The sequence below is a fragment of the Xyrauchen texanus genome, chromosome 18, assembly GCF_025860055.1.
Source record: "Xyrauchen texanus isolate HMW12.3.18 chromosome 18, RBS_HiC_50CHRs, whole genome shotgun sequence".
NCBI classification, from domain to species: domain Eukaryota; kingdom Metazoa; phylum Chordata; class Actinopteri; order Cypriniformes; family Catostomidae; genus Xyrauchen; species Xyrauchen texanus.
Genome location: NC_068293.1, coordinates 31897655 through 31969506, shown reverse-complemented (window position 1 = coordinate 31969506; position 71852 = coordinate 31897655). Strand labels below are relative to the sequence as shown.

At 38.9% G+C, this 71852-nt stretch overlaps 4 protein-coding genes across 9 annotated transcripts; all 4 read left to right on the top strand.

Moving 5' to 3' along the window:
• The first annotated feature begins 716 nt into the window (after nucleotides 1-716).
• LOC127658770 (regulator of nonsense transcripts 3A-like) lies at nucleotides 717-10538 on the top strand. Of its 3 annotated transcripts, none has more exons than XM_052148268.1 (11): nucleotides 717-886; nucleotides 1260-1366; nucleotides 1452-1558; nucleotides 1990-2088; nucleotides 2224-2334; nucleotides 2468-2523; nucleotides 3016-3174; nucleotides 3285-3418; nucleotides 4487-4772; nucleotides 6433-6510; nucleotides 9391-10538. In XM_052148268.1, exons 1-11 carry the CDS (start codon nucleotides 746-748, stop codon nucleotides 9553-9555), a joined length of 1443 nt encoding a protein of 480 aa, XP_052004228.1. In that variant the 5' UTR covers nucleotides 717-745; the 3' UTR covers nucleotides 9556-10538. The 3 variants fall into 3 exon arrangements, with proteins under 3 accessions (XP_052004228.1, XP_052004227.1, XP_052004229.1); XM_052148267.1 differs by having other exon boundaries at nucleotides 4484-4772; XM_052148269.1 differs by lacking the exon at nucleotides 6433-6510 and having other exon boundaries at nucleotides 4484-4772.
• Nucleotides 10539-12030: 1492 nt separating this feature from the next.
• Nucleotides 12031-16694, top strand: p2ry8 (P2Y receptor family member 8). The gene is made up of 2 exons (XM_052148276.1): nucleotides 12031-12070; nucleotides 14799-16694. The coding sequence occupies exons 1-2, from the start codon at nucleotides 12059-12061 to the stop codon at nucleotides 15849-15851; spliced, it is 1065 nt and encodes a 354-aa protein (XP_052004236.1). The 5' UTR covers nucleotides 12031-12058; the 3' UTR covers nucleotides 15852-16694.
• Nucleotides 16695-19807: 3113 nt separating this feature from the next.
• asmtl (acetylserotonin O-methyltransferase-like) lies at nucleotides 19808-37557 on the top strand. 2 transcript variants are annotated; one of them, XM_052148264.1, is made up of 14 exons: nucleotides 19808-19885; nucleotides 20395-20507; nucleotides 20623-20754; nucleotides 20880-20927; nucleotides 21010-21074; nucleotides 21450-21514; nucleotides 21602-21710; nucleotides 24221-24560; nucleotides 28201-28378; nucleotides 28673-28860; nucleotides 30779-30911; nucleotides 36392-36532; nucleotides 36690-36812; nucleotides 37193-37557. In XM_052148264.1, exons 2-14 carry the CDS (start codon nucleotides 20415-20417, stop codon nucleotides 37462-37464), a joined length of 1887 nt encoding a protein of 628 aa, XP_052004224.1. In that variant the 5' UTR covers nucleotides 19808-19885; nucleotides 20395-20414; the 3' UTR covers nucleotides 37465-37557. The 2 variants fall into 2 exon arrangements, with proteins under 2 accessions (XP_052004224.1, XP_052004225.1); XM_052148265.1 differs by lacking the exons at nucleotides 19808-19885; nucleotides 20395-20507 and having other exon boundaries at nucleotides 20657-20754; nucleotides 21440-21514.
• Nucleotides 37558-37884: 327 nt separating this feature from the next.
• Nucleotides 37885-50031, top strand: LOC127658755 (ADP/ATP translocase 1-like). 3 transcript variants are annotated; one of them, XM_052148241.1, is made up of 4 exons: nucleotides 37885-38093; nucleotides 41295-41781; nucleotides 42816-42956; nucleotides 43148-43549. In XM_052148241.1, the coding sequence occupies exons 1-4, from the start codon at nucleotides 37983-37985 to the stop codon at nucleotides 43303-43305; spliced, it is 897 nt and encodes a 298-aa protein (XP_052004201.1). In that variant the 5' UTR covers nucleotides 37885-37982; the 3' UTR covers nucleotides 43306-43549. The 3 variants fall into 3 exon arrangements, with proteins under 3 accessions (XP_052004201.1, XP_052004199.1, XP_052004198.1); XM_052148239.1 differs by lacking the exon at nucleotides 43148-43549 and adding an exon at nucleotides 48644-50031 and having other exon boundaries at nucleotides 37895-38093; XM_052148238.1 differs by lacking the exons at nucleotides 37885-38093; nucleotides 41295-41781; nucleotides 42816-42956; nucleotides 43148-43549 and adding exons at nucleotides 44804-45037; nucleotides 47575-48061; nucleotides 48394-48534; nucleotides 48644-50031.
• The last annotated feature ends 21821 nt before the right edge of the window (nucleotides 50032-71852 follow it).

The following is a 71852-nucleotide window of genomic DNA, read 5'->3' as shown; positions in this document are numbered from 1 at the left end:
CCTGCAAAGTTCTGAGAACATTACATTATGGTTATAAAAAATAAAACCTAATAAAATATTTTTTAGACTATCCCAAGCCTCACTGTAACATTCTGGGAAGGTTTGTTAATGGTAAAAAAAGAAGAAATAAATTATTATATAAGTAATTATTAGGTTGTGTCACAAAAACTCCATGCTACGTTCTGGGAAAGTTATTTAAAAAAATAATCAAACGTTCTGTGTTGGCTGGAATGATGAATACATTTTTTTTCACCCATCTTTTTTGTTTATGGGGAAGGTAAAATTTGTTTAACTGTCATGGAAATAATGTCACTATAAAAATGGCCTTAAAAGCGTATAGGCTTCAGTTAAAAACATTTTGGAGTAAAATAGTGCCAGCAGCATTTTCGTGAAAATCACCCAGTGCTGTTTAACAATCCATCAGTTGGTTCAGAGTTACCGGTAGTGATTCTGCACCCTCTACCTTATTTCTAATGAAGACATGCTTTTGTACAGAGATACGAAGGGGCAGAGTAAACTAGGGAATGATGAACACAATTTAAATTACCAAATAACCATTGAGCGATTCCATTAACGAAATGAACTTTGTAGCAGTTGCTCTCGTTGCATAAACAAAATAGTACGACAGGCAAGGGGCAGGATAAACTAAGAAATTGTGCGTAGTGTTCAAGCCTCGCGGTTTTTGCTTCTGAAACTCCCGCGAGAGTTGGCGGATTCCGGACAGCGAAGAGGGGAAAATGGAGATATGAGGTCTGAAAAGGAGCCGAGGACAGGAAGCAGGGAGAGAGGCAGTGTTGAGATCCAGTTTGGGGAGTGTCAGAGGGAGCAGGACAACGTTGCAGTGAACCCGAAGCACAAAGAGGAGAAAAAGGAGATCTTCACCAAGGTAAGTGACGCAGTTCATCAAGGTGAGTTTGATGATGGAGGAATGCCTGTATTGATGGAGGGGACGGGATTCAGCACCATAGACAGCGACAACATTAGCTGGATAGCAAATCCAAACCAATATCCCAGAGGTAGGCTATGCATCTCATCAAACCAAAATGAATAAGTACATTTACACTATTGCACATTTGCTTGACTTTAATAGCCCATGTGATGAATGTATATGCATATACTGTAAGAGCAGGGACCATGGTGCAACAGAGATACAAACGTGTAATTTATGTACTACCTTACTGTATACTTGAATAGGCTACTGTATGCAATGAAGTCAATGCATGACCTAGATGTCATTAAAATATTCCCTTTTTAACTAGGTTGTCATACGCCGCCTGCCACCCAGTCTATCAAAAGACCAGCTTGAGGAGCAACTGAGTCCTCTTCCATCTTTTGACTATTTCGAGTTCTTCCCCGCTGATCAGAGGTAAATTCAGTCTGTGTATGTATAAATAGCATGATAATATGCACTGTCAGCACCTGATACATGTGTATATATTTATTTTTCTCAGCTTATACCCACATCTCTTCTCAAGAGCATACATCAACTTCATAAATCAAGAGGATATAATTATTTTCAGGGATCGTTTTGATGGCTATGTGTTCATTGACTGTAAAGGTGACTCATTCTTTTTACTCATTAGATGCATCTTTTTAGAACATCCCAATGCAACTATAATATATTATGATTCACTACATTAGTAATATATATACATGTATATTATTTCCTTTTAAAATAATGTTTATATAATTGAGGCCAGTTGTGGCTCAGCGGTTAAGGCTCTGGTTTACTGACCGAAAGTTTGGGGGTTCAAGCCACAGCACCGCCAAGATACCACTGTTGGGCCCTTGAGCAAGGACCTTGACCCTGTCTGCTCCAGGGGTGCTGGGATATGTGTAAACAACTGCATTTTATTGGCTTTGTACCTGTACTCTGCACAGTGACAATAAAGTTGAATCTTAATCTTAATATAGTATATACCAATCCTATATGGTATATCTTTTATATATATATATATATATATATTGTTGATTGTTTTTAAAATTAAGGTCAAGAATATCCAGCTGTGGTAGAATTTGCCCCATTTCAGAAAGTCTCCAAGAAAAAGTTAAAGAAGAAAGATGCTAAAGCAGGAACCATTGATGAAGGTATTTACAAAATAATAATAATAATAATAATACTAATAATAATTATTATTATAAGACGCTAATTTAAGAATTTTCAGAGCAAAGATAATAAATACAATTTAAATGATATTGTTGCTATGTAAAATCCTTTCTCAGATCCGGAATACAGAAGATTTCTTGAAAACTACTCTTGTGATGAGGAGAAATCAATGGCCAACCCAGAAACACTATTGGGAGAGATTGAAGCTAAAACACGAGAACTCATAGGTATGGTTTTGGAAGTTGTTCTCTTTGCATTTGTGTACATGTCGACAAACATATGTCTGAGGGAAGTATTATGTAGCTGGTCTTTAAAATTTGATTACATGCAATATTTTCCCTCTATGTGACTTCATTGCAGCCAAAAGGACGACTCCCTTACTGGAATACATTAAAAGCAAGAAGTTAGAGAAACAGGTAAGGGCATGGAGTGGAACATGTATGTGCTTTGTGAAAGGAACCGCAGTTGATCTGAACTAAATATCTGTTGCATCATTGACATAGCTACACATGGCAAAGTTAACCAATCATAGGTTATGAAAAATTAAAACAGGTTTACTGTGTGGTCTAAGAGTGACTGTTTAGAAATTGTGTGAAGGAAAAAAAAAAAAAAATGAGAACAGGAGCCAGAACAGGAGTTTTTGGCTAGAATTCTAAGAGGATGAAAGTAGTGAGAGCTGCCCAAAAGTTTAGAATTAAAATTTAATTATTAAAGATGCAATATTGTTATTTGTCACTATGGTTACAGGCTTGATAGTTTGAGAATGCCATTAATTTCAGCTACCTGTTCATACTGACATTATTCAATCCTCTTCTGTCGACAATCCTAGCCTACATGTAATGCATTATGGTTTTGTAGATACATCAATATATAGTATTACCTTTAATACATGGAGTTTTTAATCAAAGAGAATAAGAGAAGAAAAGAGAGAGGAAAGGCGAAGGAGAGAACTGGAAAAGAAGAGACAGAGGGAGGAGGAGAAAAGGAAGCGCAGAGAGGAGGAGAGACGAAAACGAAAGGATACCGAGAAGCAGAAGAAGCTTTCGGAAAAAGAGATTAAGATCAAGGTAAAGATCAGATTTTGAATCTGGCTATTGCTCATCTGTAATAGTCAGTACTGTACCTAAAACCAAAGTTATTAAATCAGATCAACATTTTGACTCAAATGCTCCTTTAGCTTTTGAAGAAGTGTGAACGAGATGATGACATGGACTCAGACAGACTGAAAGATAAAGGAGACAGCGGAGAGGCGGAAAAGAACAAATGGGAAAAAACGGCAGGAAACAATAAGTCAAAAGATACCAAAGACAAGTAAATGCTACATGAAACTTGATCAGTGTGTTATTCCATTACTTACACTGTCTTAAACAGGCACAACGTGAAATGATTTCAGTGACAATTAATGTGTCTGTCCACACTGAAAGCAAAAATGCCACACGAAGTGGCACAATAACAGCCAATCTGTTTAATGTTTAGTATAAAACTCTGCAGAGCTGAATTTAAAGGAATATTTCACACAAAAATTACAATAAAGACAGCATTAATGCAATCCAGTAGTTAAATCCATGTCTTCAGAAGGGATGTAATAGGAATAGGGAGAAACATATCAATAATTAAGTCAAGTTTTACTATAAATCCCTACTTTCACTTTCACTTACACATTCCTATTTTATTTTTTGGCGATTTGCATTCTTCGTGCATATTGCAACCTAGTGATCAGGGCTGGTCAAAGGTCATAAAAGGATGTAAATAATAATATGTTTCTCACCCACACCTATCATGTTGCTTCTGAAGACATGGTTTTAAACCATGGAGTCTTATGGATTGCTTTTATGCTGTCTTTATGTGCTTTTTGAGCTTAAAAGTTCCCATTTGCCCACCATTTGCTTGCATTGTATGACACTACAGAGCTGAAATATTTTTCTAAAAATCTTCATTTGTGTTCAGCAGAAGAAAGAAAGTCATGCACGTCTAAGATGGCATTAGGGTGAGTAAATTATAAGAAAATTACCATTTTTGGGTGAACTGTTCCAACTCTGCATAAATAGAAACCAAGTGCTCAACAAAATGTCACTTGTCTGGTTTAGACATTGTGTTACCTTGAAACATGTACTATATGGCCAAAAGAATATGAACACCCCTGCTGAAATTATTCTGTTTCAACATTAAAATGCCTCTGTGCACAAAGCGTTGTCCATAAAGAAATATTTTATTATTAATATAATCAAATATTAATAATCAAATTGATTATTATCTGGAGTGTCCACATCATTTGGCCATATAATTAACATTTGGCCATAAATATTGATGGTAGGGTTGATCAAGCATATCACATGTTGAGGTAGTTGTAGAATTCATCAAGTGACCTCTCAATAGTAGGGGTCAAATCGAGAGTGACAAGGAGCAGCGAGAGAGTCATGGCCGTCGCCAGAGAGACAAAGAGCATCGCAGCAGAGATGAGGAGCGTAAACGCCAGAGGCATCATTACGAGTTTGATAAGTTCATGCGACGCAAGGACGAAACCAAATGGGGCAAAGGCTACTGCCAGGACAGGGCCAAGAAAGAGCAAAACCATGGGTACTCCTACTGTCCAGACGCTGGGGACAAACTGGGCAAAGAGGACAGAGAGGACATGGCGAGCAGGAAAGAACGGATTCGTAATAAGGTAAATAAAAGCTAATAGAGTAGCAATATCTCAGCTGCAGCCCATTTACAGCAGGCAATAGCATTCCAGAATATTCATATATGGTCCCCTGGTTCAATAACACTATTAAAAAAAAAAAAAATATATATATATATATATATATATATATATATATATATATATATATATATATATATATATATATATATATATATATATATATATATATATATATATATATATATATACATATATGTATACATAGCCACAACATTAAAACCACCTGCCTAATATTGTGTAGGTCCCCCTCGTGCCGCCAAAACAGCGCCAACCCGCGTCTCTTTTATAGCATTCTGAGATGATATTCTTCTCACCACAATTGTACATAGCGGTTATTTGAGTTACCATAGACTTCGTCAGTTCGAACTAGTCTGGCCATTCTCTGTTGAACAAGGCATTTTTGTCCACAGAACTGCCGCTCACTGGATGTTTTTTGTTTTTGGCACCATTCTGAGACTGTTGTGTGTGAAAATTACAGGAGATCAGCAGTTCCAGAAATACTCAAGCCAGTCCGTCTGACACCAACAATCATCCATGTGATTATCTAATCAGCAAATAGTGTGGCAGTAGTGTAATGTATAAAATTGTGCAGATACGGGTCATGATATTGAGTTAATGTGTTCACATCAACCATCATAATGGGGAAAAATGTGATCTCAGTGATTTGGACTGTGGCATGATTGTTGGTGCCAGATGGGCTGGTTTGAGTATTTCTGTTACTGCTGATCTCCTGGGATTTTCACGCACAACAGTTACTGGAATTTATTCAGAATGGTGCCAAAAACAAAAAACATCCAGTGAGCGGCAGCTCTGTGTATGTAAATGCATTGTTGATGAGATAGGTCAACAGAAAATGGCCAGACTGGGTTGAACTGACAGTCTACGGTAACTCTGATAACTGCTCTGTACTATTGTGGTGAGAAGAAAATCATCTCAGAATGCTGTTCTGAGATGTGGATTGGTGCAGTTTTGGCAGCACGAGGGGGACCTACATAATATTAGGGAGGTTGTTTTAATGTTGTGGCTGATCCGTATGTATATGTATATATATATATATGTATATATATATATGTATGTATATGTAAACAGTAGGTCCACAATGTAAGTTGGAAATAGTTTTTCCTAACATTAATTTCTACACAGATTGATTTAGTTAACTTATATTTTACACATTCAAATTGATTGTAAATTAAGACAGAATTTACATTTTTCATTGAACAATCCCTTTAAGTTGTGACAAACACATTTTTGTTAAAACTGTGTTGTTTTAGCTCATTTTAATTAAGTTTTGTTGAGTAAGCAGCAAAAATAACTTTTTTCAGTGTACCTCTCAGGTTTTAAAATATTATTCAATCTGGTTACTGTCATCAATGAGATTGTCCCGTCTATGTAGCAAATGAATCCACTTTCAATGGCTAATGCATTCAATATTTACACACCTCTGTTTACTTGATTCATACATCATTAATGTCTGTGGGAAATTCAGTACAAATCTGCCTCCCTCCAGAGGCTTTTAAAGCAGCGTACACTTAATCACCACTGATGTGTTGAGGCAGATAGCTATAATTTAGCTGTTGGCAATATTGGGCTTATCATTGATGAAAGACAACGTGTCTCTCAGTCTGTGTTAGTGCATCAGGAGAAAAGGACTTCCCAGTCTGAGGGGCCAGACCAGATAGGAGGGGCTCTGCCAGCAAAGGTACAGCTAGTTTTTGAGCCTTTATACCCACGGGAGGGGATGCTACACATGCTGTGTACTGAGAGGCCCTACACTTTACCGTGTCAGCCAAATGTTGGTTAGGCTGTAATGGCACAAATGGGGAGGGGTTCCCTATTAAATAAGCTTATATAACTAAACACTATGGCTCTGTTCCAAAACCTACCAATTGACCACATGGGCATTATTTTAAGGCATCATAGGCACACTCTTGAAACAAAGGCTATTCCAAAAGGATACTTTCTTTTGGCCACATTCTAAAGGCAGCATCAGATTTAACCTTTAAAGAGAATTCAATTTCATAATGCACAACAAGGTCAGTAGCTGTGTCCCAAATGCTGCTAGGTGCTGTCTTCATCGAAGTTTCGGTAGTTCCCATATTCATTATTACTTGCAGTTGTTTTGTCAGGCCAGCATAACAGCCAGGTAACCCTGCCCCTTCTGCTACATAGGGCAAGCTGCAAGCGCTGAGTGCATAAAGTGTCCAACATTCTACACTCTGTTATTTCGGTTGTGAAAGTACATCAAACAGATTCTCATAATACTCTTCTTATCATTGTAATTTCAGTGTGAACACACTACTCACACTACAAAATGGTGTAGAGTAGGGCAGAGGTATGCGATTTGAAATGTGCCTGTAGAGCACAGCAATCTGGTTCCAGATGTAAATATCCCATAAATTTTTCCATAGGGAAATTTAATATTAACGATAACTTATAAACTTTTAAAGACAGACATGCCATGAGCACCAAGGTTTTTAATCTATGCTATAGTATATGCACTATGCTCTGCTTTGTTTCAGCTTAATTTGTAAAACATTGGGTTTAATAGTGGAATTCCTGGTAAAGAACTACACTACCTATGATTCTGACATGAAACGGTCAACCAATCAGAGAATCACTCTGTGTCGCACTGTGAATGACTCAATCAAGTCTGTCTCCACTTCATAGGATTGCATTCACATTCTTAACAGTACTCCCATAGTGATGTCATCTAGTGTGTTTTTTTTTCCGGACATTGTTGAAACATGAAATGATTCAGTAGCGGCAAAAACAACAACACTGACAGAGGAAGCTGGGATTGGAGTTACACTTTTGTTAGGGCTGTTTTACACAAGCTTTGGCTGCATCCGAAAACGTTGGCAGTTGTCTAATCAGTTAATGGTTTAAACGACAGCATTTTTGGAATGGAACTCTAAAAAAAATTGTCTCTGAACAGTTTAAAAAGCACCTTATTTCATCCTACCTCCTTAGGTGGAAGGTTGCATTTTTCCATTGTCAGATGCAGTCTGTGTCTTCAATTTACAGTTTAAACTGGGAGAGTTGTACCTGCGGAGCTCCGTGCTGCTCCAGCATGTGCTGAACTTTTTGGACAATATGTTGAAAATGCTCTATAGATCTATTTATCAACACAATATTTTACAATAAAGGCTTTTATGACTCAACATAAATTACTATACAGAAATACTCATCAATGACTTAAAAAAACATCTTGATACAAGTCATCCACGCAGTGACAGGCATGGAATACTTCATCATGTAAACTAGATTTAAAGATTGTTTAGTGCACAATAAAGTTCAATTACCCACTCTTGAGAAACATCTGATTATTTATATCTGTCATCCCAGGAAAAAAAATCTAGTATGTAGTAATTATATTTTCTGAATAGTCACACAGTACAGATGCGATGAAAACTCAAAGCCTGTCCCGATGTACTGGATGTGAAACGGGTGATCCTCTTTGTAAACTTTGTTGGTTTTATTTGAATTCTGTTCAGGGAATTAAAAAATTAGCACAAATCTCTGAAAAGCAGGCTAGCATCTAGTTGTTTACAGATGATGCTGTGGACTCCTCTCCTTTCTCAGTTTCATTTGTGTGTCATACGTGTTGAGCTAAAAAATCTCCATAAAATGGCTCAGAAGAACTATAGTTCCTCAGGTGCAAAAGCGACAAAAAGTATTGGTCTCAGGGAAAAGTACCTAAAACGGGCTTTAGTCTGCCAGTGGGAAAGGACCTATGGTCTTTTCGTCCAATTTTCAAATATTTTTTGCTTCAAGTCAAAGTTTGTAGTGTTGTTATTTGCTTTGAACCTGATTGGTTTGGCCCATGGCTTAGAATTCTTTGATGAAGGATTTTAAGAAATCCCTATGGAAAAACTTCCGGAACCATGACGGCTGAAAAAGTGTGCTGGAACTGTTGCGTTCTATGATGAACAATCCATCCAAGATGGCAGATGAAGTGATTGTTGTTAATTATAAATATAATAAATTCAATACTGAAAAGTAGTGATAATAATAAGTTCAATCTAATTAAAAATAGACTTGAAAATTTTGCCCAATGCAGGCAGTAGAAAGCAAGGCAGTGCAATAGGTTTTTTGGAACAGAGCCTACATTTATCTACAAGACTTAGGTTCTTGTGCGCATTGGAATTCTAAAGTGTTGAGTAAGTAGTCATTAAGACACAAAGTCACTTACAGTACACTTATGACAGAGACAATCCTGTTTGAACAACTTGGCATAAAGAGACTTGCTCAAGGGCACAGTGTTGAAAGCAACCTTCCAGTTACCAGCCATGAGCTTTAGCCATTATGCCACATCACCACCACCATAAATAGTACTATGTTAAATAAATAAAAAGACATAACAGACAAAATAGAAAGTTTATGGTATGGACTAAATGCATTTTGAGGGGCTGTCAATAACCAGCGGTCTGCCTTGTGAAGGAAATAGATTATATGGAGAAATAGCTAAAACTTATTTACTAAAAAAAAGTCATTGGAAGAGAAGTGTTGTTAATGTTTGTGATATGAAATATGAGTGTATTGCTTTTCTCTCTTGTGTCTTACTCATTTCATGACACAGGACCGACCAGCGATGCAGCTGTACCAACCTGGCTCCCGAAACCGCAAGCGCATGGGCTCCAGCAACAAAACCTTTGAATTTCCACCCATCTCACCTGAGCATGGAGGAGAGCACTGCTATAAGACAATCATTGGAACAGGCTCAGAGAAAAGTGCAGACGAGTGAAAAGAAGACCATAGCAGGAAGATGTCAACTTAATAGAAACCTAAATGTAGAAACAAGAGTACCACATGCCAGTTCAACAGGAAGAACACTCAATTTTAACCTTGTTTTCAGTTGTCTCTGTGTTTGATAAGTGAGTATATATCATACAATCACCCTCTTAATCTTTTAAACACAGAGTTATAAGTATCTACAGGTCATAATTATCATGTCATAAATATAAAATGATCAAGAATAACTGATTTGTACTTACACCATAATTTCATTGAGAAAAAAATACCTCTTTTATTTACTTAGATCAAGATTTGTATTCCTTTTGTAGAGCAAGAAATAGATTCCTTTAGTCAAGAGAATTTAGAAAGAGTATATTGATTGTAATGTAAAGAAAATCTGTATGTGTTGTGAAACTGAATTTTAAGTATATGCAATGTATCTAGGTTGACTGTTTTATCTCGATAAAAGGTAAAGGAAGTGTGTGGGGGGAGTTGTAGAGACTTATTTTTCTTTAAGAATAAATAATAAGCGCAAGAGTGCTACATGGCATTAGCATAAGCATATAGTTCATAATTTCATATTTTCACACTGTAATGCCTTTGAATAATGCCTCTATTGTCCCTGATGTATCATTATCTGGCTGTTGGTGTAATACGCTTATTCTAGGTTTCAAATAGCTAACTTCAGTGTATTGTTTCACCTGCGAGCCAAGAAGAACAATATCGTTTGTTAAAAACGTCTGTTAGATCACATGTTGTTTGGTGATAATTCTAAACAGTGCGCATGTTTTAAAAAACTAATGCTGTCATTCAGGGGTGGGAGACTAATGGGCTCACATGCCTTATCTTAGGTTTTCACTTAAAGATCCCATCAAATATTACATTTTTTAATGATTGTTTAGTAAAAACCAACAGTAGAGTAAATTCTGATGAAAATTTTAAAGCAGTGATATTGTATTTGATGGATTTACTATTTGTGTATAATAAAGATATACAGCAATATAAAGTAATATTTGTGGATTAACTTAATTAACAACTAAAAAATATATTTGATTCATTATTTTTTCCTAACTTATATTTTGATTACTGGAATTTAGAAATATTAATAGAGGTGGCCTGTGTATATCTATTTTGAAAATATTAAATGAATAAAAACAAAGTGTAATACAATATAAGATGATAATGTGCAATATGTCATTACATACAGACATATTTTGGAAGATAGTGTTCAAGATTTTACCATAATCGTGGCTTCTCTTGAACAGCTAAATTTCTGTTGAAATAATAATACTTTCAGAACTGTTATGTATTTTAAATGTTATGGCTGCGTTCCCATTTGATTTAGCTTGCAAAACAACTCAGCAGCAGAAGTTTGTTCATTCTGAGTCAACTCTATACCAGTATCAGTTTGTACTTACAGGACAGAAATGAACAGAAGTAGCAGATTCTCATAATACACATTTAGTTCTCACAATTTCAGACTGAGAAACAGTTTGCATCTACTACTGCTGTTTTTCAAGTTCTCTGTGAAATGTGAAGGTGTTTCAATGATAGTTAGATGTGATAAAATACAAACATTTAAAATACACTTTGTACACTATGAAGCATACGGTCACATATGGCAGCAATCTGTTAAAAGTAATAGTTTAATGTTGGGTTATGTGTCCTCTAAAATAAAATCCAGGTGTAAATGACGAAAAAGCAGAACCCATGCAAACATGGAACAATGACAGATTGCACAGTGTTAAAAACACCTCAACAAGTATTATATACACTTGTTCTGTTATGTAGTTTTCATTTCATTTCTACTCCCAGAAAACAAAACAAGTGTCGAATTATTTCTTACATCATCTAGAGATAAACCACAAACATGTTATACAATAACATGTGACAGGATTGACAATCCTTTAACTGTTGGTTAAGGTTTGGACCCCTAATATTACTTTTTTCTGGTGTGAGGAAAGGTGCGTGCAGTTTATTTAATGGTTTATGTGGCGTCTTCTCCTTTACCACATCCTCCCACATCAATTTCAACTTTACAGTCCTTGATCATTCTAAAATCCAATCAAAAATGAATTAAAAAAATTCAAAGAAGGCCACCATTATGAGAAAGAGCAACTGTCTAAAAATGAAAGTGAAATTAGAGGAACTCCCTTGTTTGCAGCACAATACATTAGCTTTCGTTTTATTTCATCATTCAGTGAATTGGTGAATATACAGTATATTTAATAACATTAGCATATAACTTAACAATAACATAGTTACAACTTTAAAGATGAAACAGTATGACTTTTGATGGGTATTTCTGTATGTAGTCATATTTTTTTCAGTTATGAAATTTAGAAACATGGAATATGTTGTGTTATGTTACATTTTACAAAGATGGACCACTAAGCTTTATATTTTGTTGAAATGAGCAGTCAGGTGGCGTACTTCCTCTCAACAAGAAGTTTCCTGAATGTAACAGTCATACAAGACTATTAACTGCCACTAACACACAAGGGAAGTCGCACATGCTTCTTGAGGTATGTACACAAGGCTGAAACTCCTTTTAAAATATATTACCGTAAAATATACAGACACATTTCCCACTTTGAGTCGCTCTGCTCTATCCGGAGAACATACAGGGCTTCCTTGAAAGAAACTGTTCAATTCTGTTCTGCCATTTGCTAAAAAATGTAATTGTTACCTGAAATTTGTGCTTCTCATGTCAAGATAGAACTGCATTTTTAGGTGATTATCCTCTAGACGAATGGCCTTTATACAGTTCAAATCTGTTGATAATCCCTCCAGCTCTGACAGATATTTTGAAAGTTTGGGGTCCAACCAACCAAATCTCCTACTGTAATAATAATAATAATAATAATAAAAAAAGTTTAAATTATTAAAAATACGTAAAAATGTTGTAACACTGATTACATTTTTCCAAGTAAGAATCAATGTAAAATTCATTGTTGTCATCGTATGATGCCCGTGAGAGCTTGTGGCCGTGGAACACAGAATCAAACTCTTCTCAATGTATAGCAGATGAGTCATGATGGTGAAAAACTGCATGGGTGATGAATGAGTAATTGAAAGTGTATGTGACAAGGCAAACTTTTATTCTTTTGAAGCAGTAGTGGGTTTTTAACAGTGTAATAATATCTTAAAACAATACATGGATGTTTCAGCATGTGGGTTGCTATCTTAACAAAGGCATTATTTTACTGCAAGAGATCATGATTGAAAACATCCAAAGCTAAGTGTGTGAAAAGATCAGTAAGTACTTGTTAATACATTCTTGAAATGTAATCTTGAAAAATGAAACCCCTTTGTACCACATGTAGTGGAATGCATCAGATTTCTTGATCAATCTTTAAGTACATTTTTGTCAAATGTGTGACGGTAATTAAATTTTTCATTTACATTTTTTTTGTTTGTTTGTTTTTTGGCAAAACTCACTTAATATCTTAAATGCTTGCTGTGATGGTAATGACAAAACTGTATTCTTTGTTATATTAAAAATGTCTAATTTTCTGCATTAATACCAAATGATTTCAAAATATTCTTTTTTTTAATTTGTTAGGAAAAAGTGTAAATGTAAAATTTTAACACTCAACACTATTAGAACCTATAAAACTAGAATGTTTTTGATAACACTTTACAATAAGTCTCTATTCGTTAACATTAGTTAATGAATTAGGCATCGTGAACTAACAATGAACAACATTTTTTTTACAGCATTTATAAATCTTTGTTAATGTTAATAAATAAAAAATAGTTTCATGTTAGTTCATAGTGCATTAACTAATGTTAACAAATACAACTTTCGATTTAATTTATTTGAGTATATGTTGAAATGAACATGAACCAATATTATTAAATCTGTAAAGGTATTGTTCATTGTTAGTTCATTTTAACTAACAATGATAGCAAATGGAACCTTATTGTAAAATGATACCATGTTAATTTTATTTTATTTTAATCATCCAAGGGAACAGAAAGGTTCCCCTAATTGAAGAATCACCCATTTATCAGTTTGTGTGCTGTCTGGGAAACAAACCCATGACTTGGTTGCAGGCACCATTCTCTACCAGTTAAATTACAGGATATAGCTTTCTTAAAACTGTAGCTTAAAACACCCATTTGGTCTCCACTCGTGCACATTTCTTTGCACTCAGAATTGCACAATTTTGTGTAAAGTAAGGCTAAGAGAGATAAAAAACTTAATTGATTTCCAGTACTTTTCCATTCGATTAAAGAACAATCAAAAGCCCATAGCAAATCTTTATGAACAATGACAGAAATTCTCTATGTAATTGATAATGGTTCACACATTTTCAATAGGTTCCACAAAATTCAAACATAGCTGTGGGACATTTTAACTACTCTGTCTACTTTAAAGTATGCAGTATGGTGGTGTGGCCCGTTTGTGGTTCTGATTTGATTGGGACATGGGCATTGTGACGTTCATTAAAATCAATGTGTAGGAAGCGTAAGCTCAATCATTTGTCTTTTCAATAAACAACGACAGGGTTTCAGAAAACATTTCAACCCGAGGAAATGCACTAATTTTAGGTCAATCCTTGAAAATTTAGCCCTCCCCTCAAAATTTCAATCTGTGCATGACAGCCAGGCTATGTCTGTAAATGACTGTATTAAATCTGAGGCTGGCATGTGCTGTAGCATTATAATTTTTCACTTCCTTTGAAAGGGCACAAAAAAAGTCCCTAGCTCGAGACACTGCCCATGTGAATCGTTTCCGAAAACATTTTGTGAAACAGCTCTGAGACTTATGATACGCAGTGATTTGTTGGTTATGTGTGCCAACTACATTGTGTATAGGTATGCTGAAGAAGCATGATTTTGCATATGAAAACCAATAACAATGGCCTCATACTTCCTGTTCACAGAACTGCAGCCAAATAAATGGTTTGGGTGCACGTAGCATCAGTTTTAAAAAGACACATTTAATTTCTTTCATCTGTGTGACTACAAGTAGCTACAAAAAACTAAGGGGTCTTTTAAGAAACACGAATATTGTGTGCTAAAAACACTAATGCTTGTGCTGTGAGCATTAATCTTTTTTTTTTTTTTTAAATGACCAGGACTATCATTATAAAATCTCAATTTAAGTACAAATCAAGTGTACAGTGTGAAAAGATCAGCAAAACTGCACTGCGGATATTTCTCACGCCCATAATTGTGGTTAAACTGAAATGTGCCTTCACAATTTAAGTGCAATCTTTCTGTCTCTTTAACACCTTGCAACAGGTTGAGAAAACAACCATGAGTCTGAAACAACAGGAAAACTACACCAGAATGGATAATGACACACTGGCCATGTTTGACAACAAATTGGCCAGTGATCTTGTCTCGGCCATCTATATTGTTGTGACTCTGGCCAACCTCAGCGGCAACGGTGTCTCTCTGTTTCTGCTGTTGATGCGTACCTCACCGAAGACTTCCTCCATCATCTTCATGATCAACCTCACCCTAACTGACCTGTTACTGGGCGCCATGCTCCCCTTTCAGATCATGTACCAAATGCAGGGCTTCAACTGGATCTTGGGCACAGGGATGTGCAACGTATTGACTGTGGCATTCTATGCCAACATGTATTGCTCTATTTTGTCCATGACGGCCATTAGCACTGACCGTTACCTGGGCATTGTGAAACCGATGCGCTTCAGAGAACTGAGGGAGAAGAAATCGTACGCCGTTGTCGCCTGTATTTTTATGTGGCTGTTGGTCCTCGCGATTCTGAGCCCATTGGAAAGCTCAGACTTGACATTTTATGTAAGAGAGCGCAACATTACCACCTGTTTTGACGTGTTAAGGAAGGACATGCTCCCAACTTCTGCTCACTGGGCGGCATTCCTGTTCAGCATGTTCATCATTCTCTTCCTCTGTCCCTTCATTATAACAGTGTATTGCTACTTTAACATCATCTTTGTGCTGGTTAGAAAGGCCAATAGTCAACAAAAAGGTCGTGCTGTGCGCTTGGCATGCTCTGTCCTGTTTGTGTTCATTTTTTGTTTCACTCCCAATAACATACTACTCTTGGCTCACTCAATTACAAGACTGTACTATGGGAAATCTCTCTATATCTACTACAAGCTCTCCCTGTCCCTTAGCTGCATTAACAGTTGCATTGATCCATTTATATATTATTTTGCCTCCAAAGAGTTCCGTAAAAAGCTAAGGCAATTGCTGCGGTTGCAGACTCTTAGCACAGTAGAGACTCAGATGATTGAGGGTCATAGGGAGAGCTTTTTCTCTGGTCGCACAACGTGCAATGCACATGAAGACTGTGACAATTTTTAAAGTTGAAGTGTGTCATTATTTTTCCATGTTAAAAAACAGTTTCTCCTATCACAGGTTATTATGCAGAGACTACTATTAGTTAAGTTAAAGTGTCAACTCTGTGGCTTTGTGGTGCTATCAAACATTGCTCTGTTTGCTTGAGCATCCCAGCTAGCCACAAATAGCAGCATTGGCTCAACCAATGACATGAGTTTGGGGTGGGACTATTTGTTTGACCAGTGGAAGATCGTGAATCTTCAAGAGTGTCCTATTTGAAAAAGGAAAGGCATGGAAATTACACACCTCAACTTTAAAAGAATAGTTCACATTCTCATTATTGACTTACCCTTAACCACCAGCCTATGACTCTGACACCATTTTTTATATTTTTAGTCTAATCAGTATAGTTCAGACTCTTCCCATTATTTTTTTCTTTCTTGTTGTTTTGTAGCATATTACTTTGGTTCTGTTTTGATTTCCTGACTGAGCAACTGAGGAACAGCTTACTGCTCACATGCCCTTTCAAAACGGCATGTGATGTTTGTGTTTTTATGTTTTTTTATCTGATATCAGAAAACCAAGTTCCTCTCACTGAAGCTTTTACATTTTTATACACTATTGTGTGATTACTCTTTAGTGGCTATTTCAGTATTTATTTCATGGCTGAACTGTGATCTGGCAGGGTCTGACTCCTAAAAGTATAAAACGACAATTTGGCAGCTGTGTATCCTTGAAATATGAATTATTTTTACACTCTAAAATGTATGGATTTACCACATTTAAAAGATCTTTCTTTTTACATGACTTTGGCTAAGCTGTTTTAATATTTATTTACTTAGTTTTACTTAAGCTGTTTATGAAGAATGCCGGCATTATTACACACAGTATGTGTTTCCTGTTCATCAATTTTTTTGTAAACTTCAGTGTAATCAAACTGTGTTTTTTAAATGGTAATATTACAATATATAGGAACATTTATTTTGTAATCTTAAAGTTAATAAATAAACTGTATTTGCATTTATTGTGTGTGTGAGCGACTGTGCATAAAACGTCACATTTGTACTTAATCACTCATGGGCTAGTCATCGTGGGACCAATGTTACAATTGCCTAGTGTTTATTTTATTTCTATTCTATTGTAACTTCTCTCTATAACAGAAAAGTCATAGCCAGGTCAAGATTTATTTCAGTTCCTCTGATACTGAGAATTTTGAACATTGCATAAAACACTATACATGTAATGTACAAACTTCTATAACCCAGTGACAAAAAATGAGCTAACAACACTATAATTTAACCAGTGCAAGTCTGATGTGAATTAAACATTTGTAGCTTAATACAGCAGCTGATTGCTCAAGTGAGCAAATGTCCAATGCAATGCACATAAAGGAAATAAAGTAGGTTGCGAAGCCACTTCAAAGTGTTTGCTAAAACAAGTGCTGTTATGGTAAAAGAGTAGGTTCCATTGCGACAATTTATTGTTGTCACAAAAATTAAATTAACTGTTATTCCTTTCTATTTTCCCGGGCTACATGGCCTTTAAGGCAAGAGTGTAGGTTTGGATTGAAAGTTGGTAGGGACTTATTGCAAAGAGGACATTATTCAAAATATTGATATTAAGAATACGTGAATGTATAGTGTCTATATGCACAATATTTCCTCATATAAAAAGTCTAATTTTCTATTCCTCTATGCCACCATATTAAATATTATTCAGTTTTTTTTCTAGCATTATTTTGAACACAAAGGACTCATTTTATTTCATTTATTTTATAGACAAAACATGCTTTTGTCTTTAAACTCTTTTCTTCCCCAATGTTTTTCTTCAATGTGCAAAATAAAACATTTATTGTCTAAATGTATGCTATACATTGTGTGCAGAAAATATGAAATATTAGTTACAAATCCAAACATCCTTGCTACATAGACGAACACATTTTGACGAATTGCTTGCTCGACTCTCTCACGCATGCTTATATCGTCATAGAAACACATAGACGCAAGCCTAATATTTTATGCTTAGTGCTTCCTGTATCTTTATAAACTTTACAGATGAATGCATTAAAATTATATCACAAGTAAATTTGTTTACCGAAAAAAAGAAAAAGATATATCATGCAGCCCCACTGGGCACCACTAAATTCTTTATTTGGAATGCAATTAATTGTCTGTGCAATGATACTTGCATCTTAATATGCACCTCTAGTATCCTACCTGCCACAGTTGCTCAAATTTAAAGGTGTCTTCCTCAAGAGACCACGCCTGTTAAAGCAGAATCTTCCATTGGGCCATATAAAAAACTTGGCCGTTTTTTAGTAGTCTTAGATTGGAAACACACGAAAAGTATGCTTGTTTAAATCTATTAGTTTAAAAAGGATTGAAAGTAAGCAACAAATGGTAATCAGTTCGTGTAATCTTCAGAGAATGATTAAAAAAAAAAAGGCTTTAAACAGTAATCACAAACGACTGTGATTGGTGCATCCTAAACAGCGCTGAGAAAAGTAACAGATGCCGCGTGACAACACCATTTATGCGCCACTTCAGAAGACGTCGGGCAGTAATTTACACATGAACAATGACACAGAGGATTTTTAAGTCATTAAAATGCAACATGTTAAAGCATTTTAACAGTTTAAGCATTTTAAAAAAGATAAAATTGCCCAAATGTTGATCAGGACATTTTCGAATTTCAGAAAATTGACAGGGTCCTTATAATGCTATAACTAAATCTACACGTATGTTTTAAGGTGTGTGCTTAGACAGAAATTGACTTAAGTAAGAAAATAAACCTACCCTGAGAAGAATTTACTGATGTAGCCTGACAACTAGCTCCGTTTTAAACACGAATAGCAAACCAGTCAGAAAACTAAACAAATTCCGCCTTTGTGCTGTACACCAAGGTAGGGTGAAAATAAGGTGTTTTAAAACTGTTCTGGGACAAGTTTCTTTAAGAGCTCCATGGATTCAAATGCTGTAGGTTAAGCCATTAACTGATAAAAAGCAACAAGGCAACAAGTCAGCAACCTCTATGTTTTACCTTCATTGCTTGGCTACATTTAGGCCAATCTATATTAGGCCTTCTAGGTGGAATAATTGTTTATAGCATATAAAAATATTAATACATTTAATTCTTTATAAAAAATAGTGCCTTTTATCATGTTTTTGTTGCTGCCATTTTAATCGTGTTTTAAAGGAATGTTCCGGGTTTAGTACAAGTTAAGCTCAATCGACAGCATTTGTGGCATAATGTTGATTACCATAAAAAAGGATTTAGACTCTTTCCTCCTTTCTTAAAAAAATAAAATAAAAAAAGAAGCAAAAATGTGGGTTGGCACTTACAGTGAAGTGAATGGGAACCCATTTTTGAATGTTGAAAAATACTCACTGCTTAAAAATATAGCTACAAGACAAAAAGGAATTGCATGTAAACATGATTTTAAATTAGCCTACTTGCAAACCTTTTCTGTGTAATGTTATTGCCAAATTTACAACTTTGTTACCATTACAATGTAATATCAACAAACCCTAAAGTGACTGTAAAAAAGTTACAGCCAGAATAATAGATAATAAATAGCTGAAATATTCTTCTAAAAATCTCCGTTTACGTTCTGCAGGAGAAAGAAAGTCATACACATATAGGATGGTATGAGAATTTTCATTTTGGGAAACGTTTTGTGAACTATTCCTTTAAGACGAGTTTTTCTAAGTTTATGTTCTTTCATATGGCGTCTGAACACCGCGGTGCTCCCGCACGAGACAGAAAAAAAACACGTTTTTTAAATATTTTTTTTTATTATGCAATATAAAAATAACAAATACATATACAAAAAAAGAACAATGAGGGTTACATTACATTATGACAGCTTGTTATACTAGCTTATATGCATTACACCATAAAAAGAAAAAGACACGTTCGGTGTGAAGATTAACAGAGCCGTGACGTTCGTTTAGTCTTACTGCGCATGTGTGGGAACAGACCCCGCCCCTTCAGGACCACAGTTCGCTGACTAAATGTCGGAAGTGTGAACGGGGACGTCAACCAAGCTGACTTTCCAGGTAAATGTTTATAAAAAAAACTGTGTAATTAACATTTGTTTGCGAAGTGTTGTTGTAGAGAGGCATAATTTGCTACTCCTGACTGTATTACTGCTATTTTTTAAATTCAGGGCTCCTGCATGCATGCTGGTTTAACTGAAGCGTTCCCTTTGCAACCACACAGTTGTTATACCCTATTCTTAAAAAAAGAATTTTCTCTGTGAAATTTCAGAAAACAACGACAGCGCAACGATAATCTGCGGTCACGAACTCTTATCAAGGTTGCTGTCTCTTAGAATTAGATCATGGCTTTTGCTGTTACTTATAATAAGCCATATAGTCATGCCACTCTGTTCCCTGTCCAGGAATGATATTTGCTGGGGGCTTTATGATATTACACATTTTCATGTATTTACTGCTCTTATTTTGTGTTTTATAAAAGAGTAATAATGCTTGTGTAGGCTACAGCATCATTATAGGGTCCAAGACAAATATATTTAAATTAATTTCAGAGTTATCTTGATTCTCAGGATAGACATCCGAAAGGGACATGCTGTTAAATCCAGTTATATCCAAACTGAGAGGTAAGCTCGTTGTCTTGGCAAGTGCATCCCCAAGACGCCTGGAGATTTTGACTAATGCTGTGAGTTCTTCTCTTTTACATATTTTTATTTTTTTGTGTGTCTTTATAGAGGTAATGAACTTGTGATTGAAATGCTCACTGCTTGCTTTTGTCTTTTCCCGCACTGATGAGACAGGGTTTACAATTTGAGGTTGTGCCCTCATGGTTTAAAGAAACCTTGGACAAATCCTTATTTAAAACCCCTTATGAATATGCAGTGGAGACCGCCAAACAGAAAGCTTTGGAGGTGGCTCATCGAATGCCTTTTGTGAGTTGCATGTTTATGGGCCTGAATAGGCAGTGTTTTTCTGGCTTTCAGTTGCAGTTGTCAGTGGTGCTGTCAGTATGTTTAGCTGTTAATGTACAATGTCTCTTTTAATCTCTATCATTCAGAAACACCTGAAAACTCCAGATATTGTTATTGGATCGGACACTGTTGTGGTAAGTACTTGTTCAGTAAGTTTTGCATGTGGCATTGCATCCTGAAGTCTACCATGCTTAATTTGTCTTTTCCTTTCTTCAGACAGTTGATGGTTTGATCTTGGAAAAGCCTACGGATAAACAAGATGCTTACCGTATGCTGTCCAGGTGCATTTTCATTTCTGTTGTATCTTGAGTGAGAATTTGTGGTGCATATGCAGTGGGATCCAAAATGCCACATGGGCAATCTGGGATTCAAAATAAAATATGAACCTTGAACTTTTAGGATTTTAGGAACAAAATATTGTGATGATGGAGTCAATGCCAGCTAGAGTGCATGCTGTCATTAAAGCGAAAGGGGCACACACCAAATACTAAGAAAATCTGGAGAGAAAAAAATCAAGCTGATAGTACAATTATCAAGCTATTCTTTCAATTATATTATAGAATTGCACATTTTTCCCTTGTGATTTTAGACCCCACTGTATTGCATCCATTATATTGATGAAGGATCCAAAATATATTGATATCAGTGTGTTTCAGGTTGAGTGGTAAGGAACATAGCGTCTTCACAGGTGTGGCTATTGTGCTCTGCAATGACAAGAGTGGTATGTTTAAATATTTAATTTATGTTTTTACTAATTTTGTGATAAAGACTTTGATTACTGTAATCATTATTTTGTTGTTCTTTCCAGGTTCAGACACAGACTACAAAGTGGTAGATTTTTATGAAGAGACTAAAGTTAAGTTTGCAGAGTTATCTGAGGAAATGCTCTGGGAATATATCAACAGTGGAGAGCCTATGTGAGTTTATGCTTTGCCAACTTGCTTGTAATCATATTTTCTGACCATGTTAAATGGTTAACTGAATTTGAACTTGTTGACCCTTTGGAATTTGGACTTTGGTGAAGTTGTTCATATTTGTTTTTGCTTTGACGTGGTGAAAATGACATATATTGATTCAATTATTTATTTAACATTTATGGTGGAAAAATTACACTTTCATGACTCCGATCTTTAATCTGTCCTGCAGAATCTAAAGGGATAGTTTACCCAAAAATGAAAATGATTTCATTATTTACTCACCCTCATGATATCATAGGTGTGTATGACTTTCTTTCTTCACCAGAACACATTTGATGAAAATTATTCTAATATCTCAATATGAAAATAATGTTAAAACATCCTTTTGTCATCTTAGAAGCATTGCAAGACTGCACCTTATGTTATCATTCTCTGTGGCTGAAAAGCTGATTAATACTTTCGTCTTTTCTCGCATTGATTATTGCAATGCTCTCCTTGCTGGGGTCTCAAAATCTACATTAAATAAATTGCAATATGTGCAAAACTCAGCTGACAGAATCCTGACTAGGGCCAGGGCAAGTGAGCACATCACTCCTATCTTGGAATCCTTGCACTGGCTCCCTGTCAGGTTAAATTCTAATGCTTATCTACAAGACTTTGCATGGTTTGGTTCCCCAATATTTGTCTGAGCTTTTAACCCTGTACACCCCAAAGCGCGATCTCCGCTCCCATAAATCTGGTCTTTGAACTGTTCCTCAGACTCGTTTAAACTCTATCCGTACGTTCACACCAGAAGCGGCGAGAGCGTCAAAATTTGCTCTGGCTGCCCTGCCTTCAACGCTCGTGGACGCTCTGACGTAGTTGAAATAGGCTGCAACGTTTGTTCAGAATGCTTTGTTTTGTGAACTATATTTAAACGGGCCGCAATTTAAACATCCCGACATGTCGACCATTTACTTTTTGCCGACCTATCACAAGTAGCGTATATCCTCATGAACTCTTTAAAATGTGAAAATAAGAAATTAAAATTATAGTTGTTTGTTATCAAAATAAAATACTTTTGTAATAATAACTGTGGTCTTGGTTGTTTTATATCCCTGTAAGCAAACAGGGACAGATCATATATTACCGGGAAACCCGCCATGGAAATAATTAGTTTCTCCTCCATTTTATCTTCGGAACTAATGTTTGGTGGGAACCAAAGTTTACATGGTTGTGTTCTCTAGACTTCGCTAGAGCGGAGCACTTCTATATTCCAATAGGTTGCCGCCGAACCGCGTCACAGCTCATTACCATAATGTTGACTGCACTTGAACTTTCATCTGACGCCCACACCGCTCAAGACTCGTTGCGCCGCTTCTCGCCGCCGAGAGACGCTGGCTGTCTTTGAAAATGAATGACTTCCGGTCAATTTGACGCTCTCGCCGCCTCTGGTGTGAACGTACGGTATACGTGACAGGGACTTCACTTTTATGCTCCGAAACAACGTAACATTCTACCCTCAGAACTTCTGTCTTTTTAGTGAATTTAATCAAATCTTAAAACATATTTTTCTGGGAGGCTTTTATTCGATCCTGTTATATTCAATTAATTTATTATCATTATTTTATTTGCTGTGTTTTATCATTAGCTGTTTCGATATGCACATTTATTCTATTTGTATTAAGCTCTGTAATTTTTTCCTTTCTATGTAAAACACCTTGAGAGGCCTCTTTAAATGTGCTATATAAAATAACTTTATTATTATTACATCTCAGCTCAGTAGGTGCTAAAAATGCAAGTGGATAGTAATCTGATTTCTGAAGCTCCAAAAATCACAGACAGTCAGCATAGACATCATCAATATGACTCCAGCGGTTTAATTAACGTCTTCTAAAGCGATATGATCACCTTTTTAGTACTTTTTAACTCTAAATCATAGCTTCCGGAAGCTTCACGAGAGGGTGGAGATCACACGGTCTCTCGTGTGACGCATTTGCATTGCCGTGATACAGAGGTAATCTTGCGTTCTCTTCTCAGGTGAGACATCCAGGATAAGCACTGTAACACACCATTGTGAGTAAAGAAACAGTTGATTACAGATCTAAACCAAAACCAACCAAGCTACTGTACAGCATTCCTCCTACTCACTTGTAAACAGCTGATCTTCCAGCTGTGACTCAGGTGCCTCAGTTCTCACGTTTGAAATGCCAGTGAAATTTAGAGCTAAAAAAAAAAGTACTTCAACATTTGTCTTTTTCACACCAAAAGTGATCATGTCGCTTTAAAACAGGTGTCATATGGATGAAGTTTATGCTGACTGTCTGTGAGTTTTTGGAGCATCAAAAGATAAATCTCCATCCTCTTGCATTTTAAGGACCTACTGAGATAGTTTCCTATTTTTTCATCAAATATGTGTTGGGGTGAAGAAAGGGATATCATGAGGGTGAGTAAATAATGAGATAATTAAACATTTGGGGTGAGCTATCCCTTTAATGTTACAACACTGACAGATTGCTTGTGCTTGACAGGGACAAGGCTGGTGGTTATGGCATCCAGGCTTTGGGTGGCATGTTGGTGGAGTACGTGCAAGGAGATTTTCTTAACGTGGTAGGCTTCCCTCTTAACCACTTCTGCAAGCAGTTGGGATTGATTTTCAATAGTCCACCTGAGAGTCTTGCCCATAAGATCAAACGGGAAGATTCAAGAGCATCTGATAAGATTGCTCTGCAGGAAATCAGTAATGGTAAAGATGCCATTCGGACTTCTGTGCGAGAACAGAATGTGATGAGGCCAAATTGCGATAAGTGTGGCAGACAGGACGTTCCCCACAGTATCTTGGACTTACTGGATGGTTTCAAGGCCTCAAAGGTAGTAGTAAACAACAACAAGATTTTAATGACCCCATGAAATCTTTTGTCTTTTGACGATTTCTCTAATATTTTGGCGTATTGCCTATTAAAACAGAAAGCTTGGTTGGGGCATATAATGCTTTTTAAAGGGCACCTATTATGGCATTTCAAATGTTCCTAATATTGTTTTGGGAGTCCCCAACAACAGTTTTACATGCATGCAATGACAAAAAACACTTTTGTTGTCTTATAATATGCATTTATGTTTACCTGATTTGCTCACCGACTCCCAAATGATTCGTTCAACGACTCATTTTTCCAAACCCCTCCTTTGCGTGACGCTAATCTGCGGTGATTGGTCAGATGAAGGAATTTGAGTTGATTTATGTTAGCGATCATAGCCCAAAGTTCGGTGGTAAACACCCAATCAGTTATTGTTTGCGTTAGCCCAACGCATAAACATATTGGTAAAGCACTGCATTACTACAAGTTATTGCTCTATTCTTTATGACAACTCCAATAACATCGACAAACATTTCACATATTTCAAAAAAATTGACATTGGAGACCTAGAAGCTACGCTGAGCGTAATTTACACAACACACACAAATACTTATAAAGCATGCTAAAAAACACATAAAATCAACAATTATTAATAATACTTACAGGTTGTGATTCGGAGGAGGAAGCTGATCCAAATAAACTTGGTACTGAACCTTCCTTCAGTATCAACCGGCTCGCGAATCCACACTTGAAAGCATTCATGTTCGTAAAGCAATCGTCATTAAAATGACGCGAACACAGCACAAGGTTCGGGCTATACTTGTGTGGTATAGTTGTAAATATAAACTAGCCACTGATTCTTCACATGCTCATCCCTGGGCAGTAGAAAAAAGGTCGCTTTTGATATGCACTTCTGATCACAGCGTCTTGTTGTCGACATGATGTTTTCAAGTTTTCCTTGGTGTCTGCGCACAATGAGTGGGCGCGGCCAATTTGATAATTTTTCGTCTTGACGTCACAACGACAAGGAAAATGACTCATTGGAAAAACGATTCATTACATTGACTCAGAGTTGACTCCTACTTTTGAGAGACAATAACTTTTTTTATGGTGAACTTTCATATATAAAACTTTGCAGGATGTTTTTGTTCACTTAAATCTATGTTAAACACTACATGCAAGGTAATTTTCAAAATTCAATAATAGGTGCCCTTTAATAGCTAATAGGTTTTAGTTACATAACAGCTATGAAACATCAATTGCTACTCAGTTGCAGTTGGTTTTAGGGGCGTTGGATTGGACAAAGATCTGTGTAGTGCAGTATAAAGGCCATTTCTCACCAAACCCATAATACATTTGTGAGATAAACTGCCAACGAAAGGTCAATTCCCACAGAGACCAAAATTAATACAATTAAAAACAATTTCAACCTTGTAGAGTAGGTGGTGCTGTTCACTACTTTTTTGTATATATTTTGAGGTATATAGAATCTGTGTTTTTTTTCTTTTCTTTTTCTTCTACAAGTGAGATGAGTAAAGAATGCTTTGGCATAAATTTATGTCCTGTGTATTTCACTTCCAAAATAACCAGTGCCATTGTAGAAATTCTCCATGCACAGTAAATAAGGATCAGTTTAATCCATTAATGAAAGTTTCCAATAACAGGGCGGTTATAGAGATTAAGCGAGTAGGATCCAGCTGGTCATGTGATTCTAACATGGCTGTCCCCATGAGGTGCCCCTGCTACACGTAGAATAAAATACCTTTTTATAAGGTTACTGATATGACTGAACTCTTCATCTCACATGAGTGGCTATGATTTTATACACATGTTTCAAAATTACTATTGATTTCTTTAAAAGAAAAACTTTTTAAATGTGGAAAAGAATTACAGTGCACCTTTTAAATATTGTACAAAACAGTAGGCATATTATAAAATTTGAGGTTTCAGCATATTACATAAATATTCAAAAAAGAAAGAATGTGCTTCCAGTTTCTAAAACAAGACTCTGAATACACTCTAGTGTGTTTGTTTATTCACATTTAGAGTATATGTGCATATTAACTTTTATATGTGCACATTGACTTTCAAAAACATACTGAGTTTATGTTTGTAGAACAAAGGGTTTATGAACTACAACTAGGGCTGGGCGATATGTCTTAAAAATGGATCTCTATATTTTTCAGCCTATTGACCATTTTTTATATGTATTTGCCCTGAAATGGCTAAAAAAAGTGTTTTTTGTTTTAATCAGAGGAACCAATATTTCATCCAAAACTCCATTGTAGCCAAGTAGATTCAATATTTTAAAGACATTAAATCTGTTAAAAAAAAATAGTCAATTTTTAACTAAATAAACAAAAGTGAGAATGAAATTCAATCATTTTCATTGATAAACACTTTTATTTTTTATTTTTAAATACTTTTTATTTCATATGCAATGAATGATTCATAATAGCTTAATAAAACATTTACCTTCATATGTTTTCACTAATACATTTTTGTGAAGGAACAAGGTGTGCAAAGCTACTTCACTAACTTAGTTTCGAAACCCAGTTGCATGATACTAAATTATAACTGTAGGGCACGTCATGTTGATTATATTATATTAAGATGAATTATCATTATTATTAGATTAGTGTTATAGACACAGACACTGTGGAGAGCTGTGAGGCAGAATTGTCTGTTCTCCTGCTCCGTGAGATATGAAATAATATGTAAAGAAATTGAGAAAAAGGAGTGTGGATCATTTTGTTTTTGCGACTGTTTAAGGTTTATGTATCTACGCACCCTGAACTAGTAGAGCGCAGTCATTCCACTTCTTTTACTAGATTTGTGTTATACAGAAATAATATATTTCTGTCCTGTTTACTTCACCTTCACCAGGGGTTTTGATTTTTGACACCGAAAGGGCTGTTGTATTTACTTAAACGTCACAAGCTTTAATTTCGACACAGAAAATGCTATGTGTATTTGACAGTTTACAATGTCCTATTGTTATTTTTTGCTGCATTTGTAAATATGTGTAATAACTTGCAGTGTTTATTGATGTTTGGAATTGCGCGAATGCTTGAACCTGCATTATTATGATTTCACAATGCCCCTGGTCAGATCTGATAGCGCCACCATGCGTGTGCACACAGGTCAGCACATCACCGGTTTGTTCTGGATTACAAATAGACCATGTTTATCTGTCTTAAAATCACAGCCTTTTGTGGATTTATAATCACATATGACCAACTTGATATTTTGATTAATTGTGGATCGTGAAAGGATCGTGAAATTAGTCTACTTATGCACTTTTTCTGAAACATAATGGCCAAATAAAAATAATCGCAGTATTCACGATATTGATAAATTTGACATCATTCAGGATGAACATTCGCACCAAAATTTCTCTTGGTGTGAATAGGCCCTAAGTCATCAATATTTTTGCTCTGTTTTCATGGAAAAGAAAGACTGTATATGTTAAATGCATATGTTGTATCTGCCAAATGTTATTTTGTCATCTTTTATGCGTACACTAGCATATAGATTGTTTAAAAAAAACAAAAACCGTGTTTGATTTCATGGGGTCTTTAACTTCATTGTAGATTCAGTTATGTGACATAATCGCAGGCATGCTTTGGTAACTGTTCTAACATTTTGTTTACCAGACTTTATTCACTGCATCCAAACTGAAGGTCTTTGATGTATTGAGTATCTCTGACGGTCTGACATTAGAAGAGGCAGCTGACCAAATCAACGCCTCTGTTATTGGCACTGAGAGGCTTCTGGATGCTGCTGTATCCTTAGGGCTACTTGAAAGGTCCAAACAGCAAGATAAAATAAATGGTGAGAAATCAGTTTACATATTGACTTTTTTTTTTTTTTTTTTTTTGCTGTATTGAAGTTTTTTAAATCTTGGCTTTAGCCTCGTTTCTATTAAAATGACTCGACTATCCCTTAGTTCTGAATGCTCTCAAAATACATTGTTCATTTATAATACACAAGCACTTTCTCTGTTCATTGAAGCAAGATGCTTTCATGCATCGATGCATTTCCTCCTACTATAATGTTACATGTTTTCTTCATTGTGCTGTCTGGAGGTGGCTTGTGAATGTAACATTGTTTATTCGTTGTCTGTAGCAGTGTACAGGAATACAGAACAGGCCAGTCAGTTCCTGGTATCAGACAGCCCACTGTCTCTGCATGGATATATCCTCCACTGCAACGAAATGGTCTGGCCTCTCTACAGTCATCTAGAGAGTGCGGTCAGGGAGGGCACCAGCCAACATGAGCGGGCCTTTGGGAAGAAGAATGAGGATGTGTTTCAGGTAAACAATTTTTTTTAATGATGACATCCTTGGGACACACATTTATTTAACTGTATTTTCATATTTTTTTAGGTTTGTGAATCAAGAAGATCAAGTTCTTGTTCCGAATCAGTTCCATTTTTTAAGAATTAATGGAACAAAACGATGTCTGTGACGTTCAGTTTCATTAATGGTTCTTGAACGTCCACATTGTTTCACTGATGAGGACAGAACACCAAACACTCAGGACAGTGTTTCCTGCACCGGAATCTACAGCAAAACAGCTAGATAAACTAGATGTTTATCTAACTATCTGCTCTCACTCTTTCATTAGTTCCAAAAAACACTCATTGTGAAAGCATATCCCACTTCCAACATTTTTGAATTGCATTGACCTCACTGGTCTCATGCAACAATAAATATACAGTGCAGCCAGTGTTGTTCAGTTTGCAAATGAATGACTCATTTGAGCCGGTTCTATTTAAAGGGGTCATGACATGGTTTTTTTTATTGTATTATTATGTTCCCTTAGGTGCAATTATAGTATTAATATTTTTTTTTTTAAGAAAAACTTTTAAAATCTAGTGATTTATGACCTTTTCCCACCCTGTTTCTCATCCTCTGATTCAAACAGTCTGTTTTGGGGGCGTTTTCCATTTAAGACTTCAGTGTTAACGCCCACTGTTATGATTGGCTAACGTCAGTGCCTATGTATCAATTATTGACGCTCCAGCCAGAACAATATGCAAGTAAACTAAGTAAAAACACTGTGATTATTCATAATGAATGAAATTGCGCTTTAAAAAGTAGTTTAAAGTTTAAAATAGATTACTTACAGTTTACGTCGTCGTTGTTCCCAGAATAGTCGGCACGGACTTATCTTTGAGCAACAGTTTTCTGGCAAAGCCAGCATCATATTGAGATTTGTTCTCAAAACAGTCATCCTTAAAATGTACAGAACAAACGCTTAAGTTAACACTGCCGTGACTGGAACGTCCGCAAAAAATAAACTGCATCCATTTTTCCCTGACGCCTGGATCTTTCGGCAGCTTATTCAGAGGTTTTGTTTGACCACAGCCAGGAACAGCACATCTGTGTGGCATCGTAATTTTCCTGTGCACAAGTAGTCTCTGTCAGAGCTCGCTGTCCATCGACTGAACACTTGTGAGGCGACGGCGATACTGAAATGAGCGTAGTTGTCTTGCGCTTATAGCGTAGTTATCTTGTGCTGGAGGCGGTCATATGCAAACGCTGTTACGTCACTTCTAACCATGAATCCAGAACGAGCTGTATTTTGAGTTTGATTAAATAAATGATTCGTTTAGAATGGGGAGGACGTCTTAAAATATTAAACTTGCAGGACGTTTTAATGATACAAAGACCTCTTATATACCAAAAGATCAAGGCAAATTTGGTTTCTCATGTCATGACCCCTTTAAGGAATCAGTCAAAAAGATTCGCAAATTAGTCTCAAACACAAAAGCTTTGTCATGTTAGATTGAAATGAACTGAGAAATGTTACTGCGTTAATAAGACTCTTCTTGACATTTAAATCGGTGTAAGTACTGACTGGTTGTGCATGTGACCACGTGTAGTTGAAGATACACATTCAGAACAAGGTGATGTTGTAATAAATGGTATTTGAATTTTGAAGTACTTTTTGATTAACAAACATCATGACATTTATATTCTACTAACCTAACGTACAGTATAATTCATCAGCTAATAAGGATTTTTTTGTTCTAAGAAAAGTACTAAAAGAACCGTTAATGGAATCATTAAGGAATCGAATCAGAACTAGAATCGTTAAATTCTACTATTTTCCTCCCCACATATTTGTTATACTTGGATTCATCAGCAGTAAGACTCTTCTTGACATTCTATTGACATCACAATAGAAGCAAATCTAAAAAATCTTTTTTTTGTCTTTCTTTGCTAGGATGCCTACTACAGTAAAGATGAAGTTAAGATGCGATTCATGAATGCAATGCACAGCATCGCAAGGGTGACTGGGAAAGACGTGGCAACAGCATTTGATCTTTCTCCATATAAAACAGCCTGTGATATTGGAGGTATGGGATCCCCTCATTTTAAAAATGTCCTGTTTTACTTGTATAATTTGTATATGCAGGGTTACTACGGGTCTTAAAAAGTTTTAATTCGCCCTTCTGCAAAATAAGGCCTTAAAAAGGTCTTAAATCAGAGCAACAAGTCTTTAATTAATAAGGTCATGGCATAAAATTTTGTATGAGGGATTGTTTTCTTGTTGTGTTTAAGTAAGGTGACCAGACTTTCCATTTTGAAGAGGTGTGTCCCGACAATTCTCTAAACATTGTATATTATATAGAGCTGTTAGAAAAAATCGTTTCAGCGATGCATCGCGATTCATACTCAAATTATTCTGAATGGATTCTCAAAGGAATCCAAATCGATTCTGAGTTCAGTTTAAATCACGGCAGAGCAGTGGTGCACGCCAAAGACAGATGTGGAAACAAAGAGGCGAGTTAAGTGTCACTAAAGACTAAAGTCAAGTGCACAAACACGACTGTTTGCAGACCAGCTTTATCAAAAACAAGACCGTTTTTTCCCGAATGAAACTATGCTAATAATCCCGAAACTCTTTCACAAGATGAGCTTGCACCAATAATTGCACTGATTTGCACACAACGGGGGAAAACACAGAAGAAAATAATGACGAGGCAGCGGTTCGGGAGATGTTGGTGATGTTTTCTTTTAATTCTTTTTTTTGTTCCTCCCCCCGATGCCTTTCTCTACTATTGCGCTCTCTCCATTTTTTTGTCATTGCCGGTCATTCGTTTGTCAGGACAGAGCGCACACCTGATGATAAGGTTTTTATCTTCTACTCACAGAGCAAACAGATAAAACAGTGCATACGGGACGTTTGATAAATTTCTGAAGCAACAACCTTTGCAGGTGAGAAGAGAAGCTGACAGCTGCACTCTCATAGAAGCAGATATATCTCTCATCCTGGACCAGCAACTTCCATTTGTGCTTAAAAATTAATAGCATGGCATAGATTAATTTTAAATAATAATTAAATACTGTTAAATGATTTACAATGCTTAAACAAAAATAAAAATAATCAGTTGATGTAATAGTATTCAGTGTGTTTTGATGGAGAACCAATATTTTTTTTTTGTGCTTGTAAAAATATTTTTTATAAGAAAGAAACTGAAAAACTGAGATACTCCTTTAAATTATAGCTCCATTTATTTAATCTTGTGGATGTTCCATGTTTTGTTCACAGCTCATACTGAATGTAAAAGACCAGTTTATGTAATGTGACTCATTCTGATTTTTAAAACCGCTGTTAAATAAAAAGCTGAAAGGGAAAAAATAAAGAGTATAATAATTTTTTTTGAAGAAACCGAAAAAAGTTTCAAGTTTCAAGTTTGTTTTTATTTATATAGCACATTTAAAAACAGCAAACAAGGCTGACCAAAGTGCTGAACAGTACACAAAGTAAGGAACAAGGACAAACCACACATTCATGACAAAAAAAAAAAAAAAAAAAAAAACTCAGTGTTTTAAATGCTAGAGAAAAAAAATATGTTTTAACAGAGGATTTAAAAACAGTTAGCGATTGAGTCGCTCTGATGTAAATCGGAAGGCTGTTCCACAGCCTAGGGCCAGCGACCCGAAAGGCTCTGTCCCCTCTATTCTTTAACCGTGATCTGGGGACAAACAAAAGTCTCTGATCACCAGACCTCATGTTTCGTGTGGGATTGTGTGTACAGAGTAGCTCAGACAAATAACTCGGTGCCAGATTATTTACGGATTTAAAAACAAAGAGAAGAATTTTAAACTCAATTCTAAGATTCACAGGTAGCCAATGCAGTGATTTTAAAATAGGTGAAACATGATCGAATTTACGTTTTCTTTTGAGGAACTTTGCAGCAGCATTCTGTACTAATTGGAGACGAGCAATAGAGTTTTTGGGTATGCCATAGTAAAGAGAGTTGCAATAATCCAACCGCGATGTAATGAGCGCATGGATAGCAATCTCTACGGTTTTATCAGAAAGAGAGGATTTAATCTTAGAGAGAAGACGTAGCTGGAAAAAACAAGAACTGATCACCGCATTTATTTGTTTATCAAATTTGAGGTTCTGATCCCAGAGAACACCTAAGTTCTTAATGCAAGATGAAGTTGGATGAAGATAATCCAGATCAATGTTACTGCTATTTAAGTTGTCATGGGGGCCAAAGACTATAACATCGGTTTTGGATTCATTCAGAAATAAGAAATTTTGAGAGAACCACTCATAAACCACTCATAAACCACTCATAAAAGAAAGATATTATGAAGGACAAGATGCATCGAGAATCATATCTGGATATCATACGCTTGGCGTGCACTCTTTGTCATCCTGTCATTCAGCACAAGTAGAAATGCACCAATAATTTTTTTTTCAAAGAGCTGAAAAAAGCCGATCTGTTTCTTCGTGCAGCTCGTGAATATGTAAGCAAGTATGTTTCTGTATGTTCATTTCCCCATGAGCATGGAGGTGAATCAGACAATGTCACATCTTGACAGCTACACTGCACTTTTTACGTCGTACAAACACTTATATATTCAGATGTGGGGGTTGTATTTTGAATGTTTGGTTATAATGTGAATTTTTGTGAAGTCATTTCATAATTACATATGCAATATCATATGGATAGGATACATGGAATTTGTGCATTAAAAAAAGGTAAATGTGGTTAAATCGTGAAGAAAATAAATCTAATCTAAAATATTAATTTTCAAAATTTTCACAGACTATATAACCTATACGATTAGGTGCAGAAGTTTGCATAACCCTTTTGTTTTTATAAGTTTCCACACCCCTTTCAGAATGTATAAAATAACCTATAAGAGATTATATTTTTTTTATGTAGAATTGCCCTTCAAATGCTACATAACACATGTAGTACACCTATTCATCAAATCATACTGTTCAAAAGTTTGCACCCCTTGGTTCTTCTTATGTTGCCTTCTTGAGCATCAATAATTGTTTGCACCTTTTGTCATTTTTGGGTATTAGTCCCTCGATTGTCAAAATCTGGACCTCATATGTAGCCACTGTGGTGTAGAACTCAAATGTGCAGAAGATGCAGAGAAACCAAATAATTTTACAGTAGTTGTTTTTTTTTTCTTAAGAAAAATGGACAACTTCACTGCTCAGGACAAAGCAGGGATTCATGAACTATTATTACACAAACAGTCATCAATCATTGATAAAACAACACACCGTATTAGAAACCAAGGGAATGTAAACTTCTTAACAAGATCAGTGTGTAAATTCAGTTACTATTTTGTCATGTGGAAGATATGTGAGGATGTGTTATGTCAAATAGCTTCTTTGGGGCAGTACTAAATAAAAACTAAATGCAATTTGTATGATCCCTCATTTAAAACACACACACACACACACACACACACACACAATTACATTTGACACCTTACATTTTCCTTAGTTGGTCTTAAATTTAGCTTCGTAAAACCTGCAGGAACCCTGATATGTTTATCTCCTAGTAAATTCATTTGTGATGCTGGAACATTGCCAATCAAGGGTTAAAGGGATAGTTCACCTGAAAATTGCATTATTCTCTCAGCCTCATGTTGTTCCAAACCTGCATGACACAAAAGATGTTAAGCAGAATAAAAGCTTCAGTCACCATGTGCTTTCATTGTCTTCCGATGACAATGTCACATGGGTTTAGAACAACACAATGGTGTATAAACTATTTTTATTTTCATCAAAAGAAGTTTCATTTTTGTGTGAAATATCCCTTTAAGTGTAGAGCATCTCTTTTTAAATCCTAACTCACTCTGAACAATGTGTGTTTTCTCATTTATTGTTAGTAACAGCAAATAATCATAATGGATATTTTTTTCTATCAATCAGCATTATTCAACATTATTATTATTTTTTTCTCTTCCCACTCTTGAATAAACTGGGTGATTGTTACATAAACCGATCAAAATCATGGTGCTGCAGGCTTTCCACTGAGATGTGAGTGAGTGACCGTGAGAGCACAAGATAAGATGTGCGGAAACCACCTTCCCGCTCCAGTCTTGCATAATTTTAGTGAAAACTTTCACTAGAACACAGTGCACACATATTTTATTTTGAAAGAGGTTGCTTTCAAAAGTTGCTTATCTGAAAAAGAGTTTTGAGATTGTTATCAAATTTAGGGGATGAATTAGCTTATTATCTTACATACTTATTATCTAGTATGTGCTTCTAAATGCATGTTCTCAATAATTAATACCTTTTTATGCCAAGAACACCTTTATTTGTTGTTAGCTGTATTTATTAACATTTTATATGGCATGATGCATGTTAAAGGGCACCTATTATGGCATTTAAAATGTTCCTAATATTGTTTTGGGAGTCCCCAACAACAGTTTTACATGCATGCAATGACAAAAAACACTTTTGTTGTCTTATAATATGCATTTATGTTTACCTGATTTGCTCATCGACTCCCAAATGATTCGCTCAACGACTCATTTTTCCAAATCCCTCCTTTGGCGTGACGCTAATCTCGCGGTGATTGGTCAGATGACCCAGTCAGTTGTGATTGGTATACTCTGTGCAGAGATTGTCGGAAACGGAACGCCCATCACCGCTTTGTAGTAAAAAAATCAAAATCAGAGAAGGAATTTGAGTTGATTTATGTTAGCGATCATAGCCCAAAGTTCGGTGGTAAACACCCAATCAGTTATTGTTTGCTTTAGCCCAACGCATAAACATATTGGTAAAGCGCTGCATTACTACAAGTTATTGCTCTATTCTTTATGACAACTCCAATAACATCGACAAACATTTCACATATTTCAAAAAAATTGACATTGGAGACCTAGAAGCTACGCTGAGCGTAATTTACACAACACACACAAATACTTATTAAGCATGCTAAAAAACACATAAAAGCAACAATTATTAATAATACTTACAGGTTGTGATTCGAGGAGGAAGCTGATCCAAATAAACTTGGTACTGAACCTTCCTTCAGTATCAACCGGCTCGCGAATGCACACTTGAAAGCATTCATGTTCGTAAAGCAATCGTCATTAAAAAGACGCGAACACAGCACAAGGTTCGGGCTATACTTGTGTGGTATAGTTGTAAATATAAACTCTAGCCACTGATTCTTCACATGCTCGTCCCTGGGCAGTGAAAAAAAAGGTCGCTTTTGATATGCACTTAAGAACACAGCGTCTTGTTGTCGACATGATGTTTTAAAGTTTTCCCTGGTGTCTGGCGCGCGCAATGAGTGGGCGCGGCCAATTTGATAATTTTTCGTCTTGACGTCACAACGAAAAGGAAAATGACTCGTTGGAAAAACGATTCATTACATTGACTCAGAGTCAACTCCTACTTTTGAGAGACAATAACTTTTTTTACGGTGAACTTTCATATATAAAACTTTGCAGGATGTTTTTGTTCACTTAAATCTATGTTACACACTACATGAAAGGTAATTTTCAAAATTACATAATAGGTGCCCTTTAAGAAGAGCATTCTGTTCTCACACAGGTTGTACAGGTGCCCTGGCATATGAGTTTACAAAGGCCCACCCCGGACTGTCAGTAATTGTATTTGACTTGCCACAAGTCATTGAGATGAGACATCACTTTCAGCTTAAAGAAGACAATGACCGAGTTTCATTTGTAGCAGGTCAGTGAAGTACTTCTGTTTAGTATGAAGCTTTTATGGATAGTTCTTTTATTCACAGGCTATTTTGCATCTGCAAAAGTCCTGTTAAAATTCATAGTATGCACCATTTGAATGTATTTTCTTCTCACCTAATATCTGTCTTTTTACTTGTAAAAAGGAGATTTCTTTAAAGGTGACCTACCTAAAGCAGACCTGTATATCCTTGCACGGATTCTCCATGACTGGTCTGACGAGAAACTTGATATACTGCTGAGTAAACTGTCCAAAATATGCATGCCAGGTAAGTGCCTTAAAATATGAATTTACAAACTCTTAAAGGGATGGTTAACTCACAAATGAAAATTATGTCATCATTTATGTTGCTCCAAATCTGTATGTCTTACTGTTTTCTGTGAAACACAAACAAAGATTTTTGGCAGAATGTCATTGTTTACTTTCATTGTATGACTTTTTGATTTGTGAATATCACAGGATCATAATACTAACCCCTGACTGTAGTTTAAACCTCAAAGTCAGGGATTTCAGTTTTCTTGGCTGTTTGTTAGCATTAGACCTATGTGTGTCAAACTTAATTTATGACTTTAATGTCGGTCACAGCAGCTACTCTATACTGTAGCCTACATTACATATCTGCTTTATGAATGTGTAACTAACACACAGGCTGTGGGCTTCTGGTGTCTGAGATTCTTCTGGATGAGGAGAGGAAAAGACCGAGCCGGGCCCTGCTTCAGGCCCTCAGTATGACTGAAGGAAAGCAACGGAGCTCCACAGAATACTGTGACTTACTGGAGAAGCATGGCTTCACCCCCAAACACATAAAACACACAGACAACCTGCTGGATGCCATGCTCTTTGTGAAAGAAGACCCAAATGACAGAAGAACGTTACTTGCCTGTTCTTCGGCATCCATTGAGACAGCAAAACTTGAGTGATGTGAATGTTGTGCATTTGAAACTACAGATTATTCTAGTTCATTAACTGTTTAAAATTTGTTTTTGATTTTATTGTCCTCACACACTGAAATAAATATGCTTTTGAATGAAAAGAAAGCGGTCTATTGTTTCTCTTATACACCTTTAGCTTTACACAATCTGAAAAGTTGATTTCTATATTTCTTTGAAAATCAACATGGATATCTCTTGAACATCACGCTGCAAGCTGTGACAATATCGAAAAATCATCTACAGGTCGACAGGTGGAAAGGGCGCATCTAAAGTTTTCTGAGGCTGGTGAGGCTTGCATGACACTGCAATTCTCTACCTGAAACCGACAGCGCTCTCGGCCAATTGGAGTAACCTTTTGAGACGCTCTGCTCGACCTGTAAACACTAGTGTATACAAGGGTGTGTTCACCGCTTCATCCCCATCACTATACGTTCTGTCTCCTTCGTTTCCCAGGATTTTCTGTACATTGTGATAATAATATACTAGGCTAAACTATTAGCGCTGCCATGACTGATGGGGCGATTTCTTTCGCCAAAGACTTTTTGGCCGGAGGAGTCGCAGCGGCTATTTCTGAAACTGCAGTCGCACCGATAGAGCGAGTGAAACTGCTACTGCAGGTGAGAACATGCGCTTTGACTTAATCTTTTAAAGCAACGGGTATCTAGACTTTTTTGTTGGAGGAAAGGGGCCGTAGGCTATTATAGAAAAATAATTTCTCTAGAATCCTATCTTATCTATTTAGTTACAGTTATAATCTAATTTTGGACCAAACCTATAACAGAATAACATTTCCTAAATGCATTCTTATCTTCGCTCCAGAAAGGAAACGGTTACTACAGAAGCATCTTAATTTGAGCAAAAAAAAAAAAAAAACGTAAAAAGTACAATAAATTTAGGTTAACTGCGGTCGTGTCATACAGTTTCCGCTTCATAGCAGTTTCGTAGAATTGACAGTAACCTTACACCCATAGGCGGAGGGTGAACGAATTGCAGGGAGGCTATGTGCCAAAGTCTCTCTAGCAAGTCAGTCCATTGTCGGCCATTTTTTTGGAACGCTCTCTGGAGGCTATTTCCAGCCATGCCAGTGCTGCTTTTATCTACTTGAATTGAGAAAGACCAAAATCACAAAAATGGTTGAGGATGATCAAAGAACATATTTCAAATAAAAAAATAGCAATATTGGAATCATAAATTGTGATTATTTACCTCATATTACACACACACACAAAAAAAAAAACTAAATTTTCCCGGTTTGTAAGGCTAAAGCGTATGCACATTCTAAAGTTGATTGACAGGTGATTGGCTCTTGTACCTGTAAGGCGGGACTTCCTTTCTACACCTTTTGATCGTTGGGCACTCGGAGCTCCTTGGTTGAGCGTCTCAATTTCTCCAATTCATTTTAATGGAAGTTGTCCATCTCTGCTAAATAATCTTTGTATGTACTATGAACCCCATCCCCACCCAGTTAAAATTGTATAAAAATGATTTAAAAAAACCCCCAAACATTTAAATCACATGCTTTGCTATCTGGAGCCATACATTTAATAATAATGAAAAATACAAATAAAATATCTTACCAGCACTATCTACTGTAGCACCTACATATAACACTCTAGATTAATATTTTAATAATAATAACATTACATTTCTTATTGTTATTACAGAGACCAGACGCCTGTACGCATATTGATGATTAGGCCTATATAGCGACTGAAGACCTAGAGCAAGCATATAAATTAGAGTCAGTTGTAAGATTTTTCACATTTTGGGGAAAATTTTAAGGTACCATTTTATATTAGGTGCATTTAACTACTAATATATATATTAGTAGTATGTATACATTTAGTAGTATGTATACATTTGTTTTAGCATCTTCAAAGTAGTCACCCTTTGCCTAGAATTTGCAAACGTACTCTTTATATTTTCTCAACTAACTTATAGAGGTATCACCCTGGGATGCATTTTAAACAGTATTGTAGGAGTTCCCATCTATGTTGGTCATTTATTGGATGCTTTTCTTTATTATTTGGTCCAAGTCATCAATTTGAAAAAACTTTTGTTTTATTTTTTTTTAATTAAATTTTAGTTTTATAATGAAATGAATTAATATGATGGCAAAAATACAATTTTTGTCTACAAAACTACTTTTAAACATTTAAGCATAAGCCTTCAGATCAAAAGATTTTTAAGATCATGAGAACCATTTCAGTCAAGTGTTTCAAAACCTTTGACCGGTAGTGTTTGTGTGTGTGTGTAAGTATATACAGCTCTGGAAACAATTAAGAGACCACTGCAAAATTAGCACCTTCTCTGGATTTACTATTTATAGGTATATGTTTGAGTAAATTTAACTCAAAACTCACTTGTTTTATTCTATAAAGTACTGACAACATTTCTCCCAAATTCCAAATAAAAATATTGTCATTTAGAGCATTTATTTGCAGAAAATGTCAACTGGTCAAAATAACAAAAATGATGCAGTGTTTTCAGACCTCGAATAATACAAGTTCATATTCATTTTTAAGCAACACAATACTAATGTTTTAACTTAGGAAGAGTTCAGAAATAAATATTTGGTGGAATAAACCTGCTCAGAGCTTTCATGCATCTTGGCATTTGTAACCGGTCCTGATCGCCCCGCTCCGAACAAGTACTCGAATCGGCGTCTCCGGCGTGGGAGGTGGGTGTGCTAACAAGGAGTCTAAAGGCTACGTCCTCTAGCGTCAGTCGCTATTGCACCTCTTGAGGTCAGGAGAGTGAGGTTTACACACTGCACAGCTATCTACCAGCTGGCTCCCGTTACACTCACCCCCCCTAAACCTCACTCCCATCCGGGTCACGGCACCATTGTAACGGTTCCTAACTTCATATCTGCATTGTGTGTAATAATAGAGACCACCAACACCATCTCATGCCTTGGGTGGATCATTTAATTCTGTTAAAACACATTCAAATGTGGTGATCAGTTTCACAGCATTCTTACAAAATGTTCCACCACAAACACTCTCTTGACTGGCGTGAAAATTAATATCTGAACTTTTTCAGAGAAAATATACAAAACAATATGCAAAATACAGAATTATATAGTATAACCTGTACCTGTTAAAACACATTCAAATGTGGTGATCAGTTTCACAGCATTCTTACAAAATGTTCTGTAATGAAGGGTGCACATTAACCATTACAATACGATTTGGCAGCAAGAAAGCCAAATACATTCTCATACATGTCAAAATATAAGAACAGCAACAAAAAAAAAAAATTTTTTTTGGAGAGCACTCACCCACCACAAACACTCTCTTGACTGGCGTGAAAATTAATGACCTAACCGGAACCAGTCCTCAACATGACACCAGCCAATGAACAGAGAGTGCGGGTCGATTATAATTGAAGGCCCATACACTTATAATAGACAAATTGTAATTTGCTAGCTAGACACTTCAGCTCTGACAGTGATCAAAACAAAGCTATTTCTGTTTCATATACATAAAAACGACGGCACAATCAAAAAAAATAAATAAATTTGGGTATAAAATGTGAATTGGTGTAAAGAGCCTGATGATGTTCAGCATGCAGAAAGGGTGTCTTTTATTGTGGATGTGCAGTGGCATCGCTGTAGCTTGTTGGTGATTGAGCAGCAGTGCTACAACTGTCCCCTATTAAAGCTGCCCCCGTGGTCTTCCCTATGGGTGATTTTGTTTTGTTTAAAATCACCCACTTACATGGGTCAGTCTGAAATATAGACAGAACAGGCATGATAAAGGACACCAAATATGTCAACTCATTTCACAAATATGTCAACTTGTTTCGCTTTGCAGGTACAACATGCCAGCAAGCAGATCAGTGCAGACAAACAGTACAAAGGAATTATCGACTGTTTTGAGAGGATTCCCAAGGAGCAAGGCTTTATCTCCTTTTGGCGTGGCAACATTGCCAACGTCAGTCGTTACATACCCACTCAAGCTCTCAATTTTGCCTTCAAAGATAAATACAAACAGATTTTCCTGAGTGGTGTAGATAAGCACAAACAGTTCTGGCGATACTTTGCTGGTAACATGGCCTCTGGTGGTGCTGCTGGAGCCACTTCCCTTTGCTTCGTCTACCCACTTGATTTCGCTCGAACCCGACTAGCTGCAGATGTCGGGAAAGCTGGCAGCACTAGGGAGTTTAGCGGGCTGGTCGACTGCCTGGTAAAAATCTTTAGGTCAGACGGACTGAGAGGCCTGTACCAGGGCTTCAATGTCTCTATTCAGGGCATCATTATCTACAGGGCATCCTACTTCGGATTCTATGACACTGCCAAAGGTGGGAGGTTTATGCTTAGAAAAAGTAACGATATTAGTAAAAACTTAAAAGTATAAATAAAAGTTTAAAATGTGAACATACTGTAGATGAGAAATGCTTGCTAAAATAATGTTAATATATGGATTTCTGATAAATATTTCTCTCCGATGTTTGACATTAAAGGAATATTCTGTCTTCAATACAAGTTAAGCTCAATCGACTGCATTTTTGGTATAATATTGTTTACCACAAAAATTTATTTTACTCATCCCTCCTTTTCTTTATAAAAAAAAGAAGCAAAAATCGAGGCAACACAATGGATGTAAAACATTTTTTTTCTAAAAGCACTGACAGTAAGTTTTCTGTTAAAACTTGTCTAACTTGAGCTGTCAAGTTGTTTAAATCATAATTTTTACATTTGTTTTAGGATTTTTGAGTTTACAGTGTTATGTCGTCATGACAACAAAGTTGTACATTTTTTTTATAACTTAATGATATTTTTTTTTTAATAAAATGTTAATAAGCGATTTTATCACTTTAAAATCATGTTCACTTGCATACTGTTTATGTCTTGTGGCTAGACTTTTGAAACAGTGAGTATTTTAATATCTACATATTGGCTCCCATTCACTTCCATTGTAGTACCTCACTGTAAGCCAGATTTCTGTTTGTTTTAAAGAAATACATTTTTGTGTCCATCAACATTGTGCCACAAATGCTGTCAAGTAAGCATCAATTTTATTGAACCTGGAATATTCCTTTAATTGGCTAAATGGAGAAGTGTGATTTAGGTGTCTAGTTTACTTGAAATTATTTATAGTACTAATTACATATAATTATTTACGTAAATCCACACAATTGTGATTTTTATATAATTTATTTAATGTCCATATGCTATCTGTTATGTTGTTTTAATGAATAGTCTATTTGTTTTGTTAATAAAAAAATACAAAAAAGCCATTGATAAACCAATGAAATTTCTCTTCTCTCCTTATCTATAACAAAATATCTGACTTGCATTTTGCATGCATGCATTCTTGTGTGGCACTGTGCAGGCATGCTTCCAGACCCAAAGGACACCCACATTGTGGTGAACTGGATGATTGCACAGACTGTGACAGCAGTGGCTGGCATGGTGTCCTACCCCTTTGACACTGTGCGGCGTCGCATGATGATGCAGTCTGGGCGCAAAGGAGGTATACAACACATGCTCAAACACATGTACATGTACAAACACATAACTACAAATATATTGAGCAAAAAAAGGATAGCACACTGCTGCTCCCAAAAATCTTGATGTGTTTTTTACATTTAGATATCTCATTTTGAGATTTGATTTGAATAGTTTTATTTATTTCTACTCGAGTCATTGTATTTTGTCTTCCAGCAGATATTATGTACATGGGAGCCATTGACTGCTGGAGGAAAATTGCTTGTGATGAGGGTGGTAAAGCATTCTTCAAAGGGGCTCTGTCTAATGTATTTAGAGGATTTGGGGGTGCTTTTGTGCTTGTGCTGTATGATGAAATCAAGAAGTTTGATTAAACAATAAGTAAAAGACACATGGCCTTGGTTAAATATGAAAGATGATAAAATATAAAATATATTTAATTAAGACTATGTGATTCTCTTGCTATACATTTTAGGTTTAGAGAAACCACTATCCTTCTGTTATAAAAAATATATATATATATATATATATATGATCAAAAGAAAGCACATGTGGGCCTATATGTGATTTTAGCATGATAACAGACTTTGTCCCTATTCATGTATCATGCTGTAGATTGACGCAGTGGCTAAAAAGAAGCTATAAGGAGGAATATTATATTCCAAATAAAATATTAATATATATATATATATATGTATGTATGCCTATGAAATTAGCAAAATAGATATGTATGTATGCTATAAAATAACAAAACAACAACAGCCATATCACCCTGCAGCTCTTGACTGGTTGCCCGCTGAAGCTGTGCAGGGTTGAGGTTGGTCAGTACCTGGATGGGAGACCACATAGGGAAAACTAAAGTTGCTGCTGGAAGAGGTGTTAGTGAGGCCAGCTGGATGTGCTCACCCTGCGGTTAGTGTGGGTCCTAATGGCCCAGTATATTGATGGGGACACTGTCCTGAAAAAAGGGACCATCCTACAGATGATATGTGAAACTGAGGTTCTGACTCTCTGTGGTCATTAAAAATTCCAGGGCACTTCTCGTGAAAAGAGATGGGGTGTGACCTTGGCATCCAGGCCAAATTCCCACCATTGGCCCTTATCAATAATGGCATCCTAATAATCCCCATCCATGAATTGGCTATATCACTCCACTCTCTCCTCTCCACCAATAGCTGTTGTGTTGTGAGTGTACTGGTGCACTATGGCTGCCATTGCATCATCCAGGTGGATGCTGCACACTGGTGGTGTTTGAGGAGAGTCCCTTGTTCACTGTGTAAAGCGCTTTGAGTGTAGTGTCTGAAAAGCGCTATATAAAATGTAACGTTCTTCATTCATTAATTCCCAATTTAAGCCATCTTTAGTAGATCAATGAATGTTTCTGATCAAATTCTCAAAATATGTACTGTACATAATTTGCCTATTATTTACTATTGTTTATCTCACATACTTGAGTACAATGCTCTGCACTTTGTGTTTTGGTACAGGCCTACATTTTAAGCTTTATGTGAAAAAAGTTCCTCTTCTCTCTCTCTCTGTCTCACGCTCTCTTTTTTGGACAACATGCTGTTGTGCCTGCTGGAAAATAAGGAACATTTTTGATGATTAACAATGTTATAATGCAATTTAAAATTATGTGTAAGTGATGAAGTGTGGGTCTACAGTATTCGTTTTTTAAATGTAATTTTATTTACATGTAGAGCACAGGTTTTTTTTTAAATGTAATTTCTGTTCTAGTTTAATGAAAATATACAATTAATATTCTGTAAAACTCAGTAGGAGTTTATAAATATCACTGATAAGCAGCACATAATTCATACCATATAGAGTCTTTGGAGGAAGTATCGCGATAAACCTCGTGAGTGTGCGTAGCGTAACCTCTGCAGCATCTCCGTCACTTTGTACTCTGCTGTAGCCTACCTCCTGCTTCTTCCAGCATTTATCAGTATACTGTGTTGATAATATAGACTTCTGAGCTACACTATTAGCGCTGCTATGGCTGATGCTGCAATTTCTTTCGCTAAAGACTTTTTGGCTGGTGGAGTCGCTGCGGCTATTTCCAAAACTGCCGTCGCACCGATAGAGAGAGTGAAACTGCTGCTGCAGGTGAGAAGGACATGTTGTGCCCTAACGCGAGATACGTAATTGCTCTGACTTGCTCTTAACGCAGTTTGACATACCATAAAATGCATGGCAATGCATAAATATTGTCTGACTTACTAAAGAATAATACGAATCCTCTTATGGTTGGAATGATTCGCTTTGACTTTAACCAGTAAAGGTCACCCTTGAAATGTATGTTCTCTGTTTGCAACGTCCTTATAGCATCCTTTACAAAATGTATCAGGAAGCCTAACATTCAAACTGCCGTTGGAAAATCGAGTTTCCATGCTTGCATCTTCCCATTTCCATTTTTAATACTAGATTTAAGGCCGTACTGTGTGACTTTGGCAGCTGGCTGTGTGGCACGTCTTCCCCCTGCGGTCTTGTCTCGTTTTACAGGCCCTGGCTTTATGTATTAGGTCTAATTTAGCCAAGAATGAATTACGTTCCTTCCTGGATCAACATCTTTTGTTACTTCTCGAACAAAATTCCCGACAAATTAACCTTCGATTACCCGTAAAATCGGATGAAAATTATAGGTTTATACGCCGATCAGCCACAACATTAAAACCACCTGCCTAATATCACGTAGGTCACAATCGTGCTACCAAAACAGCTCTGACCATCGACGCATGGTCTCACAATGACCTCTAAAGGTGCCCTTTGGTATCTGGCACCAACACGTTAGCAGCAGATCCTTTATGTAAGTTGCAAGGTGGCGCCTCCATTGCGAGGCGGGGCCTCCATGGATTGGAATTGTTGATTCAGCACATATCATAGATGGTCAATCGGATTGAGATCTGGGGAATTTGGAGGCCAAGTCAACACCTTGAACTCTTTGTCATGTTCCTCAAATCATTCCTGAACAATTTTTGCAGTGTGGCAGGGTGAATTATCCTGCTGAAAGAGGCCACTGCCATCAGGGAATACCATTGCCATGAAGGGGTATACATGGTCTGCAACAATCTTTAGGTTGTTGGTACATGTCAAAGTAACATTTACATTTACATTTACATTTATGCATTTGGCAGACGCTTTTATCCAAAGCGACTTACAGTGCACTTATTTCAGGGACAATCCCCCCGGAACAACCTGGAGTTAAGTGCCTTGCTCAAGGACACAATGGTGGTGGCCGTGGGGTTAGAACCAGCGACCTTTTGATTAACAGCCCTGTGCTTTAGCCACTCCGCCACCACCACTCCAAGCCTCATTGATCCGCATCCACATGAATGTAACATGAATGCCAGAACCCAAGGTTTCGAAGCAGAACATTGCCCATAGCATCACAATGCCTCCGCCGGCCTGCCTTCTTCCCATAGTGCATCCTGCTGCCATCTCTTCCCCAGGTAAACGGCATACACACACCCGGCCGTCCACATGATCTAAAATAAAACGTGATTCATCAGACCAGGCCACCTTCTTCCATTGCTCCATGGCCCAGTTCTGATGCTCACGTGCCCATTGTAGTTGCTTTTGGTGGTGGACAGAGGTCAGCATGGGCACTCTGACCAGTCTGCGGCAATGCAGACCCATACGCCAAAAACTGCGATGCACTGTGTGTTCTGACACCTTTCTATTATGGCCAGCATTACATTTTTCAGCAGTTTGTGCTTACGTGGCTCTTCTGTGGGATCGGACCAGATGGGCTAGCCTTCGCTCCCCACGCGGATCAATGAGGCTTGTGTGCCCATGACTCTGTCGCCGGTTTACTGGTTGTCCTTCCTTGGACCACTTTTGGTAGGTACTACCCACTGCATACCGGGAACACCCCACAAGACTTGCCATTTTGGAGATGCTCTGACCCAGTCTTGTAGCATCACAATTTGGTCACTCAGATCCTTACACTTGCCCATTTGTCCTGCTTCCAACACATGTAATTCAAAAACTGACTGTTCACCCCTTGACAGGTGCTGTTGTAACGAGATAATACATGTTTTTCACCTCACCTGTCAGTGGTTTTAATGTTGTGACTGATCAGTTGAAGAATGTTGTGTAAGCTCCAAACCCTAAAACCAAAACCCTAAAACAGGGGCATCATTCATCTATTCTTTTAGAGAGGGGCATAAGTGGCAGACCTAGGTCACTTGATACCCTAGGCAACTTCCAAAGTTTGAAACATTAAGACATTTTTGGAGGATTTTTGGATGAACAGAAAGTTTAAATAATATTTATTAAATGGAAAAAATCATTTGTAATATTATAAATGTCTTTACTATAATTTCTGATCAATTTAATGCATTCTCTGTGAACGCAATTATAATTTTCTTTCACAAACAAAAATTGCATATGTTTCCAAGCTACAGTATAGTCATCCATCTTTGTTGTATGGAGCAGCAAAGAGCAGCATTGACATTTTGATAATAGGTAATAAGATTTTGTATTTCACAGTAACCTAATGATAAAATGTGATCTGGCAAAATCACGGTCACCCACTTTCTTAGCTCAGTCTGCTGCATACAAAGAAAAGACATGATCAAGGACACAAAATTAGTCAAGTAAGATATCATCTATCTCAGTGGATTTTGTGTTTGAATTTACAGGTACAACATGCCAGCAAGCAGATCAGTGCAGACAAGCAGTACAAAGGTATTATCGACTGTATTGTGAGGATTCCCAAGGAGCAAGGCTTTATCTCCTTTTGGCGTGGCAACCTAGCCAACGTCATTCGCTACTTCCCCACTCAAGCTCTCAATTTTGCCTTCAAAGATAAGTACAAACAGATTTTCTTGGGTAACGTAGATAAGCACACACAGTTCTGGCGATACTTTGCTGGTAACTTGGCCTCTGGTGGTGCTGCTGGAGCCACTTCCCTTTGCTTCGTCTACCCTCTCGATTTCGCTCGAACCCGACTAGCTGCAGATGTCGGGAAAGCTAGCAGCACTAGGGAGTTTAGCGGGCTGGTCGACTGCCTGGGCAAAATATTTAGGTCAGACGGGCTACGAGGCCTGTACCAGGGCTTCAACGTTTCTGTCCAGGGCATCATTATCTACAGGGCATCCTACTTCGGAGTCTATGACACTGCCAAAGGTGGGAGGATTCTGCTTTGAGACAGTAACAAATAAGATTAAATATCAAAGTTTAGAATGTGAACATAGATGGGAATTTTTAATTCATATTTATATTTTTGAATATTTCTCACTGATCTTTGACAATAATTGGGGAAATTGTCTTTTTCTATTGACACAATGAAAAATACATATCTTAATAATACAGTAAATCTAAAAATATAAGAGGCTTGTGCTCTAGCTGATCTAATTTGACATTGATGAATCAATGAGATTTCTCTTCTCTCCTTATCTGTAACCAAAACCTCTGACTTGTGTATTTGCATGCATGCATTCTCATCTGGTGCTGTGTAGGCATGCTTCCAGACCCTAAGAACACCCACATTGTGGTCAGCTGGATGATTGCACAAACTGTGACAGCAGTGGCTGGCGTGGTGTCCTATCCCTTTGACACTGTGCGGCGTCGCATGATGATGCAGTCTGGGCGCAAAGGAGGTATACAACACATGCTCAAACACATGCACTCATTTGAATTACTCCCTGCTCTCCATGAGGTATGCATATACAGTATTACAGCTGAAGGTTTTGTCTTTTGTCTTCCCAGCTGATATTATGTACTCGGGAACCATTGACTGCTGGAGGAAGATTGCTCGTGATGAGGGTGGCAAAGCATTCTTCAAAGGGGCTCTGTCTAATGTATTTAGAGGAATGGGGGGCGCTTTTGTGCTTGTGCTCTATGATGAATTCAAGAAGTTTGTTTAAACAATATAAACTAAGAAAACGTAGAATAGCTCTTACCACAACATTTTGTCAAGCTTTAACCAAACCCTATCCACTCAGCACAAATGTGATCTTTGGTTAAATAGTGTTAGATGACAGAAAGACATTAATATTTTTCTGTATGTGAATTCTGTTGCTATATTTTTATGTTAAAGAGACTGCTCTAGCCTCCTATGAAAAATAGTCAATATTTTATCAAAAGGAAGTATCTGTATATGCAGTTTAAATGTGAAGACAGACTTTGTCCCCATATGGTGTCATGCAGTGGCTAAAGAGCAACAATATGGAGAAACATTACATTCAAAATTTTAAAAATATAAATATGTATTCATAAGAAACGAGTGCTAAATAGTTAAATATTGAATGCTTAAAATAATTAAAATGCATTCATTTGTTGATTTTCTTCATGATGTTCCTCTGTAAATCTGAGACGTCACTTGCAGATTTGGGTCCATATCATGCAATAACATAATACCTCCACAAGAGGTCATGACAACATTACTATTAGTCCTGCTTTCAAACCGTTATCCTATCAACCTATGGACTCTATTTCTAAGTTGTCTTATCCAAGGCTTGTGGTAACAAGGATAAACAGGATAACTCAAAATAAAATGTGGATTTCAAAAGCCGCAGAATAATGTTCCGCACTTGAAACATTTACTCTGGTCACATGTTGGACTGAAAGTTGGTGTCATATTGGATCGTAGAGGTATTAAATGAGACGCTTTAATTCACAACAGATTTGCCTTCTATCCATCTCTGTTAACACAGAGACCAACACAGTAAAGTGCTCCAGCAAAGAATGTTTGGGGCAAGAGACGTGGCATTCTCCGACCTTATGTGACATGAAAAGTGTATTTCCACGATTTCTCTTTTTTTGGAATTCCGTTTAAGTATTTTCCATCTTGTATAATGAGGGGAGTCATATTTTCTTGGTCATTTTCTTGTCAGGCTCAGTGTTTGGTTGCGTCAGACTGATCTTGATTAAGTGGATTCCGTTTTCAGAAGTAGAGATGCCAGGGCAAGTAAGGCAGGGCATTTTGAGTTCAGTAATGCATGCACTGAAACTTTATATTCACTTTTAACATGTAAAACAATGGTAATCTTATGCCACACTATATGGAGAGAAGGGCTGTACTTTCAGACTACTTTCAGTTTAATGTTTGAACACCAAGAATGCTTGTAAATTCAATAAAAGTTGGAAAACCCAAATGGTTGCATGTGTGTGTGTGTGTTTTTTGTGTGTTTTTTTTTTTTAAGATCTGGTTGAGGTATTTAACAAGTAATTATTTCGAGTTTGTGGAGATTTAAAGTTGTGTTATAATGCTTCTTTTTTGTTGTTGCACTTTTCAAATTTAATATAGTTTTTACAACTTGTATTATCAGCATATAACATTTTAATATTGAAACTTGAATTCATTCATTTACACGAATTTCAGAATTTCTTTGCTTTCGTGACCGCTTGCACTCTAGTTTTGCAAAGTTTGTGCAAAACCTAATTATCCATATTATCCCAGCATGATTTGAAAATGTTTTAAAGAGCATCTTGTGTGTTTCAATGGAACCAAGGAAATCTGACCTTTTGTACAAAGTAGTAAATGGGGTCAATGCATTGATAAGTGATTTAGTGCAGAGTCTGAAATGTTTTGTATTCAGTGACATTAAAACATTTCTTTGTTTTAAATTTTATTTTATATTTATCCTAAAAAAAACTGAAGTGGACACAGACTTTGGGTCCTCAATATATTTTTACAACACCCTTTTTTTTTTTAAACTGAATAACACCTCATATTCAAAATGTCCAGCATGTACAATGATGTGTAGATTAACAGAAGATATCGCTATGCATGCTCTTCTAAGCCAGAACTGTACTACCAATGAAAGGAGATACAGATTATTCCTGCTTGAAAAAGAAGGTAATAAGCATTCATACATAGTAAGAAAGGGTGAAACAGCAAAACGATTGTCTTCCACAGCTATAGCATTTCAGAGGCTCAGTAATCAAGGATGATCTACAATCTTGCACAGCTGGACACAGTCTCTCTATTATATCTCTGATTTTGTTTACTAGTATCAACAGACAGATTATACAAGCCTTTATAATGAAAACCATGCAAGTCTCAACTGGCTGAGATCAAAGGCCAGTGTAATTTACCAAAATGGCCATAATACAAAGCAATCTTCTGTAATGTGAACTGCCTTGTCTGACTCCAAGCATACTGTACATGTCAGATAAATATTAAGTCATTTTCTTCAAATGCAGCCTTGACAGTGGTTTGGAATAGCCAACCTGCAAGTAATTATAATACTAGTGTTAAGTGCTTTGATATGAAAATGACTGGTTTAAAACCATTAACTTTCTTCAGATAAAAGGACATTTACAACTGTTTCCACATGTGGATACTTTGAAAAATAATAACACGTGACATGAAATTAAAACATTATCGTATTCTCTTGCATGGATCAGAGGTTTGCAGAAAGCAGACACCTAAAATGACAATTGGAATGACTAACAATATCGAAAACCTTACACTTAAACATTTTTATTAGATTTTTTAATTAGTGTTTAAAATATGGGTAACACTACAATAAGGTTCCATTCATTAACATTAATTAATGCATTGTTATGAACAAACAATGAACTACATATATTTTTTACAACATTATGATCTTTGCTAATTTAAGTTAATAAAAATACAATTGCTCATTGTAAGTTCATGTTAGTTCATTATGCATTAACTAATGTTAACAAATACAACTTTCGATTTTAAAAATGTATGAGTATACATTCAATTAAAATCAACCAATATTAATAAATGCTGTAAAAAAAAAAATGTCATTGTTAGTTTATGCTAACTAATGTTAAGAAATATAATCTTATTGTAACGTGTTACCAAAATATGCTTATTCTAAGCTGTTTTAAAGCTCTTTATACTGCACTGTGTTCTTCTCACTCTCCTGTTCAATTAAACATTGTTCTCCAACTCTGAATGTTCAGCTAGCAAGTATGCATAATAAGTCCACTTGATGGCACTATTGAAATGGAAAAGAAATGGGAACGAAACAAAGGAATATCAGCAGGGAGCATTTTAAAATGCTCAAGAAGCATGAACATTCAACAAATAACAGACTGTTAATTTTTACCATTAAAAAGTATACAATTCAAATCTCAGTTACTACTTTGTTTTTGTTCTGTTTTGTTTGAGTACATTCCAGTGAAATAACCTATTCTTAAATCATGTGCAGTTCAGAGTAATCATAAAACCATCTTTAAAAAGAGTTTGTGATTTACATACAGATTTGACAGGAAGCATAGTTATAGAAGATTCGGTGATTGTGTTATGTGAAATTAAACGTGACTGCAGAAAAGTATTGAGGTATCCACTAGATTGATGCTTTTTTGTGGTCAGAATCCCATGCGCTTTAGTCAGTCAACACATGAGCACACACTCACTGAGGTGTGGATGGTGAGAAGTGAAATATTTCATGACAGGGCTTTCATCTAGACCTCTGATGACTCTTTGTTGTTGTTTCTGAGTTGTCCCAATGGACCATTCTTAACTCGCAGTCTGCTGGCTACACACACACACACACACACACACACACACACACACACACACACACACACACACACACACACACACACACACACACACACACACACACACACACACACACACACACACACACACATGTTGTGTTTCCATGTTTTATGGGGACTTTCCATAGACATAATGGTTTTTATACTGTACAAACTTTATATTCAATCCCCTAAACCTAACCCTACCCCTAAACCTAACCCTCACAGAAAACATTCTGCATTTTTACATTTTCAAAAAACATAATTTAGTATGATTTATAAGCTGTTTTCCTCATGGGGACCGACAAAATGTCCCCACAAGGTAAAAAATTTCGGGTTTTACTATCCTTATGGGGACATTTGGTCCCCACAAAGTGATAAATACACGCTCACACATACACACACACACACACACACACACACACACACACACACACACACACACACACACACACACACACACACACACACACACACAGGTACACTATCCTTATGAGGACTCTCCATAGACATAATGATTTTTATACTGTACGAACTATATATTCTATCCCCTAACCCTAAACCTATAACCCTCACAAAAACATTCTGAATTTTTTATTTTTCATAAATAAATACACAGTTTTGTATGTTTTTTTTTTAAGCTATTTGAATTATGGGGACACTAGAAATGTCCTCATAAACCACATTATAGCATAATACCCTAAAAACTGTCCTAGTAACCCCCCCCAATCACAAACACAAACTGTATCTTGCTTTTCATGTGGTGTTATGACTTTAATTTAGGTTTGTATAAAAGATAGCCCTCTCTTTTGGACTGTTAAATCAGTCAGTTACATTTATTAATTTAACAGATGCTTTTATCAAATGCGACTTGCAAATAAGAACAACATTCTGTGAGCAGAAGTGATTAATCCAAGTGGGAAAACATTACAAGTAGTGATACCAAATTTCAGCTGAGCACTAGAACTGTACAACTCTTTCTCAGAATTATTAATATATAAATTATTGTTTTACTACTAAGACCTAATGACCATACCATTAAATGTAGGCCATTCCTTCAACTGAAAGCAAATAATAATGTGTTCCAATGAAAAATGGAGGCAAATAGAATAAAAGAAGCATGCAGTTTTTTTGTACAGGAACTTTGCAGTCTACACCCATGTGTTGGGCTGATAATATATTGCGATACAGAGAAAAGCCTTCTAAACCTTGTGCCTTAAAGGAACAAGTGGTAAGTGTGGTTAGCTCATGATAAACTTGTTTTTGTTCAACAGATTTTGTCTTGTACTTTAACTGTAAACTGCAAAATGTCAACGATGGCCAAATCTGAGAATTTACTTACTGACCAATACAATTTTACTCAGAATATCACAAATAAATGACAAATGGTCTGAAAAACATTATATTGATCCTCATAATGAACATTCAGTTACTGCAGATTGTACAGGTTTGCTAATATAATGCAACTTTACATACAATTCAAAACACAGGTCATGATTAGTTCATGTTTACCAATAGAGCAGTGGTTGATAGGTTGCGACACCAAAATGGGTTGCAGCAATTTCTTCTGATAGGGTCGCAGGCAGCATGAAAAAAAACAATGCTTAATGCAAATAATACAATGCAACAAACTGTAATGAAGACTCAGGTTGGTTTGGATCCATATGCGGTTTTATTAGGCAGTAAACTCAGGTCGTACAGGCAATGGTCTAGGACAGGCAAACAGAGTGAGGCAGAGAGGCTGAGGCGTAAACAAGAACAGGCTAGAGATCGGGGCAGGCGGATATCAATCGTGGTAGGTAAACAGGCTAGAGTAACTGGGCAGGGAGAAAACAAACTGGAACGGGGAACAGCTAGGTCGGTACACAGGGAAACTAGAGAGGTATCTAAGTTGCTTGGAAATGTCGCCGGGGCTAAACAAGACTTCGCAAAGAGGGAACAAACAGACGTGGTTAAATAGAGTGGGGTAATAAGCAACAGCTGGGCGAGTAATCAGTACTCGGGTGAATGCGATCTCCGGAGGCTCGAGGAGGAGGCGCCTTCACCCATGTTCGTGACAGAGCCCCCCTCCTCTGAGCGGCTCCTGACGCGAAGATGCGACCCGTGCCGAGGTCTTCCCCGAGGTCGAGGGGCCGGTCTCTCCGGGTTGGTCCGGTGGAACTCTGTGATGAGATTTGGGTCGAGGATATCGTTGGTGCTGACCCAGGACCTTTCTTCCGGGCCGTACCCCTCCCAGTCAACCAGGTACTGCAACTGACCTCAGTGGCGCCTGGAGTCGAGCAGCCTTCGCACCAGGAAGGCTTCCTCGCCGCCCACGATCAGGGGAGGGGATCTGAGAGTGGCCTCCTCTTCGGCCCCCGGGTCATCGGCCGGTTTCAACAGGGAGACATGAAAAGAGGGAGAGATTCGGTAATTAGTGGGGAGCTCAAGACGGAAAGTAACAGGGTTAATCTTCCTAAGGATTCTAAAGGGGCCCACATACCTAGGACTGAGCTTTCGGCAAGGCTGGCGGAGCCGGAGGTCTCGGGTGGAGAGCCAAACCCACTGGCCCGGGGTGTAGTCGTGCCCGGGACGGCGGTGACAGTCTGCTTGCGACTTAGTACGGTCCACGGCCCGCTGTAGATGGACGTGGGCCTGGTCCCATACTGCCTCGCTGCGCTGCAGCCAGTCGTTAACGGCGGGGACTTCCGAGGGTTCTCCAGACCAAGGGAAGAGAGGGGGCTGGACTTTGCTAGGTTGCAGGCTGGGCACCTTTTGACGAAGTCAGCAGTGTCCTCGGGTAGGGTCCCCCACCAGAAGCAGTTACTCAGGAGACGGGTGGTAGCTGAGATTCCGGGGTGACCGGAGCTTGAGGAGTCGTGCACCCAGCGGAGTACCCTCTCCCGGAGGCTGGGGGGTACAAAGGTCTGATCGGTAGGGCACTCAGGAGGCGGTGGGACTGAGACCTGAGCCTGGGAGATGTCTGACATGAGGTCCCACTGGACGGGGGCTAGGAAGAGCGCGGGCGAGACAATGGGTTCGGCAGTGGTGTTTTGCACTGTGGCCTCGTGTTGACGTGAGAGGGAGTCGGCCTTGGTGTTCTTGGAGCCCGGCAGGTAGGAGATGTTGAAGTCGAAGCGGGTGAAGAACAGGGCCCATCGGGCCTGTCTGGGGTTGAGCCTCTTGGCGGAGCGGAGGTACTCAAGATTGCGGTGGTCCGTCAAGACCTGGAATGGTTGCCTGGCCCCCTCCAGCCAGTGACGCCATTCCTCCAGGGCTGCTTTCATGGCCAGGAGCTCCCGGTTGCCGACATCATAGTTTCGCTCAGCGGGGGAGAGTTTGCGGGAGTAGTAGGCACAGGGAAACAGCTTGGGTGGGTTACCTTGGCGCTGGGAGAGGACGGCTCCAATTCCAGTGTTCGAGGCGTCCACCTCTACCACGAAGGGGAGGTCAGGATTGGGGTGGTGCAGGATGGGCGCAGAGGTGAAGCGTTCCTTGAGTTGGGCAAAGGCCTGGAGGGCTTCAGCCGGCCAGTGGAGTTTGGTTCTACCTTTCTTCAGCATGGCGGTGAGAGGGGAGGCAACTGTGCTGAAGTTGCGGATGAACCGGCGGTAGAAATTCGCGAACCCTAGGAAGCGTTGGAGCTCCTTCACCGTGGCCGGTTGAGGCCATTCCAGGATGGCTCGCACCTTGCGGTCATCCATGGCCACTCCGTCTGGGCTGATGACGTACCCCAGGAAGGCTACCAACTTCTGGTAGAACTCACACTTCTCGGCCTTAGCGTACAACTGGTGCTGTATCAAGCGCTTGAGGACGGTACGGACGTGAGTGATGTGTTCCTCAAGAGTGTTAGAGTAGATCAGAATGTCGTCGATGTAAACAATCAGACAACGGTTGAGCAGGTCTCTGAACACATCATTGACGAAGGACTGGAACACAGAGGGACTGTTGGTTAAGCCGAACGGTATCACCAGATATTCGTAATGGCCGCAGGTGGTGGAAAAGGCGGTCTTCCACTCATCTCCCTCCCGAATACGCACCAGGTTGTAGGCGGAGCGCAGGTCCAGCTTGGAGTAAAACTTCGCGCTCCTTAGTTGCTCCAGAGCAGCGGGCACGAGTGGCAGGGGGTATCTGAATTTTATGGTGACGTCATTGAGGCCGCGGTAGTCGATGCACGGGCGAAGGGAGCCGTCCTTCTTGCTCACGAAGAAGAATCCAGCAGCTACTGGGGACGTGGAGGGCCGGATGAACCCCTTGGCCAGCTCCTCCTCGATGTAGGACCTCATGGCTAAGGACTCGGGTTCAGACAGGGGAAGACTCAGCCTAGGGGTGGTGTAGCTCCCGGCTTGAGTTCAATGGCACAGTCGCTAGGTCGGTGAGGCGGAAGTAAGGAGGCCTTGGCCTTGCTGAAGGCCTCGCTTAGGTCAGCGTACACGGGGGTATCTGAGCGGAGACGTCCGATGCTTTCAGGACGTTGGTGGTTCCCACGGTCATGGGGAGGACTGTTTTCAGACACCTCGCCGAGCAGTCAGTGCCCCACTGTGTGATTTGACTGTGCCACCAGGAGATCCGTGGGTCGTGAAGACGGAGCCAGGGGAGGCCGAGGATTACCGGGTGGTGAGGGGAGGTGACGAGGTGCAGACGGATGGTCTCGGTGTGCAGCACACCCACCTGCAGGCGGATGTCGGTAGTGGTGTTGCACACTCGACCGGTACCCAGGGGACGTCCGTCTAGGGCCGCCACTGCCAAGGGAGGTTCACATACAGTCAGGGGAATACCATGTTGCTTACAAAAGTTCTCATCAATGAAGTTACCAGCCGCACCAGAGTCAATCATGGCATGGGCCTTTAAGCTAGGTGATCGGTAACAGAGTAAAACGGGCACCTTCAGGCTGGAACTGGTTAGGGTGGAAGAGAGGAGCAAACTCACCCCAGGTTGTTGTCGCTCAGGCGGACGCGTCGGGCAGTTGGAGCGGATGTGCCCGGCCTGGCCACAGTAGAGGCAGAGGCGGTTGGAGAGGCGGCGTTCTCTCTCCTCAGAAGTGAGGTGGGCGCGGTCTACCTGCATGGGTTCCGGGGCCGCTTGGCGCTGGGGTGCCGGAGCGGGCTGCGGGAGCCACCTCGCTGGTCGTCGGGAACGGATGAGGTTGTCGACTCGGATAGCCAGCGAGATGAATTGTTCCAAAGAGGTCCCCTCATCACGACACGCCAGCTCAGACTGCAGATCCGCACTCAGCCCCTGACGGAAGCGGTGTTTGAGGGTGCATTCAAGCCAGCCGGTTTGCGTTGCAAGGGTGCAGAAGGTGAGAGCGTAATCTGCTGCTGTGCGATTTCCCTGGCGGAGTGCCAGGAGTTGCTCACCAGCGCTCTTGCCGCATTCGGGGTGATCGAAGACGTCGATCAGGCTCTGCATGAAAGAGTCAAAGGTAAAGTGAGTGAAGCCTTGGTTGTGCCAAACCGCGGTCGCCCAGTCGAGAGCGCGGCCCGTCAGCACGGAGCTGATGAAGAGAATCTTGCTCTGATCAGTCGGGTATATCGTCGGTTGCTGCGCGAGGAAAATAGAGCACTGCATGACGAAGCCTCTGCACTTTGAGGGCGTGCCGTCGAATTTTTCTGGTTAGGCGAGTCGCGGACTGGCAGCGGCTTGGGGAAGTGGGTCGGCGGCTGACGCTTGGCTAGCTTGAGGAGCCGCGGGTGCGGACGCGGAAGCCGTTGCTGGCGCTGGTTGGAGTGCTGCCTGGACGGTGCGCATTATCTCCTCGATGGCAGAAGCGAGGCGCCTGAGCTGGTGCTGTTGCGCAGAGAGCTGGTTAGCCTGCGCCGAGAGTTCCTCCGAGAGGCGTGTGATCACCGCTGGATCGATGGGTGGCGAAGTCTTCTGTAATGAAGACTCAGGTTGGTTTGGATCCATATGCGGTTTTATTAGGCAGTAAACTCAGGTCGTACAGGCAATGGTCTAGGACAGGCAAACAGAGTGAGGCAGAGAGGCTGAGGCGTAAACAAGAACAGGCTAGAGATCGGGGCAGGCGGATATCAATCGTGGTAGGTAAACAGGCTAGAGTAACTGGGCAGGGAGAAAACAAACTGGAACGGGGAACAGCTAGGTCGGTACACAGGGAAACTAGAGAGGTATCTAAGTTGCTTGGAAATGTCGCCGGGGCTAAACAAGACTTTGCAAAGAGGGAACAAACAGACGTGGTTAAATAGAGTGGGGTAATAAGCAACAGCTGGGCAAGTAATCAGTACTCGGGTGAATGCGATCTCCGGAGGCTCGAGGAGGAGGCGCTTTCACCCGTGTTCGTGACACAAACAATACTACTGTGCATATAGAATAGCAAAATAAATATGGTTATAAACTTTTAAAAAGGAGGAAAAATGCTTTGTTGTTGATGTCAAAGGTCATGCGTGTAATTAAACTACAATATTTTGGTACAAATACAGCTATCACTTGGTAATATTACTATAACAATATTTAGCTCAAAGTTTATTCCATGTGTCAAGCTGGTAAATAACACATTGGCTGTTTTTTTATGCATTTACAAAATTGTTGCATTCAGCTTGTCATGTTATTAACTTTGCACATTGTTGGGCCTATGCAGTTCGTGGTAATATTAATACATTTCAATGTGATTTTACAGGCATTTTTGTGATTTATAAACAATTTTGTTACTGTATTGGTCGTCACTATATTAAAATAAAATGATTACATTTTAAGAACTAATATTGCAGTTTGGTTGTGAAAACATTATTTGAAAGTTCTGAGAATTTTTTAAATGTCCAGGTTTTAAAACGTTTTAAGAACTTCTTTTCTTAGTTATAAGAACATTCTGGAAAACCAAAGACAAAAAAATAAATGTGTTTCATTTCGGTTCATTCTGAACAGAAACAATATTTTTTTATTTCGTTTCTGGTGTTCAACAGGCTCTTTCTCAATTGGTATCCAGTTAGAACTAAACAAAAGAATGACTAATAATGGTTAATTATTATTAGTAAAAAATTTTTAGTGACAGTACTCTGTGCTAAGTGTGGTTGATATACCAGCTGCAGTGTTGTCAGATCTTGCAACAGAAACAAGTGACTTGGTCTGGAAAAAAAGCTAAAAATAAGGGATTTGCCTCACCAAAATAAGCAAAAATAAACAATAAATTTAATAAAAATGATCAACATAGAAATCATAACAAGCATAAAATACCGTCTTTTCAATAAATGTATTCTTACATTTTAAATATAAAATTTTCCCCAAAATATTTAAATTACTTAACAACAAATACATCTGGCTTTCTAAAATCAATGAATAGCCTAAATCTTTCCTGCATACATGCACACACAACGTGGGCACATTTGAACTAAGTGTCATCTTATGTAACCCATATGATTTTATTTTAATAATTTGTTTTGATTATAGATCTGCTTCTCAGTCAAAACCTGGCAGCATCACATCTGTATTAATGCATAATATCAAAAATTAATTCAGTGAAGAATTGGAAACAACTGAGAAATGTAATTTTTACCTCAATATTTTTCCTTGCATCTGGATTAATCGAGAATGTCTGTGTAGTAGTTATATATAGTTTGCCAAAAATATCTTGTCGTGAAAGACTAAATCCACAATGTGCAATGTGGCAAAGATCAAAGGACCAAAGCACATGCTGATCATGTTATCCTGAAAAGAATTAATCCCCATTTTTGGGGCAACAAGAAGTGGTGTAATTTTGAAAACTTACTGTGATTTACCCTTTAGTCTTCAGTTTCATGAAAAAATTATCAGACAGAACTATAAAAAATAAAAACCATCATTTAAAAATAACCTTTTTCACTCCAGATCAATCGAAAGGGGCTTTGTTCTAGTTTCTGGTTACATTATGCAAAAGAAGTTTTGGATTTATTTTCACAATGTCGTAACATTTGAAGGTTGAGGGTCAAAATCCCTTGGCTCTTCAGATATATCAATACATATATATATATATATATCCTTTTATATCAATATCTATCTGTATTCTGTTGCTTAACTTCTTTAATAAAGTGATGAATTAACTATATGCATGATCACATAATCAATTCTATTTTCTTATGCATAATTGAAATATACTTTGAATCATATGTGTGTTGAATGTTAATTAGTCTCTTTTAGGAACATTTCAAAGTCTTTCTCTCTGTCCTGCACGTAGTCTGAAGGTCCTTTGGGGATAAGCTTAGCTGTGATGAGGCAGGGAGAATGTTAAACATATGTTCTTTGTTTGATCGGTACTTTTCTATGACTAATTATATGGTTTAAAGTCCTATGTAATAACACCTGAATAGTAGAAGTGTGATTTTCTCTTATTATTTCTTTAGGGAAGAAATGTATGTTATTTCAACCCTCTCCTCTGCCCGAGGAGTGAATATTTTATCTCTCTGTTTTGGTTCAAATGGCCTGATAATGTGTGCTCTGGCTCTCTTGTGCCCAGAGAAGAACTGTCATTCGTCAGTGTTTTGTGTGTGCGTTTGACCTTCTACCTAGGTTTTGAACCAGGGATGCACACCAGGCCGTCTCGAAGACGCCCCGCGACCATCTGCGAGGTCACTTCAGACGTAAATCTCGGGCGCGGACGACAAGTGCGCTGATTAATGTTGATAGGCCATTTAACTATCTATATGTTGTGACTTTATGTTCTTTTAGCCAATCAGGAGTAAAATAATGGAATGTACGTCCTTGCAAATGGTATAATTGATGTAAGATTTTGTGTAAGGTACGAGTTAGCTTTCGATCTCCTCGTGAGACTTTGCCGCTGGCTCTACCAATTTCACTGCAAACTATTCTTCAGTAAATTTTGATTCTTTAATTGAATTTCTCGACTCCTGGTTTTCTTTCTCCATATCTGGTCCGGGTCATAACTGTTATACCCCTACCACATTTAAAGAACGTCCTACTAACAATGTCTAAATAACGTTTTTGAGAATATTTATCAATGACAGAAAACGCTGAAATAACTTTCTATTAATATTACTGCATGGACAGTTATTCATAACTTTTAGAGCATTTTTAGAGAAAGTTACCCTGCTATACCCTTGACAATAAAGGAGTAGTTCAACAAAAAATTCAAAATACTCTCATTGATTACTCACCCTCATGCCATCCCAGATATATATGACTTTCTTTCTTCTGCAGAACACAAATTATGATTTTTTTAGAAGAATATTTCAGCTCTGTAGGTCCACACAATGCAAGTAAATGGGTGCCAATATTTTGACACTCCAAAAAGCACATCAATGCATCATAAAAGTAATCCATATGAATGCAGTGTTTTAGTCCATATATTAAGAAGTGATATGATTGGTGTGGGTGAGAAACAGATCATCTTTTAAGTTCTTTTTTGCTAGAAATGTTTCTCCCTGCCCTGTAGGGGGCGATATGCATGAAGAATGTGAAATTCCAAAAACACAAGAAGAATGTGAAAGTTAAAGTGGAGATTGACTGAGCAGGGAGGAGAATATATAGTAAAAAATGACTTGAATAGAGATCTGTTTCTCACCCACACCTATCAAAACACTTCAGAAGACATTGAACATTTTGGCACCCTTTCACTTGCATTGTATAGGCTTACATAGCTGAAATATCTTCATTTGAGTTCAGCAGATGAAAGAGAGACAACATATCTGGGATAGCATAAGGGTGATTAAAAGATTTGTGAATTTTTATTTTTAGGTGAACTATTCCTTTAACCCATTTTTTTTTTTCAACAGGGAGTCCAACATCTAAAGCTTCAGGGTACCTCCACCACAAACAGACTGTCGTGGATCGTCAACACAGTTATGTTGACTTTTTAAAGCTGTTTGGTTAATTGTGTATGAGTCATTGTTTAAAGCAAACAAACCGACTGTCCTTTCCTTTAAGGCTGTTTGTTTTGGTGACTTATTGGCCCTGACATGTTCCAGTGCCTTGATTTAAAACCAGTGGTGCCATGCAGTGTTTGAAAACTGTCTCACATCAAAGGGCTCCACTTGAGATACGCATAAAGGTGACTCTCCACCTCAGTCCCACATCTTCCTCTTCTTCTCTCCAGCAACAATGACAATCAATTCTTCAACATCACTAGGTTCTGAAGAACAACTTATAAATTGTATGCATCCCCTGCTGGTCTCTTGGCGGCCAAGTTGACTTTACTGAAGCGTTTCTTTGATCCTGCCCCACTTTGATTCACTTTTCTCTCACCCTTTTAGCTAAACATATCATTGGAATTTCACTCTTTGTTCCTGACAGGTCTCGTCTTAGCTTGGTTTCTCTACAGACACGCAGCCCTTCCCAGAGGGGGAGAACTGCTCCCTAGCCCAGACGGAATCGAGTGCTGCTCAAAGATTTTATCCTTATCCTTTGAATTCACTCTCTTTCCCCCTTCTCTCCCTGCCTTGACATCTCGGTAGATGCATTCCATCCTTCTCGGCAGCACAATTGGAATGACATGGTTGGTGTGGTCAGTGTCATTCAGCGTTTCATAAATGCTTAGCTAAAGCCTTATTAATCTCAATCACAAAGCTCAGATTTCTACAATTGGTGGTTTGAATGCTAGAATATGCATATGAAACATTATAATATGATCAGTAAGTGCTTGTTCATCTGAACACCATTGTTCTGTAGGCCTGTTTACAGTTGTGAATGGTGACAAACAGAAGGGATTCGTTCATATTTTTCTTAGAATAATTTGATGTATAAGGTAGTTAACTGATGTAGCCTATAATGTTTAATTGTAATAAAAAGGTAACTAATTAGACATATATATATATATATAATGTTACATTTAATGAACCTGAAAGGCTATTGGCCCCACTGAAGAGCGCATTACATGTGACATCTTAAATCCATTTTCATGACAGGAGTGTGATGTAGTGGGCTAAAGCACATAACTGTTAATCAGAAGGTCGCTGGTTCGATCCCCACAGCCACCACCATTGTGTCCTTGAGCAAGGCACTTAACTCCAGGTTGCTCCAGGGGGACTGTCCCTGTAATAAGGGCTCTGTAAGTCAATTTGGATAAAAGCATCTGCTAAATGCATAAATGTAAATGTAAATGTATTGCATAAAAAAAAATATAGCGAAAAGTGCTGTTAACCTTAAAACAACCATAAAACTACAATTTAAACAACTTTACAGCTCAAATTAGACACAAGTTTATAACTCAAGAGTGAATGTACTGTAAGTGCTTTTATAAATGAAAAGCTTCACATTCTTCCCTTTAAACTAAATGGACTCTATTTACTTTCATTGTAAGTGATTTCTGTAGTTTTTTTAATGCCTGGAACATACAGATTATTATCAAGCTACTTTTGAGGTTGAGATACTGAGATAAGAAGTGTGACTCATAAAAAGTAAATCAAATTATCGAAATAACTCTTTTGAACAGCTATGTGCAGTTGAAAGATTTGCTGATGTTCATCAGTGGAAAGGTCATTAGTGAATATTTATGTGAAGTTCTGGTCTAGCCTACCTTTTTCACACAGATACAAATTAGTCTGTAACTGATTAACTTAAAATCTTTATTAGATGAGACTTTATATTTAACATTCAACAACCCATCATATTTCATAAGAATAAATTAGATCACTATAACTCTAGTTATTACTGTTGCACAAAAGAAATGTCAAAAGCCAGTTGTTTAAATCTGTTTAAACAGATTAAAGTGATTTTATGTTAAAGCACTGTTACTAAGCAAGTCTGTTATTCATATACCCATAGTTTATATATGTAATGTTGGAGTAACGAGGCAGACGAGGAGTTACGGATCCAAACGCAGCTGAGGCTTTATTTGAATAAACAGAAGAGAAACACAAACAAACAACCCACGATGGGGAAATAAAGCATAAAACAGTTAACTAAAACACGAAGGATAAAACGGAGAACTTGGGCAGGGAAAACATACCGGGTTTACACCAAACAACGATCGACAAAGACAGCACAAAGACACGGGGTATAAATAGACAAACGTGGGAAAGGTGGCCAATGAAAGGACAGAACTCAAACAAGGTAACAAGGTGATAACCAGAAACCAAAGGCAAATTAACCAGGGCAGGTGTAAACAATGAACAGTGAATACGAACGCTAACAGAGGGTTGTGGAATCAAATAAAGGACTAAAGTGACAACAAGATGGAAAACGAGAGGGCAACAGTGAAACGAGACAGGGTGGACTATGGAATTAAATAAGGGACTAAAGTGAAAACTTAAGAAGTGAAAAGTGACAAGATAGAAAACAAGGGGGCAACAGAGAGACAAGACAGGGTAATCATTACATAGCCCCCCCCTAAAGGATCGGATTCCAGAAGATCAAAACAACAAAAGACGAAAAAGACCCACAAAGAAAAACCAAAATGAGGGCACCAGGGGCAAACAGACAGAGACAAGTGGGCACATGGGCGGACCAGGGGGGGGTACACTGGGCAGGCAGGAAGTCCGCGGGGGCCATTAGGCAGTCCAGGGAGGTGGAGAGGGTAGATAGATAGACCATGGAGGCCGAGAGGGCAGGCAAGCAGTCTATGGGGGTGTGTCAAGGGACCAGGGTCAGGTGGCCGCAGAACAGAGGCCGGTTTAGATGGCCCGGGAGCTGGCCACTTGGCAAGGACAGGGACCGGGTCGGGGGCCTGGGAGGAGGCCACTGGGCAGGGACTGGGTCAGGAGGCCAGGGAAGAGGACTCAGGACAGGAACAGGGGCAGGAGGCCTGGGTGGAGGCCACAGGGCGGGAACAGGGTCAGAAGCCCTGGGAGGAGGCCACAAGACAGGGACCGGGTCAGGAGGCCTGGGAGGAGGCCACAGGACAGAGGCCAGCTTCGGTGGCCTGGGAGGTGGTCGTGGGCCAATGGCGGTTCAGGGGACCTGGGAGGTGTGGCCACTGGGGAGCTGGCGGAGCAGCGTGAGGCGGAGCCAAGGAGGACCTCTGAGGCGGGGCAGTCGAAGACTTGGGTGGCGGCGCCGCAGGAGGCATAGGCAGGGCCGCAGGAGACCCTGGGGGCGGAGCAGAGGCAGGCAGAGCCATGGTGTACCCTGTGGGCAGAGCCGTAGAAGGCTTGGGAGGCGGCGCTGTGGAAGGCTGGAGGCGGAGCCGAGGGAGGCTCGGGAGGTGGAGCCGGGGGAGGCGATGGCGTAGAAGGCTCAGAAGGCGGAGCTGAGGGAGGCTCAGGAGGCGGAGCCGAAGGAGGTTCTAGAGGCGGAGCCCTAGAAGGCTCTGGAGGCGGAGCCGTAGGAGGCTCGGGGGGCGGAGCCCTGGAAAGCTCAGGAGGCGGAGCAGAGGGAGGCTCTGGAGGCTCAGGAGGCGGAGCTGAGGGCGGTGGCGCCGTAGACAGTTCTTGAGGCGGAGGCCTGGAAGGCTCCGGGGACAGAGCTGAGGAAGGCACAGAAGACGGGGCCAAGGAAGGCTCAGGAGATTGAGCCGCTGGAGGCTCTGGAGGCGGAGCCGTAGGAGGCTCTGGAGGAGGCTCGGAAGGCAGAGCCGTGGATGGCTCGAGAGGCTTGAAGGGTAGAGCCCTGGGAAGCTCGAGGGGCTTGAGGGGCGGAGCCCTGGAAGGCTCGAGAGGCGGAGCCCTGGAAGGCTCGAGAGGCGGAGCCCTGGAAGGCTCGAGAGGCTTGAGAGGCGGAGCCCTGGGAGGCTCGAGAGGCTTGAGAGGCGGAGCCCTGGGAGGCTCGAGAGGCTTGAGAGGCGGAGCCCTGGGAGGCTCGAGAGGCGGAGCTCCGGAAGGCCCGAGAGGCTTGAGAGGCGGAGCTCCGGAAGGCCCGAGAGGCTTGAGGGGCGGAGCTCCGGAAGGCCCGAGAGGCTTGAGGGGCGGAGCCCTGGAAGGCTCGAGAGGCGGAGCTGTAGGAGGCTCAAGAGGCTCTGGGGGCGGAACCGTCAGAGGCTTGAGTGGATCGAGAGGCGGAGCAATCGGAGGCTCTGGAGGCGGAGCCGTAGGAGGCCCCGTAGGCGGAGTTGCAGGAGGCTCGAGAGGCTCTGGGGGTGGAGCCGTAGGAGGCTTAGGGGGCGGAGCCCTGGGAGGCTCGAGAGGCTTGAGGGGCGGACCCCTGGTAGGTTCGAGAGACGGAGTCCTGGAAGACTCGGGAGGCGGAGCTCTGGAAAGCTCGGGAAACTCGGATGGCTGAGCTCTGGAAAGCTCGGGAAACTCGGATGGCTGAGCTCTGGAAAGCTCGGGAAACTCGGATGGCTGAGCTCTGGAAAGCTCGGGAAACTCGGATGGCTGAGCTCTGGAAAGCTCGGGAAACTTCGGATGGCTGAGCTCTGGAAAGCTCGAGGAAACTTCGGATGGCTGAGCTCTGGAAAGCTCGGGAAACTTCGGATGGCTGAGCTCAGGGAGCCGGTCCGGAGGCTACAGGCGCTGGCTCAGGGACGGTCGAGGCTACAGGCGCTGGCTCAGGGACGGTCGAGGCTACAGGCGCTGGCTCAGGGACGGTCGAGGCTACAGGCGCTGGCTCAGGGACGGTCGAGGCTACAGGCGCTGGCTCAGGGACGGTCGAGGCTACAGGCGCTGGCTCAGGGACGGTCCGAGGCTACAGGCGCTGGCTCAGGGACGGTCGAGGCTACAGGCGCTGGCTCAGGGACGGTCGAGGCTACAGGCGCTGGCTCAGGGACGGTCGAGGCTACAGGCGCTGGCTCAGGGACGGTCGAGGCTACAGGCGCTGGCTCAGGGACGGTCGAGGCTACAGGCGCTGGCTCAGGGACGGTCGAGGCTACAGGCGCTGGCTCAGGGACGGTCGAGGCTTGCGGCACTGGCTCATTGACGTTTGAGGCTTGCGGCACTGGCTCATTGACGTTTGGGGCTTGCGGCACTGGCTCATTGACGTCTGAGGCTACAGGCTCTGGCTGGGTTACCGTGGTTGGCGAGGATTCGGGCTCGCTCACAGTGACATGCGGGGGCTCTAGCTCGCTCACCGTGACATGCGGGGGCTCTAGCTCGCTCACCGTGACATGCGGGGGCTCAGGCTCGCAGACCAGGGCTGGCGCGGGCCGGGAGGCGGAAGCCCGTCTTCTTTCCCTCCTCCGGGCAGACGCAGTGGGCCGCGCTGGCTCATGGAAGGCGACTGGCGTGGGGGCAGGCTCGCTGACAGGTGGGGCTGGTGTGACAGGGTGCGGTGAGCTGCACGCTAGTAGGGTCATCTCCAGGTAGTCGCGGAGAGTGCTGCCGGGCGTTGCCTGTGGCACCTGCTCCCTCAGCGAGGGATTTAAGCTATCCCTGAAGAAGACCATCAGCGCAGAGTCCGGGAAGTCAGTAGCGTTGGCCAGGAGGAGGAAGTAGCGAGCGTGGTCTACGAGCGGGTAGTGCTCTTGCTGCAAATTGAGCAGCCGACATTTGGCTCGGATAGCTGCTGGATCCATGTGCGTTCGATCGTTCTGTAATGTTGGAGTAACGAGGCAGACGAGGAGTTACGGATCCAAACGCAGCTGAGGCTTTATTTGAATAAACAGAAGAGAAACACAAACAAACAACCCACGATGGGGAAATAAAGCATAAAACAGTTAACTAAAACACGAAGGATAAAACGGAGAACTTGGGCAGGGAAAACATACCGGGTTTACACCAAACAACGATTGACAAAGACAGCACAAAGACACGGGGTATAAATAGACAAACGTGGGAAAGGTGGCCAATGAAAGGACAGAACTCAAACAAGGTAACAAGGTGATAACCAGAAACCAAAGGCAAATTAACCAGGGCAGGTGTAAACAATGAACAGTGAATACGAACGCTAACAGAGGGTTGTGGAATCAAATAAAGGACTAAAGTGACAACAAGATGGAAAACGAGAGGGCAACAGTGAAACGAGACAGGGTGGACTATGGAATTAAATAAGGGACTAAAGTGAAAACTTAAGAAGTGAAAAGTGACAAGATAGAAAACAAGGGGGCAACAGAGAGACAAGACAGGGTAATCATTACAATATAATACATACCACTAATTTATACAACTATCAACATGGTTGTTAACTTGTAAAGTAGCCTGTTTACTGATTTTTAAAATATATTTTAACAGCGTTACTGGTTTGTTAAGGGTTTGTGTGTTCACAGCATAAATTGCAGCATTAACAAATTACACTGTTCCTCTTTTTGGTCCATTGTTTTGATGTTTGCTCTTATTTAACGCAGTCATTGCTGTTGCTATTGTCATCACTGTTAATAATTTGCTGTGTGGGGATGTTCAGAGCTCATCCTTTTAAGTTTTTTGTTGATTGTCAGCGTTTTTGAAGTGTATATATTAAGTATTGATGGTCTATTTGTGTCTTATCAAATAAGGCACTTTTGTTGCAAGATATCCTCTTTTATAGACAGAAATAGTTTTGCAAGATTTAACATTTACTCATTTAACATTGTGTATGATAAAGAATAATACAAATTAAAGTTTACTGTGTTGTTAAAATTGCAAACGAGCTCTGTAGTCATGTTGTCTTTTTAAAGTTTTCTCAACCATTTATTTTTTCCATTGCAAAGCTAAATATTTTAGTTGTGTAAGGTATTTGGGTTAAAAGTTAAGAAAAGTAAAAAATCTCTTGCTTCAAGTTGCCGTTAAATAAAACGTAAAAAACATTTTTATTTTTACAGTAGTTACAACAGAATTTGAAGCAGCAATTCATCTCATATTCTCAAGATAACTAAAATTAGAATGCCATATCTTACAGATTTTTATTATGATCAAAATGTCCACACTATAGGTTTGTTAATAGTTCTTTGCAGCACTGTTCAGCTCGGAAACCTTTCTTATCAAAAAACATTTTCTTGAGTTCATTGTATAGTTATTTGTAGATTTACTGTAAAAAGTTTTGTTACATTAGAGGGCCTTCAGATAAGCATATTAGTTCTAGGTCTCATTTGTTAACTGAAATAAAGGATTGAGGATTTTTTAAAGAACCCTATAACTTATAATTTCTGCTATGTAACTTTTTTGAAATCTTCATTATAAAGAGTGTAAGCAAAAATGTCAAATGGATACGCTTGCCCTTTTTCAGTCCAAAGCCACACAGTGAAATAATCAGCAATCATTTCTAACAAATCCCAAGAAATAAATACTAATGTTTATTTTAATGCTTAAAATATAAGTTAATTGGGGTAAAGGGAAAGAAAAGTACATTTATGTTATTTAATTAAAATTATCTAATTTTATGATATTTCATATGTGTTTTATTTAATATACTTACCTGCTGCTGAAGTCCAGGATTGGTTGAATGGTGTGATGGTTCGGGGCAGAGTGTGTGCAAATCAGAGGGCGACAATAGGAGAGATGGCTGTGGTGAAACAGAGTTTCAGGTTGTGTTCACACTTGTTAGGTTTGGTTAGATTAAAACAAACTCTGTTGTGATTGCTCTGTTAGTGCGAACTAGTGTGAACGTCACCCGAACCTTGGTGTGCACCAAACAAGCGGTCCGAGACCCCCTGAATAGTGGTCTCGGTCCGCTTCCAAATGAACTGTGGTGCGGTTCGACTGAAATAAGAATGCAGCATGGACCAAAGATGTCTAAACGGACCAATAACATGATGTGATATCACAAGATGCGACCCTGAAAATAATTAGTTTGTGCAACGGAGGAATTCCTGGCACTGTTTTGACTCCTTTACACATTTTATTAGCTCTTTTGTTTGTTCTCAGATGGTAAAAATACCACCATATATACATAAATCCAATGAGTGCATTTCGCCCAGCAACCAGCATTGTTTTGGATGTTCTGCAAGTTCTGTTGCAAAATATACATCATAAAATCTGTCCAAGCACATTGTGACCCTATCCTTATGCCTTTTGTTTTGTATCTTTAGGTTCTGTGTTAAAAATGCCAGTGTGAATGCTAAGCGAACCAGGACCAAATTTATCATTTTCTTTTTTGGTCCGGACCAAGAGAACCGAACTACAAGTGTGAACACATCCTCGGTGTGTTTAACTGGGTAAAAGCCATTCTTATGCCATTCTTATAAGTTGTCGAAAAGAGAACTTTTTAAAAATTGGTAAAGTGTCAGTGAAGCGTGAGGTATAAAAATTCCCCATCAGAGCTTCGAGGTGTTTGTATTCTCAGCTGTTACAAGACGGATCCAAGAAATACAGTGGCGAGAGAGACTGTTAAGTTCACTGTTGCGATAAACGCCAGTGTATTTAATTTTTAGATGTTATCGCAGGAGATGAGGGGACAATCCAGATAGCACCCAGAGCTACCAGAGATACTTTGTGGTTCCTCTGGCACCACTGGATTCTCTGTCTCTCCGACGTTCATCTCTCGGCTCGTGAGCGATGCATGGAGGAACGGCCTGAATTTTATACAGAGAGTTAGACATTGTCACGATCCCCTGTTGTCTGCCCCGTGTTTCACTTGTCAATTGTCATGCACTACACTTCCCATGATTCCCGGCCCTCATCACTGTGTTATTGTGCTCACCTGATTGTCGTTTTGTCATCACCATGTCTGTGTATTTAAACCCTGCTGTTTCTCCATTCCTCTGTCGATCGTTGTTGAATGTGGATGTTTGCATGTAGACTCTTGTATGTGTTTGTTATTATTACCTTTGCCCTCCGTGGATGTTTCCCCAGCCTGTGTTCTGAATGTTTTTTCGTGTTTATGTTTTGTTCTCCCATAGTGGATGTTTTGTTTGTTCCAGTAGTTTGTCTTGATTATTTTCAATAACGCTGCACCTAGATCCCCACTCCTCGTCTGCCTTCTCCTGCGTTCGTAAAAGACATGTTTTTTATGTGCTTCTTGAGCGAAGCAGCAGTTGTTCATGCCTCAACATTCACAAACAGTGATTCAGGGCTGCCATGTTTTATTTTTATTTTAAAAAGGGGTTTTGTTCATGTTTAAAGTGAAATGTGATTTTCAAGTTTAATAAAACAGTGCCACATATCTAAAAAAAAAAGTACATTAAACAGAGTTAACAAGGGTTTACCAAGAGTTTTATTACAGCTGAGTGATTTTCGAACGTTTAACGTTATACTTTTTCCCTATTGAAAAGATTTGATTCCAATTAACACCTCAACTGAGGTCCGATTGCTAGTGATTTAAATGTTTGAACTGTTTTGCAGTTTTATCCTGTAAATCTAATTTTGTGCATTTTACTAAAAGTTTAAGAGACTGTGTCTTTTGTGAGGATTTAAAGTTAAAGATAACTTTTTAATAACTTAAAGAACATTTAATGATTGCTTTTCATATTTCTTTTTTCAAATGAAATAAGATTTTGTATTTTCTACTTGATACTGTTCTGTTGTGAATATTTCATATTATAGGGAATTGAGTTAATTAGACATACATACACATAAACAAGGGTTAATTTAGTAACATACATACTAATTTAGAGAGAAATAGTGAAAAAAAAGCCCTCCTCACACGAGACTGGAATCATTCTAAGAATAAGAAGTGAGGGGGAGACAATCAAGGGGAAGGAAATAAGTGAAGGAACAGTGGGGTTTAGTGGCTCAGGTACTATAAATAGTGACACCTGTTCCTCTATGCTCTGCAAACTGAGAGCTCTTTATTGACAAATGACTGA

Coding starts and splice junctions, on each gene's coding strand:
- LOC127658770 (XM_052148267.1), top strand. CDS start 746: ATGAGGTCTGAAAAGGAGCCGAGGACAGGAAGCAGGGAGAGAGGCAGT. Junction 2,524..3,015: donor GCAAGAAGTTAGAGAAACAG/GTAAGGGCATGG, acceptor TTTTAATCAAAG/AGAATAAGAGAAGAAAAGAG. Junction 6,511..9,390: donor GAGGGGCTCTGCCAGCAAAG/GTACAGCTAGTT, acceptor TTCATGACACAG/GACCGACCAGCGATGCAGCT.
- asmtl (XM_052148264.1), top strand. CDS start 20,415: ATGCTGTTAAATCCAGTTATATCCAAACTGAGAGGTAAGCTCGTTGTC. Junction 21,075..21,449: donor GCTTACCGTATGCTGTCCAG/GTGCATTTTCAT, acceptor AGTGTGTTTCAG/GTTGAGTGGTAAGGAACATA. Junction 28,379..28,672: donor ACAGCAAGATAAAATAAATG/GTGAGAAATCAG, acceptor CGTTGTCTGTAG/CAGTGTACAGGAATACAGAA.
- LOC127658755 (XM_052148239.1), top strand. CDS start 37,983: ATGACTGATGGGGCGATTTCTTTCGCCAAAGACTTTTTGGCCGGAGGA. Junction 41,782..42,815: donor ATTCTATGACACTGCCAAAG/GTGGGAGGTTTA, acceptor GGCACTGTGCAG/GCATGCTTCCAGACCCAAAG. Junction 42,957..48,643: donor GCAGTCTGGGCGCAAAGGAG/GTATACAACACA, acceptor TTGTCTTCCCAG/CTGATATTATGTACTCGGGA.